Source organism: Arachis stenosperma, chromosome 9, assembly GCF_014773155.1.
Source record: "Arachis stenosperma cultivar V10309 chromosome 9, arast.V10309.gnm1.PFL2, whole genome shotgun sequence".
In the NCBI taxonomy this organism is placed as follows: Eukaryota; Viridiplantae; Streptophyta; class Magnoliopsida; order Fabales; family Fabaceae; genus Arachis; species Arachis stenosperma.
In genome coordinates, this window is record NC_080385.1 from 38,673,720 (window position 1) to 38,745,808 (window position 72,089).

Here is a 72,089-nt window from a genome sequence, read left to right on the forward strand (position 1 = left end):
TAGCTTTGCTGGAGGATCTCTTCATCTGAAGAAGACGCCTGCAGAAGCTCAAGAACTAATTGAAATGGTTGCAAGTAACCAATTCATGTACACTTCTGAAAGGAATCCTGTGAATAATGGGACAAATCAGAAGAAAGGAGTTCTTGAGATTGATACTCTGAATGCCATACTGGCTCAAAACAAAATATTGACTCAGCAAGTCAATTTGATTTCTCAAAGTCTGTCTGGAATGCAAAATGCTCCAGGCAGTACTAAGGATGCTTCATCTGAAGAAGAAGCTTATGATCCTGAGAACCCTTCAATGGAAGAGGTGAATTACATGGGAGAACCCTATGGAAACACCTATAATTCTTCATGGAGAAATCATCCAAATCTCTCATGGAAGGATCAACAGAGACCTCAACAAGGTTTCAACAACAATAATGGTGGAAGAAACAGGTTTAGCAATGGCAAGCCTTTTCCATCATCTTCTCAGCAACAGACAGAGAATTCTAAGCAGAGCCACTCTGACTTAGCAACCATGGTCTCTGATCTAATCAAGACCACTCAAAGTTTCATGACTGAAACAAGGTCCTCCATTAGGAATTTGGAGGCACAAGTGGGACAGCTGAGCAAGAAAATTACTGAACTCCCTCCTAGTACTCTTCCAAGCAATACAGAAGAAAATCCAAAAGGAGAGTGCAAGGCCATCAACATGGCCGAATTTGGAGAGGATGAAGAGGCAGTGAACGCCACTGAGGAAGACCTCAATAGACGTCCACTAGCCTCCAATGAGTTCCTTAATGAGGAACCATGGGAATCTGAGGCTCACACTGAGACCATAGAAATTCCATTGGATTTACTTCTGCCATTCATGAGCTCTGATGAGTATTCTTCCTCTGAAGAGGATGAATATGTCACTGAAGAGCAAGTTGCTAAATACCTTGGAGCAATCATGAAGCTAAATGACAAGTTATTTGGTAATGAGACTTGGGAGAACAAACCTCCTTTGCTCACCAAAGAACTGGATGACTTGTCTAGGCAGAAATTACCTCAAAAGAGACAAGATCCTGGGAAGTTTTCAATACCTTGCACCATAGGCACCATGACCTTCAAGAAGGCTCTGTGTGACCTAGGGTCAAGTGTAAACCTCTTGCCTCTCTCTGTAATGGAGAGGCTAGAGATCTATGAGGTACAAGCTGCAAGAATCTCACTAGAGATGGCAGACAACTCAAGAAAACAAGCTTATGGGCTAGTAGAGGATGTTCTGGTGAAGATTGAAGACCATTACATCCCTACTGATTTCATAGTCCTAGAGACTGGGAAGTGCATGGATGAATCCATCATCCTTGGCAGACCTTTCCTAGCCACAGCAAAGGCTGTGATTGATGTGGACAGAGGAGAATTGATCATTCAAGTGAATGAAGAATCCTTTGTGTTTAAGGCTCAAGGATATCCCTCTGTCACCATGGAGAGGAAGCATGAAGAGCTTCTCTCAAAACAGAGTCAAACAGAGCCCCCACAGTCAAACTCTAAGTTTGGTGTTGGGAGGCCACAACCAAACTCTAAGTTTGGTGTTGAACCCCCACATTCAAACTCTAAGTTTGGTGTTGGGAGGTTCCAACATTGCTCTGAGTATCTGTGAGGCTCCATGAGAGCCCCCTGTCAAGCTACTGACATTATAGAAGCGCTTGTTGGGAGGCAACCCAATGTTATATTTTATCTATTTTCCTTTGTTATTTTATGTTTTCTGTAGGTTGATGATCATGAGAAGTCACAAAATCAATTGAAAAAGCAAAAACAGAAAGAAAAACAGAAAGAAAAACAACACCTCCCTAGGAGAATTGAGTTTCGACATGGGACAACTAAGGGTGGAGCACCAAGAACATTCCATCTTCCTCCATGAAATTAGAGAAGATCAAAGAATCATGAGAGAGGAGCAACAAAGACAAGGAAGAGACATTGAGGAGCTCAAGCACTCCATAAGACCTTCAAGAGGAAGAACAAGCCGCCATCACTAAGGTGGACCCATTCTTTAATTTCCTTGTTCTTTATTTTTCTATTTTTCGAAAAATCATGCCTATGTTTATCTATGTTTGTGTCTTGTGATCATTAGTGTCTTAGTGTCTATGCCTTAAAGTTATGAATGTCCTATGAATCCATCACCTTTCTTAAATGAAAAATGTTCTTAATTGAAAAGGAGAAGAATTACATGATTTTTAAATTTTATAACATATTAATTATTTTGATGTGGTGGCAATACTTTTATTTTCTGAATGTATGCTTGAACAGTGCATATGTCTTTTGAATTTGTGGTTCATGAATGTTAAAGTTGTTGGCTCTTGAAAGAATGATGAAAAAGGAGACACGTTACTGAGGATTTGAAAAATCATATGATTCTTGAAGCAAGAAAAAGCAGTGAATACAAAAAAAAAAAGAAAAAAGAAAAAAATAAGCGAAAAAAAAAACGGAAAAAAAAGAGAAAAAGAAAGAAAAAGAAAGAAATAAAGTTGTGATCCAAGGCAAGAAGAGTGTGCTTAAGAACCCTGGACACCTCTAATTGGGGACTCTAGCAAAGCTGAGTCACAATCTGAAAAGGTTCACCCAATTATGTGTCTGTGGCATGTATGTATCCGGTGGTAATACTGGAAGACAGAGTGCTTTGGGCCACGGCCAAGACTCATAAAGTAGCTGTGTTCAAGAATCATCATACTTAACTAGGAGAATCAATAACACTATCTGGACTCTGAGTTCCTAAAGAAGCCAATCATTCTGAATTTCAAGGGATAGAGTGAGATGCCAAAACTGTTCAGAGGCAAAAAGCTAAAAGCCCCGCTCATCTAATTAATACTGATCTTCATAGATGTTTTTGGAATTCATTGCATATTCTCTTCTCTTTATCTTATTTAATTTTCAGTTGCTTGGGGACAAGCAACAATTTAAGTTTGGTGTTGTGATGAGCGGATAATTTATACGCTTTTTGGCATTGTTTTTAGTATGTTTTTAGTATGTTTTAGTTAGTTTTTAGTATATTTTTATTAGTTTTTAGTTAAAATTTACTTTTCTGGACTTTACTATGAGTTTGTGTGTTTTTCTGTGATTTCAGGTATTTTCTGGCTGAAATTGAGGGACTTGAGCAAAAATCTGATTCAGAGACTGAAAAGGACTGCAGATGCTGTTGGATTCCGACCTCCCTGCACTCGAAGTGGATTTTCTGGAGCTACAGAAGCCCAATTGGCGCGCTCTCAACGGCGTTGGAAATTAGACATTCTGGGCTTTCCCGGAATATATGATAGTTTATACTTTGCCCAAGATTTGATGGCCCAAACTGGCGTTCAAAGTCACCTTCAGAATTCCCAGCGTTAAACGCCGGAACTGGCACCAAAGTGGGAGTTAAACGCCCAAACTGGCACAAAAGCTGGCGTTTAACTCCAAGAAGAGTCTCTACACGAAAATGCTTCAATGCTCAGCCCAAGCACACACCAAGTGGGCCCGGAAGTGGATTTTTATGTCATTTACTCATCTTTGTAATTCTTAAGCTACTAGTTCCCTATAAATAGGACCTTTTACTATTGTATTTTACATCGGGGTAGCTATCCTTAGTCTTATGCTATCTTAGATCATTGGGAGGCTGGCCTCACGGCCACGCCTAGACCTTGTTCTTATGTATTTTCAACGGTGGAGTTTCTACACACCATAGATTAAGGTATGGAGCTCTGCTGTACCTCGAGTATTAATGCAATTACTATTGTTCTTCTATTCAATTCAGCTTGTTTTTATTCTAAGATATTCATTCGCACTCAAGAACTTGATGAATGTGATGATTATGTGACGCTCATCATCATTCTTACTTATGAACAAGTGACTGACAACCACTTTTGTTCTACAAGCAAACAAGGCTCTAATGTTTATCTCTTGGGTTCTTTAATCGGAATCTTCGTGGTATAAGCTAGAATTGATGGCGGCATTCAAGAGAATCCGGAAGGTCTAAACCTTGTCTATGGTATTCTGAGTAGGATTCAATGATTGAATGACTGTGACGAGCTTCAAACTCGCGATTGTGGGGCGTTAGTGACAGACGCAAAAGAATCACTGGATTCTATTCCGACATGATCGAGAACCGACAGCTGGATAGCCGTGCCGTGACAGGGTGCGTTGAACATTTCCACTGAGAGGATGGGAGGTAGCCACTGACAACGGTGAAACCCTTGCATACAGCTTGCCATGGAAAGGAGTAAGAAGGATTGGATGAAGACAGTAGGAAAGCAGAGAGACGGAAGGGACAAAGCATCTCCATTCGCTTATCTGAAGTTCTCATCAATGATTTGCATAAGTATCTCTATCCTTATCTTTATGTTTTATTCATATATCACCCATACCCATTTGAGTCTGCCTGACTAAGATTTACAAGGTGACCATAGCTTGCTTCATACCAACAATCTCCGTGGGATCGACCCTTACTCGCGTAAGGTTTATTACTTGGACGACCCAGTGCACTTGCTGGTTAGTTGTGCGAAGTTGTGTTTATGCCATGGTATTGAGCACCAAGTCTTTGGGGCCATTACTAGGGATTATTTGAGTTGTGAAAAGTAGTGATCACAATTTCGCATACCAAAAAGAAACTTATCACTTCAACCAAGTAGTGGTAGAATGTGCACAAAATCAAGCAAACATGCAATGAAACATGCAAATGCAATAATGAACTAACAAATAAAATAAAATATTGGTGTTGAGAAGAAAATAACTAACCCACGGAGATCGGTATCGACCTACCTACACTTAAAGATTGCACCATCCTCGGTGCATGCTAAGATGTGCAAGTGGACGGGTTTCTCCAACTGAACGCTTTTCTCCAAAGATTGTGCAGATGGACTTGTTTGTCTCCACATTAAGAAGTTTTTCCTCTTTTTCCTTCTTCGGTGGCCAGCCTGAAAGAAGAGAAAAAGAAGAACAGGAACCCAAAAACAATGATAAAAAACAAATAAAATATGGGTGGGTAATGCCAAATAATAAGGGTCTCAATTACATGGTAGCTACAACATGCAATGAGAAAACAGTAGAAGCATATGGCATATCAATAGTGCAAGAATTGCAACAATGGGGAAGAGAGTGTGGGTAATGCAATATAGTATAAGTTCATATCAATGCAAAAGGAATACCAGTGTTATAAAAATTAGCATTGACTTATGAATAATAATACCCAATTAGAATAGAACAAGTCATGGAGCACCAGAATAATTCAAGAAAAGATGCAACAGTTGAATAAGAAAAATTTAACACCAATGGAAAAATAATAAATTTAGAAAAGAAAGTAAAAATATGCACAAAATTAAAATGCAATGAATGAAAGTATGCCAATAAATTAAGTGAAATAGAATAAAAGTGAAAAATGATGAGAAGTTAAAGAGATAAAGAAGAAGAAAGTAAGAATGGAGGAAGAAAGAAGAAAGAAGGAAGAAGAAAGAAATAAGAAGGGAGAAGAAAAGATTAGGATTGGGGAAGAAAAGATAAGATTTCTGGCGCTGATCTGGAAAAGGTGTGCGGCACAGGTGACGCGGACGCGTGGAGCATGCGTTCACATGGTTGGCACTATTTTCAAGTGACGCAGACGCATCAGTCACGCGAACGCGTGACTTGATTTGTGCTAGTGGCACGAGAGCAACCTCGCGTTCGCGCAACTCTCTGTCACAAACGCATATTGCCAAAATTTAGGGTGACGCGCACGCGTGCATGGACTTTCTTTTAAAATGACGCGGACGCATTGGGCACGCGTTCGCGTGGTAGGGCTTATGCTTCTAGCATGGTTCCAGCTCCACTCCATCACAACTTGCTGCCATACACCCATTTACATCGATTTTGCGGGGTCATGCATACGCGTGGGTGACGCGCACGCGTGGAAGGCTGGATTCGCAAAGGACGCGGACGCGTTAGGAACGCGTTTGCGTGGGCGTGTTTGTGCCTGAGGCACGCCTCCAGCCATGCTCCCGCGTGATTTTCTGTTCAATTCCCTTTTATCGCTAATTCTCCTTTGACGCGGACGCGTTAGCGACGCTAACGCGTCACGTGCTTCCTCACTTTTTTTATGTAGAATGCAAATGCAAATGCAGGTGAATATGCAGAAATTATGAATGAACACTAAGAAAAAAATAGAATAAAATAAAGCTAAGAATAAAACAAAACAAAATAAATGTAAGACTGAAAAAGAACGAGTATACTATGGTGGGTTGTCTCCCACCTAGCACTTTTTGTTAAAGTCCTTAAGTTGGACATTTGGTGAGCTCCCTGTCATGGTGGCTTATGCTTGAACTCATCCAGGAATCTCCACCAATGTTTGTAATTTCAATGGCCTCTGGGATCCCAAACTAGGCGCAAAGAGCCTTCAAGCAGGTTAAAGCAAGTGACAAGGCCCCAAGAGTGTTGATTGCTAGACTGAATTTCGGGGTCCCAAACCTTGCTTTTGCACCCGTCTTCTTGTTGACCATCTTTGTTCCAACCGGGTGGTACGCAATTGAAATTCTCACTGAGACATCCAAAAAGCTTCCTAGACCCATTCAATTGAGATTTGTACCAACTTTTGTACTTCAATTTGGAGCATGTAACCATATTGGACCTTGCATGACAATTCCTACCACTAACCATCTCCCGCTTGCTCTTATAGCCACAAAGAGCTCTAAGCTGACCATCTGTCTCAAGTAAAGCATATTCAAGTGAGCTAATTAAGCTTAGAGATGAGAGATTTACCCATTTGAATGAAGGGATGGATGGTAATGGCTTTGGGGGGGAGAGGTCTCCAACAACTTTGGCAAGGTGATTTCCAGCTCCATTCCCTTGGGCTCTTCTTTGACAACTTCCACCTCTTTGCAAGCTTCTTCAATATCAACCTCTTCCTCTTGGTAGCTTTTTTCTAATTCGATCTCTTCTTCATTGTTCACCAAGGGCATAGGAGGTTGTGCTTCTTCTTCTTTAATCTCCATGTCAAGTTCAATGAGAGAGGATTTAAATGTAGATAAGAATTCATCAATGATTGAATCCATCTCTTGATCATCCCCTTCAAAGTCTTCAACCATGGTATGTCTTGGAGGTTGTACACCCTCCTCAACATCAAATTCAAACTCCTTAGAAGGGGGCTCTATGACTGGGCTTTCCCATGGACGTTCCGCATCTCCTAAGTCTTCGACCACTTCTTCCTCTTCAACGATTACGGCTTCTTCCAATTGTTCCAATACAAAGTCATGCTGCTCACTGTCCACTGGAGTTTCTAGCTTCTCCTTCATGCTGCGTTCTTCATTAGATTGTCCAAATGAAGCCATGGGGGTTCCTTGAGTATCCGAATGTCGGGAAAGTAATCGATTGATCGCTTGATCTAGTTGGCGAAGGGTTGCATGAAGTTTTTTCACTGTTTCCTTGAGACGCTCCCTTGATTCTTGGGTTGATGGATATGGACATGGTGCATAGAGAAGTGGTGGTTCTAGGTATGGCTCATAAGGTAGTTGGTATGGTGGATATGGGTTAGGGTCATATGGAGGTGAATGGTGGAAAGGAGATTGTGAGTATGGTGGTTCAGAGTTATGTTGGGGAGGTGGTTCATAAGCATATGACGGGGCTTGTTGGTAACTACAAGGGAGTCCACCATATCTATCATCTTGGTACGCACCTCGGAATGGCTCTTGACCATAGTAATTTGGTGGAGGTTGGTTGTCACGAGAAGGTCCACCATAACTATCGTCTTGGTATGCATCATAGAATGGTTGTTGGTTATAGCGCATTGGAGGGGGATGTTGCCAAGAGGGTTGATCAAATCCTTGTGGCTCCTCCCATCTGTGATTCTTCCAACCTTGATGCCTGTTTTCATTATAGTTTTCATTCTTTACAACAACATTGGAACTAAACTTAAAGCCAGAGGGGTGAGAATTCATAGTAGCTAAAGAAAATAAAAACAAAAACTAATAAAAAAAATTAATGAAAATAAACTCCTAAAACTAGAAACACTGACAACAATATAAGATAAAGATTTGAAAAAGGTTTAAATTTTGAAAAGATTTGATTTTTTAAAATTTTAAATTTAAATTTTTGAAATTTGAATTTTGAATTTTGGAATTTAAATATTGAAATTTGAAAGTTGATTTTAAAATAAGATAAGATAAGATTTTAAAAAAGATATGAGTTTTGAAAAAGATTTGAATTTTGAAATTTAAAACTAAGATAAGATAAGATAAAACTTTTAAAATAAAAATCTGAATTTTTTTTTGTAATTTTCGAAAAAATTAATTAAAATAAAGAGAAAATATGTTTTTGAATTTAATGAGGAAAGAATAAAATAATAAAATGACACCAAACTTAGAATTTTTAGATCAAAGCAAAGAAAACAAACAAGAAAAATATTTACAATAACCAATAATAAGGCACACGTTTGCAATTCTCCGACAACAGCGCCATTTTGACGAGCGAATTTCTATCGGTAAAGAAATTCACAAGAATATAATCGCGTTGTAAGTATAGTTTCTAAACTAACAGAGAATCCTTTTGTACAAAAGTTTGGTTGTCACTAGTAACAAAACCCAATAAAATTTATAACCGAAGTATTTAAACCTCGGGTCATCTCTCAAGGAATTGCAGGGAAGTATGATTTATTATTGGTTATGGAAAAGTATCGTTGGATTTTTGAAATAAGGAACAAGTAATTTAAATGGCAAAAAAAATAAATTAATTATTAGAAAAACTCTTGGCAAGGTATGAGAACTGGACGTCCTATCCTAGTTATCCTTATCAATTGTGATGAGAATTGACTTTTACTCCCACTTGGTCAACCTCTAACTATTAAGGTATGTTAAGTGGATAAATCAATTTGATTCCTCAGGTCCTAGTCAATTCCTAAGAAAAGGCTAGAGTTAGGGGAATTCAAATCAATCAGCAAAGAATTCCAATTTTCAATCAACAAGGAGTTTGATAACTCAAGTGTCTCCAATTACTCAACACAAGCTAAGAATGTAAAAAGCTAAATTAAAATCATAGATATGAAATACCTCAAATTTCATTAAATAAAGAAATCAAATCTAACATGGAGTTCATAAACAAATAAAAGAGAAACTAAATTAAAAGAACATTGAACCTGGAATTGAGAAGAAATAGCCTAAAACTAATAGAAATCCTAAATCCTAAAACCTAAGAGAGAGGAGAGAGCCTCTCTCTCTAGAAAAACTACATCTAAAACTAAAATTGTGAATAATGAATGTTGTATAATGTTGTCCTGAGTCTCTGCATGTTCCTTGGCTTTAATCTGTGTTTCTGGGCCGAAAACTGGGTCAAAACACGGCTCGAAATCGCCCCCAGCAATTTCTATTAATTCTACAGATCGCGCATGTCACGCATACGCGTCGGTCACGTGTACGCGTCTTTTGACGATTTCCCTTTCCATGCGTGCGCGCCAGGCACGCGCTCGCATTGTTTGCGCGAAATCCAATCCACGCGTACGTGTCAGACAGGCGTACGCGTCAGACAGGCGTACGCGTCGCTGTGAATTTCTCTATTTCGCGCGCACGCGTGAGCCATGCGTGCACGTTGAAGCTCACTGGTCATCTCCTTGGTTTCTTGTGTTCCTTCCATTTTTGCAAGCTTCCTCTCCATTCTCTAAGCCATTCCTACCCTATAAAGCCTGAAAACACTTAACACACATATCACGGCATTGAATGGTATAAGGGAGAATTTAAAATACGCAATTTAAAGGCTTAGGAAGCAGGTTTTCAATCATAGCATAAAACTAGGAAGGAATTATAAAATCATGCAAATCATATGAATAAGTGGGCAAGAATTTGATAAAAACCACTCAATTAAACACAATATAAACCATAAAATAGTGGTTTATCAAGTTTTTCAGTGTAACTTCGTTATGACCTATTTCAGAATTATATGTTACTTTTTTTGTAACCTCATTATTTACTTTAACCTAGTTAACAATTTATAATAAATAAAGTTTTTAACCTTGCTATTTAATTTTTTAATAAATAAACCTTTCGTTCCAAACAGAGTTATACGAGAACAACGCTAAATATGTCATAATAATAAAACTGAAAAGAATCATCTAAATATAAGGTATGACACTGAATACAAATCTGAATACAACACTGAATACAAGATCAACTGCAACAGACTACTTCCTCGGCGCCTTCTTCGAATACAAGGATGGGGCGTATTTGTCCGAAGGCGCAGTCTGTGTCCATAAGTTGTACGGATGACTCTAAGACACACCGGCATCCATCCCACTGCCAACGTCAAGACCACCGAAATCCGTCATGCTCGCACCACCAGTGTCATACAAACCGGAGCCACTCATCCCCGGAGCACTTGCTCCACCAAGATCATACTAGTGCTGCAAGTCGTATTCCAAATCTCTCTCTTCCTGCTGCGGATACTCATTCAAATCAAACAACTGGGAGCGTGGTGGTGCGGAAGGACTGGGCGGATCTACATGACTCGTCGACTAATCAAAGTCAAAGTCACTGGCATGACCTGAAGTGGCGCGACAACCACCAGAATGCTGAGATGTAGCAGACCCTTCCTGCGGTGGCGTCGGAAATAGATGATCTGTATCTCTCAGCATCTGAGAGAAGCTGATGGTGTCAGATCCACCCAACGGACTAAAGTGACCCTCGGCTAGAATTACCAGCTGTGGTATGTAGGGCTCAGGTGCTTGAGGCGGCTGTGGTTCCGGTATATATGGTGCTTGCTGCTTATATGCCGGCCATTGCTAGGCATATGCCGGATCCTGAAACTGCCCACTATAAGCCGGATCCTGAAACTGCTGGGCATATGCCGGCTCCTGAAACTGCTGGCCATATGCCGGATCCTGAAACTGTTGGGCATATGCCAACATCTGAACCTGCTGCTCATATGCCGGGACCTGATAGTGGTGCTCATATGCCGGCACCTAGATAACAATTAATTACAATTAATAATAATTACTGATAATAATTACTGATAATCATAATACTAGGAATTAATAACAATACCTAAAACTGCTGCTCATGAGGCGGGACTTGCTGCTGAGGGCCAACTGGTTCTTCCTGTTGCTGATGTGGTTCATCAGTGCCAACCTCTTCGCCTACAACTCTATCTGACAGTTGCAGGTGCATTCCATACTGCTGTGTGTACTAGTTGTAGTACACTGGGAGAGGATAAAAGTCAATAATCTCTTCGCCTAACTACAATATGTTATAGCGGTCAAATCTCTATCTGTTAATCTATTGACTGTAAATATGTCCCCATTCATGGTTCTGTGCTCCTATCAACCGCTTGCAGTGATCACGACCAAGGTCGAACGCCGGGCCTGGTGGAAGTTGTTGCATCCCGAACTGTCATCTAACTGGGTCTGTTGGGTGCCATTCTATGCACTCGAATGACATTAGAGGCGACTGGGTGGAGCACATAACCATCTGAGGAGCGAGGACATCCGGAATTCCCACTCCCATATATGGCCGCCATATAAACTGCACATTGGTTACCAAGAGGCTGATTAGAAAAACTATTCTTCTTAATAAAAACATTGGACATTAATGGTACAACTTACATCGTCAACTCCCATGTCGTCGAGTCCTCGCCTAAAATGCGCAGTAAGCCGCTGTATATATCTTGTATATCGGCGCCAATGACTCCATCTAACAAAAAATAGAATAACAATATTAATAAGAATAACAAATTAATAATAATAATAATACCGATAACAATAACGATAAAAGCCAATACCGTCGCGCTAGTGGAATACCAACATCGCCGAGTTGATCGCAGGGTATAGGTGCCAGGAGCGGCATACAATCCCACGCCCAAACAAAAAGCAGTGTCAGTAGGTCATCCATTTTCTTGCAATTGTATCGTGATGCCCGACACAACAATCTGTATAGGTGTGCCAGACTGGCTGCCCCCCAAATGTACCCTGAAATCTGGTGAAAATCCCGAAGTAGCGGTAGAAATTTCGAGTTCAGTGAAGTGATCGACTTATCCGAAAAAACAACTGTTCTGAGCATGCAGAAAATGTGTGCCCGGACGAACCGCTCAAGAGACTTTGAGTATCACACGGCTCGGTGTCTCTGCACCGCCGGACCCAAGCAATATTAACCTTCCCCAACACGTGATTTTGTGGACCGAGCTCCCGACCAAAACACGCAATGCAGTTCTCCACCAAAAACTGGTGACTGCTATCTGATCTACTCGTAACGGCCTCCCCATTAATCGGGAAACCAAGAGTATAGCTCACATCTTCCAGCGTCACCGTTACTTCACCGACCGGAAGATGAAATGCGTGAGTCTTTGGCCTCCAGCGTTCCACCAAAGCCTTCAGTAGTGTAGAATGACCTCTTATTTCGCCTACTCGCAAAACATGTTGAAACCCAATCAATACCAGTGCCGCTGCAGCTTCCTTGTTAAAGGTATCTGACAGATCTAATTTTCTGGATAATAAATTTCTGATAGCCTGCAAAAAAAAAATGATAATTATTAAATTCTACATAATATCAGTTAATAATTTGTTCAAACAAAATTAGCAACAATAATTAAACAGTATTATTATTATTATTATCTTAAAACATAGTAATAAATTATTAAAAAATCATAAATATTTATCTATTATTTATTAAACAGTATTATTAATTATTAAAAATGAATAATAACTTATTCTCACCATCATAACCAATATTATAGACAAATAATAATAATATACTAATTATAATAATAATTACTCAAATATAACAATAATAACAATAATAATAACCATTTATTATATTATCTATATTCTAAACGTATTTTATTAACAAACAGTATTACTTATGATTATAAAATATTAATAAAGTATTAAACATAATAATTTTTTTTAATTAAACATTGTTAAAAAAAACCATTTACTAAACAGTATTATTATTATTATTATCATAAAAAATAATAATAAATCACTAAAAATAATAATAAATTATTACACATTATTGTTATTAAAAATTATTAATAAATTATTCTCATTAACATACCCACTACTATTATTATTATTATTATTATTATTATTATTATTATTATTATTATAACAACAACGTCACTAACAATACAAGGATTAATTTGCCTAATAATAACAATAATAACATAATAACAATATTAAAAAAATTAAACTGTAATGAAAAATAAAGAACAACATAATATTATTAGTAATAATAATATTAATAACCACAATACTACTAATTACAATACAAATAAACAAAATTCGACTAAATATATATATATATATATATATATATATATATATATATATATCTCGTTAAATATTAAAAGAAAATTACTTACTAATTGAGAATGGTCCAAATACTCAATAATATGTTTTTCCGGTTTGGTAAAATTATGCACCATTTTTTTTTCTGTATCGTACACTTCTTCTTCAACAACACTTTGCTTCTTCACTGTTAACTCTTACTTTCTCATTCTCCTTCAACTCTTCCTCACCTTGATTCAGTAACTCGTTTCTTACTTTGCTCCCCTTTTTATCTGTGTTTTTGCTTTTAAGAACCAAGCTGAACACCCTTCGAGAACACGTGGCGCGCATGCAACTAGGTAGCCTGCAAAACGCAACTTCCGTTTGGCTCCGCTACGCTAACAAACACAGCCTGCGTTTTGCGCAGTCCCATGTTGGTCAACACCTGCTCCTGTCGGCATGCAGAGCATGCTTCGTAAGCTGGTTCCCTTCCCAGCCAAATCGCAGCCTGCGTTTTGCAGTAGCTGGAGATTTTTTATTTCAACGCCTATAAAATGTTACTTGCGTTTTGCAAGTCTCTGATAAACACAGGTCCACATTTGTGGACAACACTTTATACATCCATATACAAATTTATCACCATTTTTTTATTTATAACCAAATTAATTTCTGACATAGAAAATGTGTGTTGAATTCTACGTGTTGGACACGTGTTATCATTCTAATAATACACAAAATACACGTTGGACACGTGTTAATATTATGATAAATACACAAAATACTTGTTAAATACGTTTTTTAGATATCTACAATAATATAATATATCTCAAATACCAATATTCAACCAAAACATTATCTTTATCTTTATCTTCATATAAAAATTAATTTCTGGCACAAGGGCACAAATTGTTTTTTTTATATGGTAGTAGACGTAGTGTTTAATCAGAAGATGATATAGTGAGTGTAATGCAGTGTAAAAATTATTCAAACGATTTCACTTTTTTAATTTTTTTTCTTTTAAAAATTAGAAATTGTAGCCATCATTTTCACTTTTTTCTTTTCTTTTTAAAATCAGAAATTTTCTCGCTGTTTTTACTTTTTAATTTTCTATAAAAAATTACAAATTATTCCAATAATTTCAATCTTCTGAATTTTTCTCATTTTTTTAAACATATTTTTGCTCGATACTCAAATCTTTATTAATACATTTTCATTTATCGTAGAAATTAGTTGCAGAAAATTAAACGATTTTCCATTCCATTATTTAACCTTCTTTTTCTTCTCTGGTTCCTCCAACTTCTAATTTCTTATATCTTAAATTCCCTTCACTCACAACTCAATAACACTTTCGTGTCACTCAATTTTAACCCTTCGTAGTAGTCAAAATGTCAGATCCTTCACTTGTTCTCTCAATACAACCGGTTTAAATATGCCAAGAATAAAAATTAATTTAAAAAAATATTTTTTTGTTTGAATAACATAAAACGACATTACTCTTAGATATGTAATTATTAAAATAAATTAGATAGGTGCAAATAAGTTCATGTAAATACTCAAACATAGAATTTTAAACCATTTATTTAATTCATTTTGATTCACAACATTGAGTTCTAAATTCTCATTGTTCAAATTAAATTATCTAATTTTCTTATTTTTTAACATTATTTAAATTTCAAACTCTAATTACATACAATGGTCAATTACTTAGAAAAATTATACAAACTTCCTTAGCTTAACAATAAAGCTTTATATATTTTTACGTCAAATTTTATTAGTTTATGAAACAAATTTTTTGGAATTAATAATCTTCAGACATATAAAAGTAGTAATTATTGGAAACTATTGATCTTTAAGTCTTTTTCTTTTAATAATTATATTTAAGTAGTAATTTTTTCTTTAAGTATAATTGTTGGAATTGTTTTAACTTTTCAAAGATTATTAAGTAATTGAATAAAATGAGACTTAATTTCTTGAATAATTGAAGGTATAATTTTTTTAAAAAATTAATATTTAAAAAAAAATTAAAATGTGAATACAAATATAAAAAATTTTAAAACAATAAAAGATAGTCATACAAAAGGTTTTAAGATTTTGAAACAAAAGCCAATATAATTTTGTAAGAAAAAAAATTTTGTTGCAAAAAATTATGACTTTTTGTAACAAAATCATATGCTAGATAGGAAAGATACTAAAATTTTGCAACAATATATATTTTTGTTACAAAAAATTATAAATTTTTGTAATAAAATATATCTATTGTTACAAAATATGATTATTTTGTATCAATGTCTAATTTTTGTTACAAAAATATTATAATCTGTAATAAGATAAATTTTGATACAATATTTTTATTAAGAATGTTGTGTTTTCTTGAAGTGATTTAATCAAAATATCCTTCAATAATTATTATAATTATATATAAATTAGTGATAATTATTTTGATTGATTCAAATATATAACAATATATAAAGAGGATTGGATGAGTTTGATATCAAAATTTCTCTTTTCCATGTAAACCTTACAATATTTGACACAATTACCATTCTAAAACAAACAAATGAAAGCCCCAAGTTATAATTTAACTCAATAATCCATATTTTGAAGAAGGGAGCAGCTTTCGGTTTGTAATTTGACTCAATTCATATTTTAGTAGATCAATAAGCTAAGCACTACTGTATCTATTCAGTAATAAAAATATAACTTGAATCAAATTACAATTTTGTACTTTTATTTATTTATTTTAAAATGGTAATTATGTCAAATATTATAGGGTTAAATAAAAAATAAAATTTTAAATATCAATCTCATCTAATCCTCTTTATATATTGTTATAGATAAAAAATATTATTTAAACATATAAAAAATATGATTCTCTGATATAAAATATACTTATAATAAAATTTATCAAATTAGATTGTGATTAATTATCCGAGTTAATACTTAATTTGATCCTTAAAAGTTGAGGTTAGATTTAAATTGATTCCTAATTTCTGTAAACCGCGTGTTGATTTTTTGTACGATAATTTTTTAAGATTTAGATTTTTTGCCTAGATTTTATGTGACTGACTAGATCTTCTAAAAGTTTGATTGGGTGTCCAACATTTTCATGAAGACGATAATAACAAGTTCAATTTAAAAATTTTGTAGCTCTGAAAGCAAAAATCAAAATTTTAAAACTCTAATAAGTTTTGATCACATGAAACTTAGATAAAAAATTTAAATCGCAACAAGTTAACGTATCAAATCAATATATCATTAATAGAGATTAGCTCAAGAGTTAATATGAGTTATAATGTAAATTTTAAAATTTAATTTGAGTCCATTAAAATTTTAAAAGTCAAATTAAATCTAATTTCAAATATCAAAAATTAAATTAACTATTAACTCTTGATTATCCTATCTTGTCATCTTGACAAGAATAGATTTTAATATTGTACAAGAAATGGTGAAATGCATAGATGCTTGAGGAGTGTGTATTACTCATAAATGGGAGGAAACTGCATGTTGGTGGAAATTGCAAGGAGAGATTAGTTCCTCCTAAAAATCACACCATGTGTTTTCTTTATTTTTTAATTTTTTAAATTTTATAAAAAATTGTACCCTACAAATTTAATTTTTTTAATTGCTTTTTTTAATTTGCACCATATAATTCTTTGAGATAAATATCAATTTAGTATCCGAAAAATTAGACATTAACAAAATAATATCTAATAAATATTATTGACAAAATAATTTCTGAATGAATTTTAATTTAACAAAAATAATCATTTATCGTTTGATTCCGTTTTTATTTACAAAAAATATTAAGTTGGACAAAAAATTTAATAAAATTTTTAATTTATCCTTGATTCTACTGTCATTCTCTCTCTCTCTTTTAAAAATTTCTTTGTATTCATCCTCTTTCTCCTCCTCCTTCTCCACCTTCTTTTTCATAAAAGAAAAGAGAAGATCATCATTATCAGTTCTTAGTCATATATCCTATTCCCATCTTCTCCCAACCCCTCCCAACCTCTTCCTCCCCCCACTTTTTGCCGCCTCCAACCTTTCACCATATTCCAATTATACCATTACTGTAACACCCTACTATGCAGAGTCTTATGCTTAAGTCATAATTCAGAGATGGCAAGATATTACGACCTCTAAAATAAAAAATTAGTACGAATAGTATTGTGAAAAATGATTATAACTAGGAGCCTTTTTAAGAAAAAGGGGTAAATAAAAACCATAACTCAAAACGCGCAACACTCCGATCGATAACATAACGAACAAGGATAAACCAGTGCGAGATTATATGTATACAAAAGAGTGTCAAAAACGGAAATATCAAAACTCAAAAGCCGATTACGAAGATAACCAGTCCGAGCATAGCAACATATATATATACAAGTAAATAAAATAGGAAACCCCAAGGAAAACCCAAAGGGACACAAAACTGAGAACCTATTCTCCAAAATCTCCTATAAGAGGATTCATCACAGTTTGTATTATTCAATAGAGATAAAAGTATCTAAGAGACATCATAAAATAAAAACTGAGTCCCGAGAACAAAGGATCTTCGCTAATCCAGAAGTCTCCAACATGCCTCAGCGAGAAACCTCACGTCCTGCATCTGAAAACCACAAAATCCGCATGTGTGAGAACCAGAGGTTCCCAGCATGGTAACAGCTTCCACATATATAATACATAATAATAGAGAAAAGTCGAAGGCAATCCTAGAACTTCCTCCAGATAAACATCAAAGCTTATAAACAAGCTAAACCATAAGTGGCAACTGACTAAAGATCCTTCAGTCTAACTATATCTTCCCTTTCCAAACCCTTCAGACCTCCCAACCACCAGCAGAAGTATAATATAGCAAACACAGTTATATCAGACAAGAGATATACAAATAGGAGCAAATAAGGCATTTAGACAAGTAGCAAGTAATATGCAGTCAAATAGGCAATCTCAATCAATTCACATAGTACGCATATGATGAATGCCTGTCCTTAATGGCTGATGATATCATCTGTCGGTTATAGAGCCAACCCGACAAGTCCTGGTAGCTAACCATTGGACTGTCCCTATGTCGCGCATCCCCAACTCGAGTTATACTCATCATAAACTTGATCATAATCATGATCTATATCCATCACCTTCACTGGTGAATATTTATGGGGGCGAGCTCATCCGGGGCTTTCACAGTGCCCGGCCACCCTTACGACATAGGTCAAAAGAGCTTCGAGTCTCAACCTGGAGCACGTGGTGGCTAGCCACTGCTTCCTTCCAGGGAAACTCTCATCTCCAACAGTGGAAGTGCAACATTCATAATTCATTCAACAGCATATATGCATTTATACATAGCCATAATCATGGCTCCACCGTAACACGGCAATAATCTAGCCATCCGGCTCACGGTTAAATCCATAACCAGCCAATTCATCAACAATTACGGCCCTTCGGCCCATGGCTTAACAAGCACTTCCACCGCCATCCTCCGCATCTCGCATAATCATCTTTGATCCTTATTGATCATTCATTTTTCCCTTGCTTCACTCGCAAGTTACCACATTCTCTAGCTTCTTTTCTAATAGCTAGACATATCATAATGATTTAAGATATAAGTGGTAAGATCGGAGGCTTTGAAGTATGAAATTTGACTTTCAAAACTCAAAAATCAACTTTGGGATGAAAAATAGATCCACGCGCATGCGTACTCCACGCGCATGCGTGGATGGCCACAAAACTCATTGGCGCGTATGCGCCCTTCACGCGGACGCGCGGATTGGAAAATAGCCAACGACGCGCACGTGTCAGCCACGCGTACGCATGGGTGTTCTTGCGCACCAGGCACAAAACCAGCACAATCCTGGCACAACTTTCGGAAAAATAGCTGGACATTGGGTGCAGCACATCGGCGCGCCCGCGCACACCACGCGCACGCGTGGATGGCGCTTCCTAGAAGAACGGTGCGTACGCGCCAAGTGCGCCTACGCGCGGGGGGTTATTCTGCTAAAATTTTTCTAAGTTAAAAGCTGCAGAATTCACAGATTCAATCCCCAATCTTCCGACAGACATAACTTTCTCATTTTAAATCGTCTTTCGCCCGCTCTTCGAACGGCATGGACATCCCGGATCTAATTTCATTTCTAAACAGAATTGGCACAAAACGAAGATTCGTAGCCCAAGTTATGTCCCGTCAAGGTATGCCCAAAAACCATGTTTTCATACAAAATCATAAAGTGCCATTTTCAAAACAAGGCAATTTTAACTCTTTTCAAAATCAATCAAAACATGCCAATTTCATCCCTTTTCTTTGAAATCAATTAAAACATATCAAAGTCAACATCAAGCCTCCTCAACTCACACGTTGACACTTTACCACAATACACAAAATCACTACCCCATCATTTTAACCCACTTCACCCAAGCGGCTCAAACTCAAACACATTGACATATCATATACTCTTCCTCATGCCAATTTTTTAACAACACCATTTCCAGTCAACCATCATTATACGTAATCAATATCATAATCACCATCAACATGGTTTCACTCACAATTCAACTTTAATCAATCATCAAGCATATATCACAACATGCATATTTCTTATACATCATACCATCAAGGCATCAATAATCATCATTACATATATGACCACATCATATACATCAATCATTCAATAACACCAACAATTTAATGCCTATCTTAGGGCCTCTAGCCTAAGTATTTTCTATCACATTACATATTAGATACGAAAAACCGAGACCATACCTTAGCCGATTTTCCAAGCTCAACCGGAGCACTTCGAAACCACTTTTTCTCAAGCTCTCAAGGTCTAAACACTTTCAAGAACAGATTTTTCACCACCAAATCCCTTTTCAAGCTTTTCAAAGTCACCAATCAAGCTCCAATATTTACACACACAACCTAAGCCACAAACACCATACCCATACACAACATCTCAATACCCAAACATCATAGAACAATAATTTACACTAGGGTTGAGAATCTTACCACACCCAAGGTCCAAGGAGACAAGATTAACCTTCTCCTTCAAGAGAGTTGGGTCCTATAACATCAAAGAGCCCAAAATCTCAACATTTTTGCTCATGAAAGTCGAAATCAAAGATGGAAAGTCGAAGAGAAAAACGTGGCTTACTTCAAGATTGATTGTATGGGTTTTGTAGAGCTCTCCACAGTGAACGTGTGGCCACAAACGGTGCGGCAATCGGAGCTCTAGATCAAAAGTTATGGTGGTTTGAAGATCAACCAAGGGAGAGAACTTGAGAGTGTGTTCTTCCCTTTCCCTCCACCATTTCAGCGTGTGTGTGTGTCTAATAAGGAGAGAGAGTGCTGAAAACTAGGGTTTTGGTTTAGTTTAGTTGGGCCAAGGGCCCACTTTGGGCCCGGTTTGGCCCGTTCGGTCCAATCTTGGTCCGAATTCTATAAAATTGGTATCGAAATTCTCGTCTCAATCTCCTCTACCACATTTAGCCATAAAAATCACATTTTGGGCTTTCTAGAATAAATTCTCATTTATGGGTTAATTAGCCATTAATTAACCGGGTTTTACATTCTACTCACCTAATTGGGAATTTTGCCCACAAAATTCAAATGCAATTACCTGAGAATAAGTGCGGATAATCCGTTCGCATCTCCGACTCAAGTTCCCAAGTGTGTTCCTCAACACCGCCTCAACTCCATGCCACTTTGACCAATGAAACCTCTTTTCCACGCAACCGTTTGATACTAGTATCATCAATTCTAACTGGGGCCACTGGAAGCGTCAAATCTTCTCTTAACTGAACCGATTCAGGTTCCAACACATGGCTAGCATCAGGAGTGTACTTCCGAAGCTGTGACACATGAAACACGTCGTGCAGGTTCGAAAGATGCGGTGGTAGAGCCATCCGATACGCCACCGGTCCAATCCTCTCCAGGATCTGAAATGGACCAATGTATCTAGGATTCAACTTCTTTGCCTTAATCGCCCTACCTACTCCTGTAGTTGGAGTAACCTTAAGGAAAACATGATCTCCTTCCTCAAATTCCAAGGGTTTCCGCCTCTGATCGGCGTAACTCTTCTGACGACTCTGCGCCGTAAGTATCCTATCTCAGATTTTCTTGAATTGTTCAGTGGTCTCAGCTATCATCTCTGGCCCCAACAAGCCTTTCTCTCCAACTTCATACCAACATAGCGGAGATTGACATTTCCTCCCATACAAGGCCTCATACGGAGCCATTCCGATGCTCGCACGGTAACTATTATTGTATGCAAACTCCACTAACGGCATATACCGATCCCAGCTCGCCGGTCGGTCCAAAACACAAGCTCTCAACATATCCTCTAGTGTTTGGATTGTCCTCTCGGATTGACCATCTGTTTGAGGATGGTAAGCCGTACTCAAGCTTAATCGGGTTCCAAAAGCTTTCTGAAATACACCCCAGAACCTTGAAGTGAAACGAGGATCTCTATCAGAGATTATAGTAGCAGGTACACCATGAAGTCTCACAATCTCCTTTATGTATAACCGTACTAGCTCCTCAAGGGTGTAAGTCATACGAATGGGTAAAAAGTGAGCTGACTTCGTCAGTCGGTCCACAATCACCCAGATAGCATCAAAACCAGCCCTAGTCCTTGGCAATCCTGACACAAAGTTCATTGCAATACTTTCCCACTTCCATTGTGGAATATCTAGAGGTTGCAACATCCCGGCAGGTCTTTGATGTTCAATCTTTACCTTTTGACAAGTTAAGCACTTTGAAACATATTCCGCCACATCATTCTTCATACCCGGCCACCAAACATCACCTTTAAATCATGGTACATCTTAGTACTTCCCGGGTGAATGGAGAATCCGCTTTTGTGTGCCTCCTTTAAGATATCTTACCTCAAAGTGCCAACATCCGGCACAATGATCCTACCCTTGAACCTCCATAACCCATCTTTTTCTTCCGACACTCTTCACTGTTTCCTTTGCTCAATAGCCGGTAACACCTTCCATAACGCTTCATCATTTTCATGAGCCTTTAGGAGTTCGGACTTAAAATCACTTAAGATTTCTAATCGGCTCAAACACAAAGTTCCGGATACTTCTCGAGCACCAATTTTCAGACTCTCGAATCCCTTGAGTAACTTCTCCTCTTGAAGCATCATCCAAGCCACATATAACGATTTCCGACTTAAACGCATCCGCCACTACGTTCGCCTTTCTCGGATGGTAATTCAACTCAAAGTCGTAGTCTTCCAATAATTCCATCCACCTCCTCTGCTTCATATTAAGCTCTTTCTGATCAAAGAGATATTTCAAGCTCTTATGATCAGAGAAAACTTGGAACTTAACCCCATAGAGGTAATGCCTCTACACCTTCAAGGCAAACACAACCGCAGCAAGCTCCAAATCGTGCGTAGGGCAATTAACTTCGTGCGGTCTCAACTGCCGTGAGGCATACGCCACCACATTATGATGCTGCATCAGCACGCACCCTAGACCCTTTAATGAGGCATCACAATACACCTTAAACGGTTCGTTCGGCTCAGGTAACACTAACACAGGTGCAGTGGTCAACTTTTTCTTCAATGCCTGAAAGCACTCCTCGCACTCAGGAGTCCAAACAAACGGAGTGTCTTTGCAGGTTAACTTTGTCATTGGCAAAGCTATCTGTGAAAAGCCCTTGATAAACCTTCGGTAATAGCCAGCTAAGCCCAGAAAACTCCTTATCTCTGTTATGGTGGCTGGTTGCTTCCAATCCATCATAGCCTCCACCTTAGTTGGATCTACGGCTATTTCGTTTTTACTCACCACGTGGCCCAAAAACTTCACCTCACTCTTCCAAAACTCACACTTAGACAGTTTTACATAGAGTTTCTTCTCCTTTAGAATCTGCAACACGGTCCTCAAGTGTTCCGCATGCTCTTCTTCAGTTTTGGAATAAATTAGTATGTCGTCAATGAAGACAACAACAAATTTATCCAGAAACGGATGGAAAACTCTGTTCATGTAATCCATGAATACCGCATGAGCGTTCGTCAACCCAAAAGACATTACAGTGTACTCGTAATGACCATTGATGAGTTTGGAAAACTCCAAATTAATATTTGTGATGAACAAACATTATTAAAATATTTAATTACAAAATTATTAGTTCAATCTTCATTAATCATATGTTAATTGATAATTTTGTGATACAGGTTTTAATTGGGCCGAACAAAAATAAAAGAAATGTTGCAAAGCCCAAGTGAAAATTTTGTTCAGCCTTAATTTCAAAGATTATAATCAACAAAGTGAAGCTGAATTATTATTGGGCCAAGAATAAGTTTTAATGCTATAAGCCCATGTTTGGTTCTCATGCATGATCCAAAACAAGTGGAAGAAAGAAAGCAAAATTGCTTTCAACAGATCCAAAATTCAAACTTGTGTTGGATTTCAAATTACATTCAACTATCATTTATTACATGGGAACTATGAGAGAGAAATTGACAAATTAATTTGATTGCATGCACCAAGGCTACACGCTTGTCAGCAAAGAGAAAGGGAAATTAATTCACTTTTATTCTTTATCTTTTGGTTCATTAACCACTATTCATAATTTCTCTTTCCTCTCTCCCATCCATGTCTTTCTCTTCTTTGGTTATTACACAGGAAACCATGGAAGCTACATTAAGCTACCAAAAAGAAAAAGAAGAAGTTGCATGCATCAAGGCCATCAAGTTAATGATGGTAAGAAAAAGAAAATCAAAAGTATGTTGTGGCTGAGATAATCACCAAATATGGTTAGATTTGGTGAGGTAATCTCGGATCCTTTATACTCAAAAAGAAGGAAGAAGATTCGGCCAGCCAGGAAGATCTTTGGAGGCATGGCTTGTCTTTGATTCTGCTCAACCACCACAGGAAGTAGCTAGAGTGGCGAAGTGATGGTTGAGGCAGAGATTGAAGCAGATGAAGTCATCATCATCATGAAGCATCAAGGGCCAGAAATCCATCTTGGAGAGGAAGCCAAGGATGGAGCGCTCGGATTGATGAAGAGTGATGACCAAGGAAGGACTAGAGGTATTTGCATGTTGGTTTTTGCATGAGTTACCTCTTCTCTCTGTATGGCTGAACCGGTTTTGTTGTGAAGGAAAAGAAGCTGAGCTCGGGTTTATGTTTTAATTGTGAAGGCTTCACTTCTCTATAAAAGAGGTGAACAGTCATGGTTTGATTCAAGGAGTAAGATTTGAGAGTGCAAGGCACAGAGTTCTTAGAGCTATCTAAGCTAGCAGTTCTTCTTCTCCTTCAATGTTTTCTGTTTAGTATTTTTCTGTTTAATTTTGTCATGTCTTGAGTCTCATGGAAAAAGGCAAACAGTGAGGTTTTGTATGAAAATCCATAGAGCGAAAAAAGGCAGAGAGTGCAAAATTAAAAGAAAAAGCCATCGATGTCTTAGAGTTCCTTTGTACATCTGTGTTTGTGTTTCATGATTCTGTGGGAATCCCCTTGTAAGTTGGGTTAGCACTTTATAAGTTGTAATCTAGATGATTATAGTGAAATTCCATCACTGTTGTGATGGAGACTGGATGTAGGCTGCACTGCATTTAGCAGCTGAACCAGGATATATCTGGGTGTTATCTTCTCTCTCTTCCTACTTCAATTCTGTTTTTACTGTTCAGATGAAAAATAAAAAATGTCTCGTGTCAAGTGACGAGATAAAATGAAAATGTCTCGTGACTAAGGATGAGCTAGAAACACAAAAGCTTCCTCCAAGTCCAGCAAGTGTCAGCAAGCAAAAAGGGGGCTAAAATTCAACCCCCCCTTCTCTTAGCCACTGAAACCATCAATTGGTATCAGAGCTTGGTCTCAAAGAGATCAAGCTTTGCAGCTTGGAGAAAAGATCCTCATGGCAGAAAACAGTGGCGCAAATGTGGTGTCCTATAATCTGACCGAAGGACAATCAAGCAACAGACCTCCTCTTTTCAGTGGAAAAAATTATACCTATTGGAAGGAGAGGATGAAGATATTTGTACAAGCTGTAGATTACAGACTTTGGAAGATTATTCTAGAAGGACCTCAATTTCCAACTACCACAAATGCTGAAGGAGTGGTCACCCTCAAACCAGAAGCGAGATGGACCGAGGAAGATAGGAAGAAGGTAGAGTTAAATGCCAAGGCAGTAAATCTGCTCAACTGTGCTGTCAGCTTTGAGGAGTACCGACGGGTATCACGATGCACAACAGCAAAGAAAATCTGGGACAAGCTACAAATCACTCATAAAGGAACCACCATTGTAAAGAAGACTCGAACAGACATGTTGAACAGAGAATATGAAATGTTTACAATGAAGGAAGGAGAGTCCATTGATGAACTGTTCGAACGGTTCAACACTATCATTGTTGGCTTAGAAGTTCTGGGAATTTCACATTCTGAATCTGTGCTAGTGAGAAGAGTGTTGAGGTGTCTTACAAAAGAGTGGGAAACAAAAGCTTTAATTATTTCTGAGAGTAGTAGCTTAGATTCCATGACACTTGATGATTTGAGAGGAAATCTACTTGCTTTTGAAAACTCCTATTTGAAAAAAGATTCAAAAAAGAAAGGAATTGCCTTTTCTTCTGTGACTAACCCTCTGGATGATGAATCCAGTGATAACTCTTCTGAAAATGAGTTTGTGTTATTTGCAAAAAAATTCAGGAAAATGATGAAACTCAAGGGCAAAGGCAGCAGCTCAAGAAGGATGAAGAAAGATCTTAGCAAGGTAATCTGTTACAATTGCAAAGAAATGGGGCATTTTAAATCTGATTGTCCCAAGTTAAAGAAGGAAGAAAAGCCAAAAAGGGGAAAGAAGAAGGGACTGATGGCTTCATGGGAAGATTTAGAAAATGACTCAGATGATGATGAAGAATCTGAGACTAAGTCACAGCCTTGTCTCATGGCAAATGAGGAAGATCAGGTATTCTTTCAAAACCCTAACACTGAAGACCTTCATCTTATGATAGATCACCTCTCTGAAAAAATAACATGTTTTCTAACTGAGAATCAAGATCTTGAACAACAAAATATCATTCTTAAAGCTGAAAATAATTTTCTCAAAGAAAAACTAAGAGAGGTCGAAACTGCTTGTGATCTTGTGGAAGAGAATAAGCAGTTAAAAGCCCAAGTTAGAAGCTGTGAAAGTGACCATTCTGTCCTTGCATATGTGAATTGTTTTAAGCAAAATGAAGAGTTGCTTAAAGAGGTTAAAAGACTTAAGGAAGACTTAGGCAAGTTCACCCAAAGTTCTGAAAATTTGAATCAAATCTTGGCTAGTCAAAAACCTCTTTATGATAAAGCTGGGTTGGGTTATTATAAATCTGAAAAATCACATTTTGAAAACATTGCTTCATCTTCAAATGATACAAAGTATCAAGACCCAACTTACTTTAACAAAACAGCAACTCCAAGATTTTGTAGGCTATGCAATCGAAGTGGACACTTTCCTATTCAATGTTTCTTTGGTGAAAGAATGATTGGTGATAAAGTTTGTAAAGTTGTTTTTGATTACAATGATTTGGGACATAAGAGATGGTTTAATGTGAAAGGATCTAAGAAAATTTGGATACCTAAGGTCACTTGAGCTTATTGTGTAGGTATGCCTAGCATCCAAGAAGAAAGAAAATATGTGGTATATGGATAGCGGATGCTCTAGGCATATGACCGGGAAGACAACCTTTTTCATAAAGCTTGATGAATATGATGGAGGATTTGTCACTTTCGGTGATGATGCAAAAGGAAAAATAGTGGCTGTTGGGAAAGTGGGTAAGAATCTCTCATCTTGTATAAATGATGTCCTTCTTGTACATGGCTTGAAACATAACTTACTTAGTGTTAGTCAATTGTGTGATTTGGGTTTTGAAGTTATTTTTAAGAAGCTTGTTTGCCTAGTTGTTTGTGAGAAAACTGGGGATGTTCTTTTTGAAGCTAAAAGATGCAATAATGTGTATGGATTAACTCTTGAAGATTTAAAGGAACAAAATGTAACATGCTTTACCTCTCTTGAATCTGAAAAATGGCTTTGGTATAGAAAGTTGGGTCATGCTAGCATGTACCAAATTTCTAAGCTAGTCAAAAAGAATTTGGTTAGAGGAATTCCAAACATCAAGTTTGATAAGGATCTTACTTGTGATGCTTGCCAATTGGGCAAACAAGTAAAATCCTCTTTTAAATCAAAAGATGGAATCTCAACCAAAAGGCCATTGAAAATGTTACATATTGATCTTTTTGGTCCTACTAGAACTCAAAGTTTAGGAGGTAAACACTATGGTCTTGTGGTGGTAGATGATTACTCTAGATTTGGTTGGGTACTTTTCCTTGCTCATAAGAATGATGCATTTTATGCCTTCTCCACCCTTTGTAAGAAAATTCAAAATGAAAAGGATTTGAAAATTGCCCATTTGAGAAGTGATCACGGAAGAGAATTTGAAAATCAAGACTTTGAAAAATTCTGTGATGACTTAGGGATTTCTCATAATTTTTCATGCCCTAGAACCCCCCAACAAAATGGGGTGGTTAAAAGAAGGAATCGAAGCCTTCAAGAAATGACTAGGGCCATGCTTTGTGAGAATGAAATTCCCAAATTTTTATGGGCTGAAGCTGTGAACATAGCATGTTATATTTTGAATAGAACAATCATTAGAAAAGGGTTAAAGAAAACTCCTTATGAGCTATGGAAAGGAACCCCTCCAAATCTTAAGTACTTTCATGTTTTTAGATGTAAATACTTTGTACTTAACAATAAGGAAAACCTTGGAAAATTTGATCCAAAATCCTATGAAGGAATGTTTGTTGGATATTCCACCACAAGCAAGGCCTATAGAGTTTATCTCAAAGAGCATAGAACCATAGAGGAATCCATACATGTTACCTTTTGTGATTCTAACTTAATTCCCAGTATTGTAAAGGATAATGATTCAGATTGTGAAGAGGATGAAATAAGTAAAGAAAATTCCAAAACTGTGGAAAATGAAGAATCTGTCAGCCCTGTTTTATCTCGTCAGATTGAAGGAGAAACTTCCATTTTGTCTCCTGAGCAGACACGAGAAACTGAAACAGTGAGACCACCAGAAGTTCATCAAAGCTCAACACCTGTCCGAAAGCCTAGAGAATGGAAGTCCATGAGGGGTTATCCTCATGATTTCATCATTGGTGATCCCTCTCAAGGTGTAACCACAAGATCCTCCACCAAAAGGCAAACCGAACCTAGCAACTTTGCTCTCTTGTCACAAATAGAGCCCAACAATGTCAAACAAGCTCTTGAAGACCCATCATGGGTCAAGGACATGCAAGAGGAGCTTGCTCAATTTGACAAGAATAAGGTTTGGACTTTAGTACCTCATCCGGATGGTAAGAAGGTAACGAGTACTAAGTGGGTATTCAAAAATAAACTTGGTGAGGAAGGACAAGTTGTTCGTAACAAGGCTAGATTAGTGGCCCAAGGTTACGATCAAGAAGAGGGAATAGATTTTGATGAGTCTTTTGCTCCGGTAGCTAGAATGGAAGCAATTAGGTTGCTTCTTGCCTATGCTGCCCATAAAGGTTTCAAAATGTTTCAAATGGATGTTAAATGTACTTTCCTTAATGGCTTTATTGATAGAGAAGTGTATGTGGCTCAACCCCCCGGTTTTGAACATAAAGATTTTCCTAATCATGTGTTTAAACTTTCAAAGGCTCTTTATGACCTTAGACAAGCTCCAAGAGCTTGGTATGAAAGGTTTAGTGCCTTCTTGTTAGAAAATCATTTTCAAAGGAGAACCACCGACACTACTTTGTTCATTAAAGTTTCTAATGATGACATCCTTCTTGTTCAAGTTTATGTGGATGATATTGTGTTTGGATCAGCCAATGAGACCTTGTGTGAAGAGTTTGGAAAACTCATGACTAGTGAGTTTGAAATGAGTTTAATGGGAGAGCTAACTTTCTTTCTCGGCCTCCAAATTAAACAAACTCCTAGTGGTACCTTCATTCACCAAGGCAAGTATGCAAAAGAATTGATAAAGAAATTTGGCTTAGAGAATTCCAAACCAATGGGAACACCAATGCATCCTAATACTAAACTTGAAAAGGATGATGATGGCCTAGATGTGGATGAGACACGGTATAGAGGAATGATTAGTTCACTAATGTATCTTACATCCTCTAGACCAGATATTGTTTAAAGTGTGGGTATATGTTCAAGATTTCAATCTCACCCAAAAGAATCCCATTTAACGGCTGTTAAACGCATCATTAGGTACATTAAGGGAACATGTGATTATGGCTTGTGGTATCCAAAATCTGATGATTTTTGTGCAGTAGGGTTTTGTGATGCAGATTATGCGGGAGATCGAGTGGATAGAAGGAGCACCTCGGGAATGTGTTGCTTCCTTGGAAGCTCACTCAACATGTGGTCAAGCAAGAAACAAGCCACAGTGGCTCTATCCACAGCTGAAGCTGAATATATATCCGCATCTGCTTGTTGTTCACAATTAATTTGGTTAAAAACTCAATTGGAAGATTACAAATTAAAAATCAATAGCATACCCTTATTTTGTGACAACATGACTGCAATAAATATTTCCAAAAATCCTGTTCTGCACTCAAGAACAAAGCACATTGAAATCAAATATCATTTTATTAGAGAACATGTGCAAAAGGGTACTATTGATATTCAATTTGTAAAATCTGAAGAACAACTTGCTGATATTTTTACAAAACCCCTCTGTGAAGATAGATTCTGTTTGTTAAGGAAAAGTTTGGGAATGATTGATTTAAATCATGTTGAAAATTTGTGAATTTCTGATTCTGTCCAGTTTTATCTCGTAGGAATGTACGAGATAAAAACAAGGCATGCTGGAGGAGCTATGATTAAGGGGGAGGCTGCGCAGACTTTGCTTCTAATGGGCCCCACATAATCAAGTTTGACCCCTCACTGAATTTTTACTCGTTCCTCATTTTATGATGATCAAATCTTTTGATTGTCATTTCAAATCTCATTGGAAGTGGTTATTGTCAAATCAAATCCCTCTCTCCATCTAATCCCTTGAAACTAGGAAACCACTTTTTCAAAACCCCTTAGTTAATAACCGCACCATTATGGTTATTAACTTCCCCATCATCTCTCTCCAATCCTCATTAATTGCACCACTAACCTCCTCTCTCCTCACTCTCATTCGGCACCCCCACCCTTTCATATTCAACTTCTCCATTCCTCATAACATGAAAAAGAAAACGGCACAAAAGAGAAGTGGCCGAACCACCATTCCAAAAAGTCCACCGTTCTCATCACCTCAAACTCACACACATATCCATCTTCATTCTACCTCCTCTTCTACTCCATCACCTCCTTCCAAAAGGACCGAAACTATGCGTCGCAAAGTCATCGCTCACAAATCTTCAGGGAGAGGAAAGAACAAGGAGCCTAGCGTTCAAGAAGAAGAAGAGGAATCACGAAAATGGATCCTCTCCAGTTTTTTCAACACTTGACAAAATACAGTGCAATCTCTCACCTTTGATTTTAATAGTGGGACCAGAAATAAATAAGAAAGAGAGTGTGGTGAATGGTTAGATTAAACACTGCACACCATCCAATTTTTTATTCACTGGAGAGGATCCACTCCCAGGAATCACATACATCTCCACCACCATCACCGCCGAAAAGACCTACTCCAACCACAAAAAGCTCTCAGAAAAGGCCGAAAAGCTTTGTTCTGCATGATACAAGAGAACCTGCAAATTTGGAGTCTCTCGACTTCAAGAACAAATTTCACAAAACTCACTCCCATTTTGATCCCTCTCGGTTCTACTCATGTGCTTTCTATGAATTTCATAAAGAGATTTTGCTGAAATGCCCTCTCTGTCTTTCATATCTGGTAAATCTTGACAAACTGGCAACCAAAGGAATCAACTTTTCTTCTATGTTTGATGCTCTGAAGTGGACTCCACTGCTTCACATTCAGAAACTTGTGTACCCGGGGCTGGTCCGGGAATTTTATGCAAACATGCGTTTGATTGATGGCTCAATTCACTCTTACGTCAAACGTGTTTACATGACCCTCAATCCTCAAACCATAGGCGCTGCTCTTGGATATGAAGAAGAAGGACCAAAAGTTTACATGGTTGATAAGTGGGATGATCAAGTTGGCATTGCACAACAAACGGTCTTGCAACACATCTGTGCAAATCTCTCTGGTTTGGATGGACTAATTCCAACTCATCGAGCACTCGGTCCTGAGAACTCTCTGTTGCACCGTATCATCACTCACATTCTCACTCCACAAGGCGGTTCTCACCACAGAGTAACAGTTTCTGATTCTATCATTTTATTTGCTCTTCTTACTTCTTCCCAAATTTCATTTGCTTATGTTATAATACGCCATATGTGGGAAGCAGTGAAAAGTACAAAACAGGCTAACCTTCCATATGGCATGTTTCTCACATGTATATTTGAGTATTTTAAGGTTGATTTGACTAATGAAACTGTTGAGAACAAGCTTTCAATGATTAAAGGAGGAGGAATTTCGGGCAAGAAAGGCAAGAAATTTGTTCCCTCTGAACCATCTCTCAGTGATCTGGAGAGCCATCCTGAGCCCTCAAATGTTACTGCATCAATCCGGGAGGTTCTCAATGAGATGCGCAACATGTCCAAGTTAATGTTCAAATCCCACAAGACTGCCAGAAAATTGGAATATGAACAGGAAAGGGCCTGGAAGAAATGCCATGATAGAGTTGGCTTCATGATAAAGAGCTTTGATGATGAAATGGGAACAGGGGATTTTGAAGCTGATTCCGGTTCAGAATTCAATCTTTCTGATGATTGATGGCTGCTGTTTACTTTTATTTGATATTGGCTTCATTAGGCTCAATCCATTTTTTGTATAAGCATGACTTGATACTCACTGCTCTGTGATACTTTGATACACTCTTGTTACTTTGTTATGAATATTTTGCACTGTTAATCATGTTTTGTGCAGGTGCCCCTTGGATGACAAAAGGGGGAGGAAATTTATGTTCCAAAATTGAAATTGGAACAAATAAAAACAGGGGATGAGAACATGGTTGAAATTTTCAAATTGAAAATTCATGATCACCCTTGTTCAAAAAATGCATGTTGTTATTGCATTTGTTTTACCATGATCATCGCTGATTGAACTGCATTTGGCTTCTGATTCATTCATCATGATCAGTTTATTTGGCATTTGGTTTATAATGATGTTTAATTTATTTTTATGTCTGGCTGTTGATTCATCATTGATAAACTTGTTGGATTAAAAATTTATTTTTGGCAGTTCCTTTAAATTATATAAAGTATCAAAAACTGTCTTTTTTTTTGTTCTACAAATATTTTCCATCATGTTGTTTTGCTCTGATATATTAAATAGAAAAATGTTTGGATATTTTGATGTATGTAACTATTGAGCAGAAAATCAGTTTATGATATCAAATGAGTTTTGATTATCAATTTAAAACTGCTCATAAATCAAGCATTCAACATTTCAAAATTAATATGTTGAATAACATTGTTACTTGCAGCTTGATTTAAATATCACAGGTTTAGTGCATCCCTTGCTAAAATAGCATACATCAAGGGGGAGCCATGTGATAATTTGAAAGGGGGAGAAATTCAATCCTCAAAGGGAGTACTCGTACTCAATCTTTAAATTTCTTTCCATTTCAATTTTAATAATGTTTGTCATCAAGGGGGAGATTGATGAGTTTGAAAAACTCCAAATTAATATTTGTGATGAACAAACATTATTAAAATATTTAATTACAAAATTATTAGTTCAATCTTCATTAATCATATGTTAATTGATAATTTTGTGATACAGGTTTTAATTGGGCCAAACAAAAATAAAAGAAATGTTGCAAAGCCCAAGTGAAAATTTTGTTCAGCCTTAATTTCAAAGATTATAATCAACAAAGTGAAGCTGAATTATTATTGGGCCAAGAATAAGTTTTAATGCTATAAGCCCATGTTTGGTTCTCATGCATGATCCAAAACAAGTGGAAGAAAGAAAGCAAAATTGCTTTCAACGGATCCAAAATTCAAACTTGTGTTGGATTTCAAATTACATTCAACTATCATTTATTACATGGGAACTATGAGAGAGAAATTGACAAATTGATTTGATTGCATGCACCAAGGCTACACGCTTGTCAGCAAAGAGAAAGGGAAATTAATTCACTTTTATTCTTTATCTTTTGGTTCATTAACCACTATTCATAATTTCTCTTTCCTCTCTCCCATCCATCTCTTTCTCTTCTTCGGTTATTACACAGGAAACCATGGAAGCTACATTAAGCTACCAAAAAGAAAAAGAAGAAGTTGCATGCATCAAGGTCATCAAGTTAATGATGGCAAGAAAAAGAAAATCAAAAGTATGTTGTGGCTGAGATAATCACCAAATATGGTTAGATTTGGTGAGGTAATCTCGGATCCTTCATACTCAAAAAGAAGGAAGAAGATTCGGCCAGCCAGGAAGATCTTTGGAGGCATGGCTTGTCTTTGATTCTGCTCAACCACCACAGGAAGTAGCTAGAGTGGCGAAGTGATGGTTGAGGCAGAGATTGAAGCAGATGAAGTCATCATCATCATGAAGCATCAAGGGCCAGAAATCCATCTTGGAGAGGAAGCCAAGGATGGAGCGCTCGGATTGATGAAGAGTGATGACCAAGGAAGGACTAGAGGTATTTGCATGTTGGTTTTTGCATGAGTTACCTCTTCTCTCTTTATGGCCGAACCGGTTTTGTTGTGAAGGAAAAGAAGCTGAGCTCGGGTTTATGTTTCAACTGTGAAGGCTTCACTTCTCTATAAAAGAGGTGAACAGTCATGGTTTGATTCAAGGAGTAAGATTTGAGAGTGCAAGGCACAGAGTTCTCAGAGCTACCTAAGCTAGCAGTTCTTCTTCTCCTTCAATGTTTTCTGTTTAGTATTTTTCTGTTTAATTTTGTCATGTCTTGAGTCTCATGGAAAAAGGCAAACAGTGAGGTTTTGTATGAAAAAGCCGTAGAGCGGAAAAAGGTAGAGAGTGCAAAATTAAAAGAAAAAGCCATAGATGTCTTAGAGTTCCTTTGTACATCTGTGTTTGTGTTTCATGATTCTGTGGAAATCCCCTTGTAAGTTGGGTTAGCACTTTACAAGTTGTAATCTGGATGATTATAGTGAAATTCCATCACTGTTGTGATGGAGACTAGATGTAGGCTGCACTGCATTTAGCAGCTGAACCAGGATATATCTGGATGTTATCTTCTCTCTCTTCCTACTTCAATTCTGTTTTTACTGTTCAGATGAAAAATCAAAAATGTCTCGTGTCAAGTGACGAGATAAAATGAAAATGTCTCGTGACTAAGGATGAGCTAGAAACAGAAAAGCTTCCTCCAAGTCCAGCAAGTGTCAGCAAGCAAAAAGGGGGCTAAGATTCAACCCCCCCTTCTCTTAGCCACTGAAACCATCAACCATAACGAGTCTTGAAAGCGGTCTTAGGGATATCCTCACCCCTCACCCTTATCTGGTGATAACCGGATCGCAAATCGATCTTGGAGAAAACCCCCGCTCCTTGTAACTGATCCATGAGATCATCAATTCTCGGCAATGGGTACTTATTCTTTATTGTGACCTTGTTCAGCTGCCTGTAATCCACACAGAGTTGCATACTCTCATCTTTCTTCTTTACCAGTAGCACTGGCGCACCCTACGGAGAGACACTTGGTCGTATAAAATTCTTTCCCAATAAATCCTCTAATTGAGACTTTAGCTCGTCCATCTCTAAAGGTGACATCCTATAAGGAGCACTTGAGATTGGTCCTACCCCAGGCACCAATTCAATAGCAAACTCAACCTCTCGGTTAGGTGGAAACTCATCAATATCATCAGGAAACACTTCCGGAAACTCACACACAACCGGAATCTGCTCCAACCTTTGATCCTCACTCGAAACACCCGCGGTTAACAACAGGATACCCTGACATTCGATTCCAGAACAGTTCACTATCATCGAATTCAAGTAATAATTATTCACCACGACCGGCCCTTCTGTATCTTCCGGCATAAAGTACACCGACTTTGTAGAACAATCAAGCAGGACATGGTTCTCAGATAACCAGTCCAATCCCAAGATAAGATCAAGACCGATCATCGGTAAGCAGATTAAATTATGGACAAAATCACGTTGCTTGAACCTAAACGAAACTTTTGGGCATCCTAGCCTAGTTACCATGGCTTCATGGGTAGCATTATACACTTTTAGGTCATAACCTAAGGTTACAATCTTCAATCCTAATTCATGGGCTTTCTCAAATGCAATGAATGAATGTGATGCTCCCGAATCAAATAAAACATTTAAAGTTTGACCAGCCATTTCACAGTTACCTCGAATGAGTGTCTCGGATCCCTCGGCACCTATAGCTGAGGTGGTGAACACCCGACTAGTCTGTTGTGCTTTCCCAGCACCTTGTTTCTGCTTCTCCAGACAGTTAGCGCCTTTATGACCCGCTTTTCCATAATTGTAGCATAAGCCTCATCTGGCCTTGCACGGGCTCCCGGATGGTGACTCCTACACCTAGTACAAGCTTGCTCATTCTGAGGCTGCTTTCCATACCTTTTCCCTTGGGAGTTGTTGTTGTTGGGCCTTCTGAAAGAGCTTCCCCTCTTGAAAGGTGGACCTCTAAGTGCAAAGCTCTTCCCTCGGTTCTGTAGGAATGAACTTTTGTGACTCTCTCTCTCAGCAGCTGCCTTCTTCACACACTCTTCAGCAACTCTACACTTGTTCACCAATTCGGAGAAAGTTCTGATCTCCATTGGTTCTACTGAACTGAAGATATCGCTCCGGAGTCCTCCTTCATACTTAACACACTTCCATTCCTCATATTCCACCGGAGTCCCTTGACACATATGAAAGAACCTGAACAGCTATTCAAACTTGTCAGTATACTCAGATATGGACATGGTACCCTACTTCAGCTGCAGTAACTCAAGTTCCTTAGCTGTCCTGGCAGAAGTCGGAAAGTACTTATAGAACTCCTCTTGGAAGACATTCCAGGTGATATAGTCATCACCCTGCTGCAGAAGACGTCGGATACCTTGCCACCAATACGACGCTTCACCAGTGAGCAAATAGGTAGCAAACTCAACACGCTGTCCTTCAGGTACCACCTGTGCTTGTAGTGCTCGCTCCATAGCCTGAAACCATGTATCGGCCTTAGTCGGGCTAGTAGATCCCTTAAACTTAGGTGGATTAACCTTCAAAAAGTTTGCCAGTGTCATCGGGCCCTGAACTCCACCTCCATCATTACCATGGTTGTTCATCTGTTGACCAAGAGCCTCAGCAGTGGCTTGCATAGCAACAGCCATCTTCTCCAACGCCGTCATAAAGTTCACCGGATCATTAGGGTTAATCTCTAGCACACGAGCATTCATACGACCTCTTCCACGGCCTCCACCGCGTCCACGAGGCGCCATCTGGTCCCTATACACACCCAACAATCGATATTAAGTTGATCAGTCTCAATATCGGAAGTCTAGTGCTTCAAAGTCCCAAATGCATGCTCATGAACGTTTATGCCAATTATATCAAGCAGATATACTAATAGCACATAACACACATCCAGAGAATGCACAGAAGCATAGTCAGTCCATCCCTCAGGCTTTACAAGAACGAACTGCTCTGATACCATAATGTAACACCCTACCATACAGAGTCTTAAGCTTAAGTCATAATTCAGAGATGGCAAGGTATTACGACCTCTAAAATAAAAAATTAGTACGAATAGTATTGTGAAAAATGATTATAACTAGGAGCCTTTTTAAGAAAAAGGGGTAAATAAAAACCGTAACTCAAAACGCGCAACACTCTGATTGATAACGTAATGAACAAGAATAAACCAACGCGAGATTATATGTATACAAAAGAGTGTCAAAAACGAAAATATCAAAACTCAAAAGCCGGTTGCGAAGATAACCGGTCCGAGCATAGCAACATATATATATGCAAGTAAATAAAATAGGAAACCCCAAGGAAAACCCAAAGGGACACAAAACTGAGAACCTATTCTCCAAAATCTTCTATAAGAGGAGTCATCACAGTTTGTATTATTCAATGGAGATAAAAGTATCTAAGAGACATCATAAAATAAAAACCGAGTCCCGAGAACAAAGGATCTTCGCTAATCCAGAAGTCTCCAACATGCCTCAGCGAGAAACCTCACGTCCTGCATCTGAAAATCACAAAATCCGCATGGGTGAGAACCAGAGGTTCCTAGCATGGTAACAGCTTCCACATATATAATACATAATAATAGAGGAAAGTCGAAGGCAATCCTAGAACTTCCACCAGATAAACATCAAAGCTTATAAACAAGCTAAACCATAAGTGGCAACTGACTAAAGATCCTTCAGTCTAACTATATCTTCCCTTTCCAAACCCTTCAGACCTTCCAACCACCAGCAGAAGTATAATATAGCAAACACAGTTATATTAGACAAGAGATATACAAATAGGAGCAAATAAGGCATTTAGACAAGTAGCAAGTAATATGTAGTCAAATAGGCAATCTCAATCAATTCACATAGTATGCATATGATGAATGCCTGTCCCTAATGGCTGATGATATCATCTGTCGGTTATAGAGCCAACCCGAAAAGTCCTGGTAGCTAACCATTGGACTGTCCCTCTGTCGCACATCCCCAACTCGAGTTATACTCATCATAAACTTGATCATAATCATGATCTATATCCATCACATTCACTGGTGAATATTTACGGGGGCGAGCTCATCCGGGACTTTCAGTGCCCGGCCACCCTTACGACATAGGTCAAAAGAGCTTCGAGTCTCAACCTGGAGCACGTGGTGGCTAGCCACTGCTTCCTTCCAGGGAAACTCTCATCTCCAACAGTGGAAGTGCAACATTCACAATTCATTCAACATCATATATGCATTTATACATAGCCATAATCATGGCTCCGCTGTAACACGGCAATAATCTAGCCATCCGGCTCACGGTTAAATCCATAACCAGCCAATTCATCAACAATTACGGCCCTTCGGCCTATGGCTTAACAAGCACTTCCACCGCCATCCTCCGCATCTCGCATAATCATCTTTGATCCTTATTGATCATTCATTTTTCCCTTGCTTCACTCGCAAGTTACCACATTCTCTAGCCCCTTTTCTCATAGCTAGACATATCATAATGATTTAAGACATAAGTGGTAAGATCAGAGGCTTTGAAGTATGAAATTTGACTTTTAAAACTCAAAAATCAACTTTGGGATGAAAAAGAGATCCACGCACACGCGTACTCCACGCGCACGCGTGGATGGCTACAAAACTCATCGGCGCATATGCGCCCTTCACGCGGACGCGCGGATTGGAAAATAGCCAACGACGCGCACGCGTCAGCCACGCGTACGCGTGGGTGTTCTTGCGCCCCAGGCACAAAACCGGCACAATCCTGGCACAACTTTCGGGAAAATAGCTGGACATTGGGTGCAGCACATCGGCGCGCCCGCGCACACCACGCGCACGCGTGGATGGCGCTTCCTAGAAGAACGGCGTGTACGCGGCAAGTGCGCCTACGCGCGGGGGGGTTATTCTGCTAAAATTTTTCTAAGTTAAAAGCTGCAGAATTCACAGATTCAACCCCCAATCTTCCGACAGACATAACTTTCTCATTTTAAATCGTCTTTCGCTCGTTCTTCGAACGGCATGGACATCCCGGATCCAATTTTATTTCTAAACAGAATTGGCACAAAACGAAAATCCGTAGCCCAAGTTATGTCCCGTCAAGGTAGGCCCAAAAACCATATTTTCATACAAAACCATAAAGTGCCATTTTCAAAACAAGTCAATTTTAACTCTTTTCAAAATCAATCAAAACATGCCAATTTCATCCCTTTTCTTTGAAATCAATTAAAACATATCAAATTCAACATCAAGCCTCCTCAACTCACACGTTGATACTTTACCACAATACACAAAATCACTATCCCATCATTTTAACCCACTTCACCCAAGCGGCTCAAACTCAAACACATTGACATATCATATACTCTTCCTCATGCCAATTTTTCAACAACACCATTTCCAGTTAACCATCATTATACGTAATCAATATCGTAATCACCATCAACATGGTTTCACTCACAATTCAACTTTAATCAATCATCAAGCATATATCACAACATGCATATTTCTTATACATCATACCATCAAGGCATCAATAATCATCATCACATATATGACCACATCATATACATCAACCATTCAACAACACCAACAATTCAATGCCTATCTTAGGGCCTCTAGCCTAAGTATTTCCTACCGCATTACATATTAGATACGAGAAACCGAGACCATACCTTAGCCGATTTCCCAAGCTCAACCGGAGCACTTCCAAACCATTTTTTCTCAAGCTCTCAAGGCCTCAACACTTTCAAGAACAGATTTTTCACCACCAAATCCCTTTTCAAGCTTTTCAAAGTCACCAATCAAACTCCAATATTTACACATACACAACCTAAGCCACAAACACCATACCCATACACAACATCTCAATACCCAAACATCATAGAATAATAATTTATACTAGGGTTGAGAATCTTACCACACCCAAGGTCCAAAGAGACAAGATTAACCTTCTCCTTCAAGAGAGTTGGGTCCTATAACATCAAAGAGCCCAAAATCTCAATATTTTTGCTCATGAAACTCAAAATCAAAGCTAGAAATTCGAAGAGTAAAACATGGCTTACCTCAAGATTGATTGTATGGGTTTTGTAGAGCTCTCTGCGGTAAATGCGTGGCTGCAAACGGTGCGGCAATCGGAGCTCTAGATCAAAAGTTATGGTGGTTTGAAGATCAACCAAGGGAGAGAACTTGAGAGTGTGTTCTTCCCTTCCCCTCCACCATTTCAGCGTGTGTGTGTGTCTAATGAGGAGAGAGAGTGCTGAAAACTAGGGTTTTGGTTTAGTTTAGTTGGGCCAAGGGCCCACTTTGGGTCCGGTTGGTCCCGTTTGGCCCGTTCGGTCCAATCTTGGTCCAAATTCTATAAAACTGGTATCGAAATTCTCGTCTCAATCTCCTCTACCACATTTAGCCATAAAAATCACATTTTGACCTTTCTAGAATAAATTCTCATTTATGGGTTAATTAGCCGTTAATTAACCGGGTTTTACAATTACTCTAACTTCTCATTACACGAACTCATCATTATCAATAATAACAAGAAAATATTTTTTTACAGATAAAAAATACAAATCTAAAAAAAAGAAAGATTGAGATCTAAAGAAAAGGAAGAAGAGGATAGAGAATTGAGAGGGAGATGGAGAGGAAGAGGGAGAGAGATATGAATCAAACAATCAAAAACCCTAATTTCTTAGTGAAATTATTGTTTTTCTATCTCTTACTGCTATTCAATGAAAAATCACATATTCCATGAGATCATGAGAATCATATTGCTGAAAAAGAATATCGCAGTGTCCTAAATTTCTTCCATAGTGACTGCTGTTGCTAATTTTTTATGAGACCGTAAGAACCATATATATCTGGTATTTGTGTTCTTCTTTTCGTCTCCTTGTGGTAGTGGTGATAGTGTTCTTGGAGGTGAAGGTCTTTTTCGTTGACGGAGGAGATGTTTTAGTGTGGTTCGGGTGAATTTTGTTAGGCTCTTATGCAGTGTTGTTTTCATTTTTTTTCTTTTTGATTGTTACTTCAATGTGTGTTGTTTTGATTATATTTGATTGTCGTTGTTCTATGTTTCTTTTTTATTACACTTTTATTTTTCTTCTTCCTCACCTATCTATTCTTGGAATTTTTTGAGTAATTATGGATAAAGAAATTGGTTCATTCATAAATTTTGATTATCGTTTAGTTGTTAAAGTTTTCATCTTTCCCTCAAAAAAGGATGAATTTAGTCTATTAATAGCGATATTGTAAGTTTGATGATGATCATCATCCATTTTCATTTGAAAAGAAGAAGGAATATAGAAGAGTTTTTGAAAGAGAGGGAGAGAGAGAGTGACAGTGGAACCACACTAAAGGTAAATTAGAAATTTTATCAAAATTTTTGGCCAACTTAGTATTTTCTGTTATTGAAAATGGAGTTAAATGACGGATGATCACTTCTGTCAAATTTAAAATTTGTTCAGAAATTATTTTATCGATAACATTGTTAGGTATTATTTTGTCGACGCCAAAATTTTTTAGATACCAATTGATATATACTTCTTCCTATTAAAAAATTAGAAATCGCATTTTATAATTTTTTAATATCTTTTGAAAAAAAATTAAAAATTGCACCCTGTGATTTTTTTTTAATTTAAATTCGTCTTAATCTGATAAATTTTTTTTAATTTTACAAAGTTAGAAGAATCAGAAGAAAGGAATAAATTTTTTTCCCTCTGAAGCAGAACATGACGTGCAATTCAGGTGCTCATTTTGACAGGATAATAATTTAGTTTAGGGTGGCAAGTTGGTTATCAAGAAGGTTACAAGGAGAGTGAAAGAAAAGACAAATGGCAGAGATGTCATCCATGGCAATTCCACCCCTCTTGCGTTTCCATGAACGCTTCGCACACTCCACCAAACGTTTTGCTGACTTTCCTCTCTCTGCTGTTGAAGATACAATCTCCACCGCTTCTTCGTTCGATATTACATCCCACACCTACAAAAAACATTAATTAAGTTAATCGTGAAGACTTAGAAATAAATTACTTTATATAAAGTTGATAATTAAAAATCGTTAAATAATTTAAAATATGTAACTAATTATTATTTAATAATTTTTAATTATTAACTCTACATCAAAACAACTTAGTTAATTCAAGTAATTTTCAAAGGAAGAGTACTACTGGTGTTAGTGTACTACATACCCCATCAGTAGCTAGCACAACAAACTGGTCTCTGGTGGTTACGTTCCATTGGGTTACCTCAGGCACCGAGATTAGGCCATACTCTTTGACGCTGTAGTCACCAAGTGCCCTAGACATGGCCAGCCCCGGCGACTCTTCGTCGGGAAGCCATACCCTGTGCACCCCCGGCTCGTCTTCTAAGCAAAAAACTCGCCCTTGGCGCTCCAGTATTCGAGCTGCTTCCTCTGTATCATGCAACATTCATCACAAGCTTGAGTGGTTCTAGTGTAGCCTAATCAGTCTAGTACAAGGCATGTTATGTATGCTCATTACATTAGATGTAATCTTTGAGAAATGATAATTTTTTACACACTTCTCTTATAGTGTAAAAGAAATCTTTTTTGTATTCTTTCATTTCTTGTTAATAACTCTTAAACACAAAATAGCAGTACAATATCTAGTACAGAGTCAATACAACAAATAACACACTATATCATGAGAAATGAAAATTGGTATTTTTTTTTATAAACATGTTAATTGTTTATCAAAATCAGTTATTAGTATAAAATATATGTTAGATTTTAAATACATATTAAAATAAACTAAACAATATATATCTTTATACACAAATACATTGATAACTAATTTTAGTATATAAATAATATTTTTATTTTTTTTATCATCTCTTTTGTGTACTTATGGAAATAAAAATATTTTTTTTCTTATCAATGACTTTCAATATAAAAAAAAAGATAAAAAAACGAATATAAAAATAAAGTATATAACATTTCTGTTATTAATTTAGAGTTTATCTATCTTGTAAATTTATTTATCTTGTGTTTTATGGATATATATTAATTTTACAAATTAATTTTTTTATTGAAAATATAAAAAATTTAAGCTTATAAATATATTTGTTTTATTTTTATTAAATAAAAATATTTCCACTAATGATTGGTTGATTAGGAATAGACTTACGAGGTAGATTGGGCTTGAAATCTACTGTGAGCTGAATTGGTACCAAACTCCCATGATCCGATGTTGTAGCTAATACAGCACGCGAGTCACCAACGTTTGCAATCACAATTAGTTCTCCCTGTTTATCAGATTAAACAAGAAAAAAAAAAGTGATTTTTATTTTTTAGTTAGGCATGGGATGTTCATATGGAGAGTCTATCATTAAAAATACTTTAGTCTATGACCCTCCGTCTAATTAAGAATCTGTCCTCAAAATTTGGATGAGTTTTCATTTTTCAAGAACAACTCCTCACCACTGATTTGGAATGATATATTATAAAGCATTATGTTATATATACATCAAAATTAGTCACTAAAATTAACTACTACTAATATAAATATACGTTCAAAATAAATTAAATCACACATGTATTTATACACAAATACATCGGTGATTGATTTCAGTAAATAATTCTGATGTATGAATAGCATTTTTGTAGGTGAATGCTATGATGCCTATAATGTGGTGCCTATTTACTAAAAAGGGTTAAAAATTATTATTTTATTTAAAAATATAAAAATAAATAATTTTTAAAAAATCAAAACTTACTATAAAAAATAAGTTAAGTAACATTTAGGCAAAAATTCATAGACACCATAGAATTGGCCATTTTTATATTATAAAACTCACAAGTTAAGCTACTAAAGTTGCAAATTTGCAATCATGTGATGAATGAGTGGACTAATGCGAAATCAAACCATGCAAGTGTAATCAAGAATGCTTCCTAATGACCCCATAAAGATCAAGATTACCTGTCTAACAATGGAGAGGGCAGTGGTTCCACTGAAAAACGAATCGATCTTGCGATTCTGCTGGAGTTCTCGATCAATGGCAGCACAAGTCTTCAAGTAGGAATGCTTCCATATGTTAAAACAGTTTTGCATCTTCTCTGCCTCAACATCGGCATCTCCAGAATTTGGGTCAAGATCAAGTGAAGTTTGGGAAAGAGTCTCTTGCCAATTGCATAGCAAACATGGCGGCATTGATTCTCTCACTCTTTTCGCCACAAAGTGACCCCATGGCCCATGCCCATCAAAGATCCCACAGAAGATCGTGTCCTCTTGGCACCCAAATTCCTGTAATAATCATAACATCCATGAACAAATAATGCATATCAACAACTATGTCCAAAGTATACGTTTATTGCAATATAATGCATATAATGCTTATGCATAACAAACACACTAATAAAGATGAAGTTGAATAAAGAAGTTAATTTTGGTGCACGTCAATGTAAAGTAGTATTACACGTGCATTCAATTATATAATATCACTAGCAAATGACCAATTAAAAGAACGAATGTGATTACAAGACTGTGTAAAGTTAGTGCATCAAAATTAAACTAGTTGAATAAATTATGCGTACATTATTATGACAATGATTGCAAGTACCTCTCACTCTTTACAGCAATCTTAGCTAGTTAAGTTAAATGGTGAAAACTAATATATTTTGAATTATCAACTTTATAGGGAATGAATTCTTTTAATTTTTTTAATAATTAAGGGAGTAAAATGTGATCTTTCACTATTAATTTTATGAGTGAAACTAACAAAAAACATGAAAGAGAGAGCAATAAAAAATTAGAGATCACACCTTACTGTTTTAATTTTTTTAACAATTGAGAAGATTCATTCCCAACTTTATATAAATATAGATGTACATTTCCATCAACTAAAAATAAAAACCCGTGCAAATAGAAGCTAATAATTAAAAATTATTAAATAATAATTTAGTAAAATAAATCAAATCACTTAACTATTATCAATTATTAATTTACTTTTATTGAGTGAACCTTTGTATAAAACTTTTATCTGCCTAAAGAAAATAATGTTTGTGGCAATGTTTGTACATACTTCCCAGACTATGCAGCAATCTTGATTGACTCCTTTCTTGCCTCTTTTGGAGAAAACTGAGGCAAAGTTGTTTGAGCCATCAACACTAACAGTGCCTGAGCTACATAACAAGAACTCATTCTTTTTTGCTTCCTTTGCCATCGCTTCCGCCGCTTCTCTTCCGCTGCATCTTTCTGAATTCCTCCATTTCTTAATTGCCAGTGATTTTGCCAAACCATTGAACATTGAAGAAAGATGACCCATCAAAACTTTGAAGAAATTAGTAATGCTACTGTTGAGCCACCACTTTTCAGCTGTTAAGAGGTTCTTCCCGTTGTAACAGTTTTTGAGGCTCTGAACAACGAAAATTTAAGTCACGGATTAGAAATTCAACACTTCAAGGGAGAGAAAATTTAAATGCATATATATATATATATATTTGCTAATGATGTAAAAAAAGGGGAAAAAATAAAAAAAGACATCTGCGTTTAAATCTCAGGACCTAATATAAAATATAAAAATAATAATAAAAGAAACTATACGGTCATTCTTATGCTGATTCCAGGTTCCCTTCTAGCAATGCATCTAGAATTTCAATGCAAAGGAATGGAAATTAACAAAAGAGAAACTCGTAATATTTAATAACATAGCATCTGGTTTTGTTTGGTTTGAAGCTAAAAGTGAATAGCAATTCAGATAAAGTTTCTGTTATTCTGAATATATATGGCATTGCTTTCAGCCATTGTCTCAAAAACCCAATTGTAGTGTGGACCATGATTTCCTCTTTGAGAAAGCATAACGAAATATGAATAGCCAGGGACCCAAAAAAAGAAAGGGGAAAAATAATAAATAAGAAAGGTTTCTTTCTGCTTTGCTTTTCATGGATTCTGTTTTGACTGCTGAATAAAATAAGAGATGGTGCTTAATTGAATTTTGTATAAAATAAATACCATTTTTTACTACCTTTTTTTTCTAAAGGTGTTGAACAACTGAATGAAACTCAGTTGAAGAAGAAAGAGAAGTGTTGGTTAAGTATTCTGATCCAATTTTGAAGCTCTTCCATTAGAGAACATACAAACCCTTTGGAATGGTAAAAGGACAGAAACTGAGGTTTGTACTTTTGATAGTTGGAACTTGGAAGAGGAGGAGGAAGAGGAGACAATAAGCTGATACTTCGAGAAAAAGCAGAAGAAAAGTATGAGAATTCTTAAATATTGGAGTGACGTGTTGTTTTGTTTCTGGTCACTTCTTTCATCAGTTTATTTCACTTTTTTCTAGGGAGTAAAAAACAAAGTGTTCTTTTTTCTTGTTTTAACTCTTAATTATGCATGTGAATTTTGGGATTGTAACTTTGCCGAAGGAAAGACTTTGAGCTTTTGTCTATTTTGGTTCTTAACAAATTTTAAATTAGATATTTTAGTCTTTAAATAAAATTAATTATTTAATTAATTTTTAATAATTAATTATTAATTATTTAAATTTTTTTATCAACTTTAACGAAAAATAAAATAAATCAAAAATCATTTTATCTTTTATTAAAATTAATGAAACAAAAAATTTAAATAAACACTCAAAAGATTTTTAATTAACATAATTTGAATAATTTAATTAAAAATTAAAATATTTGATCTAAAATTTGTTAAAGACCAAAATAAATAAACACTCAAAAGATTTTTATGGATCGATGATAAATATTCATAAATATCTTAGCGCTTTATGATGATCTCTCTTCACTGCTCACCCTCACCCATGGGGCCATAATGGGTAATAGCCACGAGCTAGGAGAACTAGACCTAAATAAATGACAATAAAAGATCAATCGCTAAAATAGACCAGGTTGATTTAAGATAACAATTAATTGTCAATGAATTAACTAAAAATAAAAAAAATTTAAAATAATAAAATATAAAAATGATTTTTTTAAAAAAATACATATATTGTTTAGATAAATATATTATTTTATTAATTTAATTCAATTCTGATTAAACATCAATTGAATTTTTAAATTATTAAATATTTAGTTCCACTAATTTAAGTTTTAGAACCTGAATAATTGATTGGTTATTGATCTTTTTCATTAAATGAATATTTAATTATCCAATTGTTTGGAATTGAATTTACATACATACATGATACATCCTTTAAAAATTCTAAGGGACAAATTATATAAATAAATTAATTAGACTTTAAATTTAAATAATGGTAACTTTTGAAATAGACTATATCTTTGATCTATTTTAATTTTATGTAAATTGCTACAGGATAACAGTTTTAATTTGACATAATTCGTTATAGAATAGTGCGAAATTATGTTAAAAATGTGTCATAAAAAAATTACTAGAGAGTATCGCGATTTCTAAAGAACATAGACCATATATAAATTACTGTAGGGTCTAGCAATTTTTAGCGTAATCTCCTAAAAACTATAACAAATTATATATTGTAGAGACATTTCATTGCAATGTATCGATATAGCAGACAAAATATATGTACACACCAACAAATTATTTCCATAACAAATTATTTTTTTATTTTGTTAAAGAAAAAACGGTCATGATATTTGAAAAATAATGTGATTTTAAGATAAAAATATTTAATATTGATACTTTTAAATACAAAAATAAATTTTATTAATATTAAAAGAAAAATATGATCAATATGAGGTATAAATATAAAATAATAAAATATACAAAATAAAAACACGATTGAATCTAACTTTAAAAATAGGAGTACGATTAAAAATGGTTTTGAAAATGAAAGTACAATTGAAAATACTGTGTTTTAAATTGAAAATATTTTCATCGTTTCTAACTAAAAAAAAGTTGAAAACGTAAAAATATCATTTTCAATTTCGTACTTTTTTTTGAAAATATTTCTGTTAAAAATAATGTTCAAATGCTCAACTAAACATATTTTTATATTTTATTTTTATTTTACTTCAGGGCAAGAATGGTTTGAAAGATGAAGCAAAAGTATGTAAAAGTGAAGAAATTATAAAAAAAATTAAAGAATTGAAGATTTTGTAGTCATGCGTATGCATGATTCTTTCTCTTCATAACCATGTGACTTATCAAGGCTGCAAATAAGGTGAGATAGTTGTTCTTCCTCCCTTTATTTTTGGTGTCAAGAAAACATGCATAAACATGTGTTTACTTAATAAGTCACATTGCTATTGCTATGAAGAGAAAGAAGAGATAATCACTTTGATCAGATTAGAATTTTAATTTGAGTTTTAGTTCAGAAGAAATCAAACTTTGAAGATCAAGAACCAAGATTTTTTTTTTCTTTTGTCTCCTTGGTGTTTTGGCCACAAAGAGAAAATGAAGCAGCCTTGGAGGTCTTGGGGGTAAAGGGATAGCCGTGATTGGCTGGTGTGGATGGTGGTTTAAAATAATATTAAAATATCTCAAGTGTATAATTACTAAAACTAGATGTTTTAGAACACCAGTGACAACACATTTAGAGAGTAGTATCTGAGCTACTAGTATAAATGACATTAGTAACATGATTAACATGAGAATAAAAGGTATATGATGAGGCATTAGCATTGCTAAAGTCATCAGAGAGTGCTAGTGTTAACCTGCACCAGAAGATTGTGAACCCAGTTAAACCGATCTCCTATTTTTTACTAAAACATATCAAATAATATTATAATATTATTCAAGCATCTCTAATATTAATATAATAATAATAATATTATATTACTATTTCTCTTCTTATATGAATCGAGTTCGGCTCATCAAACAGAGACTAGTTACGAAAATCAGAGTCTACAACTCTTAATCAAAACGGCTAAAAAACTAGGTTTTTCGCAACTGTGTCGTCGAGCTTATATTAAAAGAGGTCATTGCTTAGTGATGACGGATGACGATGAATATTGAGGTGCTTGTTAATATATCAGAAGTGCTTCCTTTACTAATCTTCTGGATTACTTCATATCTTCAGAAAAGTTTTCGTGCACCCAAAAACTATGTTATTAAATTCTACTCTCCTAAAAAAAATTTTGCTCTCAAAATTTCAGTTACCCAAGAACATACATCACCCTAAGCATATAACAGATGATGATCAGATCTAATCCAATAAACGCCAAAAAAAGAGAGTAGTGTGAGACGTCATAAAGTCAAATATCTACAACTGCAAGCTACAGAGAAACTAAGATAGAGCGATGAAGAATCTAAAAAAACGAAAATAAAAATGACTAAACCAATCAACTCCTTAGTGGTTAATCTATTGACTTAGCATGATGGGTTCTTAAAAAATTTTTGAATCCCAACTTATCTATTCTAATGTTATTATATGTTTACTCTATCAATATGTTAGCAGGATTAAAGGTGAAGAGAAGTATTGTGCAATTTCAATTCATTAGAATATATGGTGAGTTTCAGCACTTTGAAACTTGGAAAAAAATATTGATGTAGTGTCTACCATAACAGGCAACGAAACAAAACTGCAGAGTTATCAACATTGCCTTTGGTGTGAAGAAGATAAACCATGAGATCACTGTTGTGTACTATAAACGGAATTATCCTTATGCCGCATTTTATTGCCATAAGACAAAAACTACCATAGTTTTATGGTGCCTCTGGAGGATGCTAATGGAAGCAGAGTTAAAGTTGATGTCTACCACATGGATACATCGCAATGGAATGCCTCTGTAACATGTAATCCGCTATAGCTTTCTAGCGGATTATATTGCCTATTGTTTCTTCATAAACTGTTAGATCTTTTTGTAATTTATGCATGGTCGGTTCTTCAGAAACTGCGACACCCTCTAACATTTTCTGCATAACACATTTTTAACGTAATCCGCGCTACCTATAGTAGATTACGTGTAAACTACAAACCACTTCATCCTGTACAAAGATGTAACCTATTTCATAAAGTTGCAATTGCGTAAATTTAAAGCCCAATTAATTTATTTATGAAACTTACTCAAAAATTCAATTGTCAATAATAGTTTAAGAAAAAATTTGTGAACTAATTTTTTTAATAAGAATTCTGTTAACTTCTTTTTTTTTAAGTTGTTGCTTACTTTCATTCTCTTTTTATTTTTTCTCACGGTATCTCTAGTTCGACAAATCAAAAACTAATTTGCGTAAATCTAAATTCTATTTAAAAATTTGTCGTTAGTCAATAAATTATTATATACATAAAGTGAAATTGGATTCATTGATATTTGTTTAAGCGAAAGAACAAACTAACCGTTCTATTAACTAAAGTTGGTTTGTTTTCTCTCATTCTCTACTTGTTTTTATTATTGGTTTAAAAAAATATGTTTAAATTTTTTGAGACTAAATATTAATTTTTTTATAGACATCGGGCATAAAATCCAAAAGAAAAAGGAAAGCTTTTGAGACTAAATATTAGTTAAAACAAAATTAATTTTTTCGTTTGACAGATAATTTTATCATGTGAATTTAAATTTATTAGTTGTAAAATATCCTGCTGTATATCTATATGTATTTATATCTGTATACTTTACGCGATTTTTAATTTCTTTTTATAATTTATTTAAGAATTTGTTGAGTTGCCAACTGGTATTGTATTTTTTTCGCCTCAGGCAAAGGAAGATGGGATTTTTATATCTACGTATCACATTACACATTATAAACAAGGTCCATTATTTATTTTCAAATCATAAAGACTTGGCTTTCCATGAAGTCACGAAGATATATACACATAAAAATTATACGAACGAAACTCACAATAGAGTCAAGAGGGAAATATTGTCTCTATTAATTTATGTTATTCAATACAGTATGTTATCTTACTATCTTAGGGATAAGAGAAAGTAATGGGAAATAATATTTTTTTTTGAATAACAAAAATGATGAATTAAAAAAAAAGTTTATTTTAATTTCAAAAATTAAATTTTTGATTAATTAGATTTAATTATAATTTTGAATTTTTTTTTCTATTTTTGTCACAACTGTTTTTTCGCAATCTTGTGCTACTCTCGCCACTGTTGTATTCCGATGTCGGTGCCATTCGTAGTTGTTGTCTCGTTACTTGTTGCTTATCAACTGAGTCGGATGTTCATCTTATTATGTACGTAGATAGTTCTTTTCATTCTAAAGTGGATGTTTATTTGGGTATACTATTGGTATTTTACTTGATTTGTTTGATTCTACATGCACGTACTCCGTAGGATGTTCATTTTACTATGTATGTTGATAGTTCTTTTCACTAAGATATGAATGTTTATTTGGATCATATCATTTCAGCGAACTAAGACGAAGATAAAATAGAGACGCGTCACACTGACGTGATACGGCTGTACGATGGGCGGCCTTCTTCCTTAGCAGGAATGCGCATCGCAGGAGAGCAGTACGATGGTGCAGTTGTGCGTAGCACAGTGGGGCAATTAGCGACCTTCTCATTCGTCGAGAATGTGCGGCTGTTGGAAATAGAGGCACGGTGCCACTGTGGGGAGCAGGGGCGGGGGGTAGCGATGGCACTTCACAGGCTTCATGGGAGATGGAAAGGCGATGATGCAGCATGGAGGAGAGGCAGCAGTGCGGCATAGAGCAGCGACGGAACAACATCTCCATTCTGGGTGAGGTGGCGACGGTGGCACAACGCAACTTCTTGATCGGTGATGGTGGACGGTGTTTCAAAGGAGGGGACGGTGGGAGGCTGCGGTAAAAATAGGGTTTAGGATTTGATGTGGGTGAAAATAGATAATGAAAAAGGTGAAAGGTAAAAGTGAAATTTTGTTGGAATATTTTTTCATAGTTATTGGGTTTAGGAGTACGGCCCATTTGTTCATATTGTTTACATCCCCCCTTGCCTATCTAGAGAAATTATAGAGATAATACTCTATTTTATCCTCAAATTTTGTAAATGTGACTCACGGTAGTCATCAAAACAATTTTTGGTAAACAGACATTAATAAATGTTGTCGTTAACAGACAGATGCCATATTAAACTCTTGAAAATTATGCCATTTTAGTTTTAACGCTCAAATAATTTTAAAAAATAATGCCGTCTTTTGGCATCAACGTTGACTGTCCTTCTTTTTTCTCAAACAAGTGATACAATGTTATTTCTGATATTTGAATGCCAAAAATAAAATAATGTTATTTTCAAGAATCTTATGTAATATTTGATTGTTCAGATAAGCAATTTGTTAATATTTGTTTGGTAAATAAAAATAATTAAAATTTTAAAAATTAAATTAAAATTTGCATGCAAATTTAAAGATTAAATTGAATATTATTAAATGCTTTCTATTCGTAGAATTTAGAAAAAAAAAAAAAACTATTAGATTATAAAAGCTTATGCATGGTAGATCATTTATAAAAAAACACACTATTTCAATTCAAAATCGATTTTTATCTTTTTATATATTTAAAAATCAACACGTAATATATCTATTTAAAATATATGCAAATAAAATTCTTTAATTACATATTTATTGGTATCATAAAATTTAGTATAAATGATTTTCATTATATGTTATTATGATTCAACAGTCAAATCTAAATAGACATGTCAATATTTCTTCACAATAAACGAAAAATAGCTCCGAATGAGGCTATTTAAAGGTGGAAAATGATACATGAATATCTGAATTATTATAATTCCTAATATATATATATATATATATATATATATATATATATATATATATATATACTTAACCCTAAATGGCTAACCTTAACTTGAATCTTAATTTTAAACCAAACTTGTGGTAATAGTTAAATTATCAAGAAATATAATGCTGTGTTATTTTGTTTTTCAATTTTTTTTAAAAGTTTTGTAATTAAAATTTTTTATAAATAGTAGAGAATTGGAGATTGGGCACAATAATTTTTCATGATAGAAATCAAGACAAGTACGAAGAGGAATTTAGGATTTAAAGATGGAGGGTAGGAAGACAACCCCATGTCACCCTGTTCACATTCCTAATTAAATTAATAAAATATGTGATAAATTACTATTTTATGGTTTATTTTAGATTGAATTGAGTAAATTTTATTAATTATTTTTACACTTATTCATATAAATTACATGGTTTTGTGAATCCTTCCTAATTTATACTTAAGAATGAAAACGTGCTTCCTAAGCCCTAAAATTGTTAAATTTTAATCCTCTCTTATTACCATTCAATGTCGTGAGGTGTTTGTTAAGTGATTTCAGAGTTTATAAGGCAGGAATGACTTAGAGGATGGAAAGGGAGCATGCAAAAGTGGAAATAGTACAAAGAATTAAAGATTTGAGAAGCTGGCTCCGATGTGTATACATGGCTGACGCGTGCATGTGACCAGAAGCATCGTCCACCGACGCGTGCGCGTGATTGATGCGTACGCGTGACCTTGTGCAGAGTTCGACGATGCGTACGCATACGCGTGACAAGCGTCACGTGCCTCACTAAAGGAAAAACACTAGGAGTGATTTCAGAGCTCAATTCTGGCCCAGTTTCGAGTTCAGTATGCAGATTAGAGGCTGGGAGTGAAGGAGGATGGAAAACACATAACACACATTCTATTAGTTTTAGTTTGAGAGATAGATGTAGAATTCTATAGAGAGAGACTCTCTCCTCTCTCTAGGTTTTAGGGTTCTTATTTCAATTTCTTCTTAGATTTAGATTTTATCCTTGCTTCAATTTAGTTTTCCTTTACTTTTATTTGTTCTAACACTTTAGTTTATCTACTTCTCTTGTTAATTTTTTTATTTTGCCAATTCAGTTTATGAACTCTATCTCTCGTCAATTTCAATTCTCTTTTAATGCAGTTTTATATTTTCATGTCTTTTTATGTTTACCTTAGTTGCTATTGTTAATCTCTTGCTTATGTTAGTTATAACTTTCATGAATTCTTGCATTTTATGATGTTTGCTTTTACTGCATTCTATGTGTTTAATGAAATATTTCTTTTATCCATAGAGTAGATTTTTTTATTCTTGGCTTGGGTTGGTTACTTGGGTGACCTTGAGTTGCTAATGTCTAAATGATTGATAATTAGTATCCATTGACACTAGTCTTCATTAATTAGTGAGTGGCTAGGACTCATGGATTAGGATTGACGAAGTTCATTTGACTTTCCTTCAATTATTAGAGGATGACTAAATGGGATTGATCCTTGCAATTATCATATTATGGTTAGTAACAAAGATAGTGATCCTTAACCATCAACCCTTGCTAAGATCTTTTTACCATTTGATTTCCTTTCCTTTGTTAGTTAATTGTCATTTATTTTCTTATTATTTACATTTCTTGTCTCTTATTACAAAAATCCTAAAAGAATCCTCATAGCCAATAATTGAGGATTTCATTGCAATTTCTAGGGAGAATGACTCAGGATTAATACTCCTGGTTATTTTTTATTTATATTGTGATAACCTTTTTAAACTTTGATTGACAATTGTTTAATTTGTTGGTTTGGAACTATACTTGCAACGTGATTATTTTTGTGAAATTTTCTAACCGACATTTATCCTCTGTCAATATGTATCTTATAAAAACATTATATGTAAACAGTATAATTTTTCTTAAATTGATTCACACATAATTGATTCTAACTCTAATTCATATGTGTGGGTTAAATAATTATTTTGTTTGGTCAAAAATTAAAATCATCCCTAATGTTTTTTTATTAATTATTCCTAATATTACAATAAATTTTTAAAATGATCTTTTTATTAAAAAATACTAACTTTGGACAAATTTATCCTTAATGACTAGGGATAACAAACGGGCCGAAATACACTGGATTAGTCCGCGGAACATGCCAAAAAAGACGGATTGGAATAAAAATTTGAAACTGCCAAACTTAAAAAATCCTCCTAATCCCCGGGCTTTGGCGGTTGGGGCAAGCGTTTTTTTTTTGTCAGGGTCATTTTTTTTATAACTTCTATTATGGCTATTGATTTACAAGAGGATGAAGATGATAATTGAAGACGTTCTAAGTTGTATTTTAGATTATATTATATGTTTGTTTGATAATAAATTTAAAGATGTTTAATTATATATTTTGGACAATATTTATTTTGCTTTGGACAATGTTGATTTTATTATTTTGTTTCAAAAAATTTAGTTTATGATTATATTTATTATATATTTATAATTATAATGATTTTAATGTTTGTGAATTTAGAAATTATAATTTTATTTAAATAGTTGTGAAGTTATATATATTCTTTAATATTTAATAATTTATAAAAAAAGAGATTTGGCAGGGTTGGTCCGCCAGCCCACCGTTAGCGCGGGGTGAGGGAGGAATTCAAGACCGCCTCACTAGGTAGGGCAGGCCAGACTAAGCCACTAGATGATGGACTTTTGGCGGGGGAGGGGGGTGAAACGGGACGGACTTTTCCATTTGATGATGCTCTCCAATATAACCCTGATCCTAAACTTAGATTTCTAACCTCCAACCCTACTAACCTTAACACCACCATACACGCTACTAGATTCAGTCGCCACCAGCATGCCTACCCACTACACCTCACCACTATTATCCTCACCCCATTATCATCAATATCTTTATCATCATCAACAACATCTCCCATCATCAGTACTATCCATAATTTGTAATTTATTTTTAAAAAAATTAGAAAGGATAGAAATGTAAATCTATCATGGAGTTTAATGTATAGAAGAATAACATTGGGAGACAATAGCAAAACAGACATCTAAGACAAAAAAGGAGGAAACAAAGATGAGGAAGAAGAGGACACATTAAAGAAGCATAATAGTAAAAAATTTGATTATTAATGAAGAAGAGGATGCTACGCATAGAAACAGAAAAAGAAATGATCGTAGAAAAGACAGAAGTGATGAGGATAACAATGAAAGAAAAGGTGACAGTGAAAAAAGAGAAGATGCATAACTTAGGAGAAAGAGGTGGCAATGAGTAGAAGCCAAAGAAAGAGGAAGAAGTAAGAACAAGTAGAGGTGGGAGTACAGTTAGGGAGAATGAGGGAGTTGGAGGTAAGATTCCTTTTAATTTTGTAATTATTATTTTTATTAATGATAAATTTGTTCAAAATTTAACATTTTATTTTTAAATTATATATATTTGTTTAATTATTTTTACTCGATTATTTTCTACTCTTTAATCATTCACTTCTATATGTTTATTTTATTGTATTTTTTATGGATTTTACTATTATATATTAAGAATAAACTATGCTACATGTAACCCAATTTTAGCCACTGTATACAAATACATACACAAATATAAAAATTTAAAAATTTAAAAACAAACTCCACTCTCACTCATAATCTATTTTCACCGATCTCTTTTCCCTTCTCCATCTTAGGTGTAATTTTTGTCAAAATCACATTTGTTTGACTGATTTTTGCTATTTTTTTCTTTTTCCTTATTTGATTCTGCATTTTCGTTTTTACATCAAGTTGAATTTCTACTCCTTATGTTTTTATTTCTATATTTTTTATTTTTGCATTTTAGGTTACATGCTTAATCTTAGGTCTACATTTTTTATTTTTGCTTATACTCAGTCACATGCTTTATTTTTGCCATTTCTTGTATTTGATTTGCTACCTTTTGTGTTGATTTTATGTCTGATTTTGCTACATTTGTCATTTCTATTTTTTGCATTCCTTTTTGACATTTTTATTTGATTTAGATATTTTTCTTTTCTGAAATGGGTCCATAGATTTCATAAGTCAATACTTTAAAATTTTTTAATTGATTTGATAAAGCAAATAGTATCATTAGGGTTTGGTTATAACATCAGATTTAGCTTTAATTTATGTCTTGTGTTTGATTATAGTTGTTTCATTTTTATTTTTGCTCTTAATTTTTACTCACTTTTTTTTCTAAAAAATGTGCATTGTTTGGTGTGAATTTGATTGAATTTTGGTTGCTGAAGTTATTTGTAGCTTGAGTATTTGATTGAATCTTAGTTGCTGAAATTGGTTTGATTATAGCATAGTTGAGGTTTGATTATAGCATAAGTTTTAGCTTTGTTTTAGGTCTTGTGTTTGATCATAGTTGTTAACTCTATTTTGTTTTCTGTTTCTTTTATTTTTATATTTTCACTCTTTAGGAAAATAATCATTGTGTTCATTTGTTTGATGCTACAGAGACTAATTTACGAAAAAATCACATGTAATTAAAATTCAATTCCTTGACAAACCAATTTCTTTTTAATTAACTAATCGCCAATTCCTTGGTCAATCAATTAAGAAAAGAGGTTAAGCTCAAATTTGATTTAATTTCAAATGAGATTCAAAAGTTATTCTTATATTGAATTATATGCCACTTATTCAAGCTAATCACGAATAATTGAAACTTATAAAAAAGCACAATTTTCAAAAGTTTTCTAATCCGAATTATATGTCACTTATTTAAACTAGAGCAATTGAAAATTATGAAGTATCGCATACTCTTTGAAACACGATTCCTAATTAAATAAAAATATCATGAGAAAGAGTTTTCAAGCTAATTCCAATATTAATTTTTCCAAAGCAATATTAGAATCCAAAACGGAGTTAGAATATTTTCCAACAAATCTAATTTTTAGTGATGAAGAACAAAAACTCAATCATAAAATATATCAAAGCATAAACCTCAAATAGAATAAAATACTTAGATTAATAATTCATAAAAGAGATAAACAGAACTCCTAATCTTAACAGAGGAGATTAATTAGTTGCTCATGGTGAAGCAAAAATAAAAAACTTGGATTGTGAAGTGTCGTGTAAAAACGGTGATGTCCTCCGAGAAAACTCTTCAGATTTATTTCAAAAACTAAACAAAAACCTAAAATTCAAATTCAAACTAAATTAAAATAGAATCAAATCTAATAAAACAAAATATTTTCCTAATTAATCTTAAACTAAAAGTGATCTTCTTCTCGTGATTAAGATTCAAAGCTTGGTATGTTACTTCATTAAAATTATGAGCTTGCAACTTAATCTTGCGCTTGAGTGAAGTGATGTGGCATTTGGATGATTTGCATGGCTTGCTAAGGAGTTTTGGAGGTCATTGAAAGTTGGCCCAATGTTAGAAGCATGGGCGTGTAGCTTGGCGTGAGGCAAGTGCCACGCCCACTTGGTGGCTTGTCGCAGGCATGTGGCAAGTGAGGCAAGTGCCATGCCCTTGATGCACCCACTTTGGGTATCCCCTGAAGTAAAGCCCAGCATGTGAGTAGGCGTGAGGGAAGTGACACGCTCCTTGGTGGAAGGGAGTGAAAGCATGAGGGACGTGACACATCTTCGAAGGTGGATCTTGGAGGAAGAAGAGGTGGCGTGTGGCAAGTGAGGCAAGTGCCACTTCTTCGTGCTGTTTTTACGAGCTCAAAGGTAAGGGTCGTTTATGGGCCAAATTAAACGTCCATTATAGACATATGAATATTGTTTTAAAGCTATGGATGTTAGCTTTCTAATGTTACTGGAACTACTTCATTTTGACCTCTATAACTTAATTTATGATCGCTGGAGTATGAAGAGGTCACAAGTTACACCATTTGCTGATTCTCTTTTGAAGGGGTTGCATTTTCCTAGGAGGTTGCTTCCTTTCTTGGTTTCCTGGGAGGTTTCTTTCTTTTGTATGCCACCTTCCTTAGTTCTCCCAGGGGCTTCTTTAGTTATCCTTCTCCTCCTTTGTTTTTACCTAAGATCTTTCAACAACTTCTTAAACATATCAATCCTCAAAGCAACTCCAAAAATATTGATTAAAGTACAAAAATCTCAATTAAAATAAGGAAATCACTAACTTTATTCAAATAAGTAATAAAAAAATAACTAAAGATACTCATGCATCATGGCTCTAGTGCGTCGAGCAGAGTAAACGGCGATGAAGAGATGAAGAGACTCAATAATGATGAGGAGAATGAAAAGAATTAATGATGATAGGGAGAATGAATAAGCTCAATAACTCCGAGAAGAGGAAGGTGAAGCACCGCGCAGAGAAGAAAAAAATTGAGGAGTGAAGAGTAGTGGCTCCAGCGTGTAAAACAAAGTAAATGGCGATGAGGAGAATGAAGAGACTCAACGGCTCTAAAAGGAGGGTGAAGCATTACGCGAATAAGAGAAGAAATTGAGGAGCGAGGAGAAGTGGTGTGATGGAAGAACTGGGTTGGGTGAGTTGTGGTTCTGTTTTGGCGCATCATGTATTCTTAGGCAATTTCTGCATCAACATATCCGTGCACTTGTATTTTACCGTATTTGTATACAGGGACTGAAATTGATTTATAAATAGTATTTTTTTATTAAAAATTATGATTGCCAAATTATAAATATTTTTATATTTTTTTATATTTAAGGTTAAATTACTATGTTAATCCCTATATTTCACTAAATTTGTAATTAAGACCCTACACTTTATTTTTTACTTTTAATTAGATCTTTATACCACTTTTAATTTTGTAATAACGTCCTTACCATTCCAAAAATGTTTAATAAACAGAATATATTGAAGTATATTTTAGTTAAAATTAATTTAAAAAATACTTAGTTAATTAATTATATTATCTTTATGCTTTTACAATTTCACCCTTTACTCATTTTCATTTTGCAATTTCATGCTCTATAACCCCTCTTTTTCTCAACCCAACCTCCTCTTTTTTTTTTTTTTTTTTTTTTTTTTTTTTTTTAGATTCTGTCATTTTCCTTCTCCACCTTATCCCCTCCACATCCAGATTCATCCACCACCCGACAGGAAACAAACCACAACCACCCAAGACCTTGACTTAGAATATTACAAGAAATATGTTGAGTACCGTCAGAAAAATAAAAAAATCCGATGGTATAAATGTTGCGGGTAACGAGTTACTGTCGAATTTTTTCGTCCAAAGGTAATTATCGTTGGATTCTGCGACAAATTACCTGCCCGAAAAATCGTTACCGGTGATTTTTTCCGACGGTAGCGTTGGAGCCACAATATCTTGTTTTCTGCACTATTACCGTCGGATTATGCCCTCAGTAAATCTGACGGTAATGTCAATTTTTTTAAAAAAAAATTGTGACGTAATTTTTTTTAAATTTTTCTGTTTTAGTTTTAATTTTTTATTTAAATTTATTTTTCACGCAATTAGTGGTCAAATTATAAATAATAGAAACTAGTTATATAACATTAAATATCAAATGCTCAAATAAATTAAAATTCAAATAAATCAAATGCAATGAAACAGTAAAAAACAAAGCCATAATCACTAAAGATCCTGGTAGTCACCATCATCATCATTTTTGTGGTACTACTGAGGCGGCAGGGAAGCAATGATGTATGTATCCCACTAGCAGCACTGCTGCCACCAGCAGCGCCGCTATCACTGGCGCGCATCTGAACCTGGTACACCGCCATTTGCTACTCCATCCGCTGAAACCGCTCCAGATGCTCTCTCCACTCCAGCCTAAGCTCATTCGTGACTGTCACGCCTGTGAATATCTCTTGATACCTCTCCTGAATCTCGTTCAACTCCTGAGACTATTTGTGAAGGCTCCGGGTGAGCTCTTGCACCTGCAGCCTTGAATCAATGTCTTCTTTGGGATCGGCAGCTTGACTAGTGGCAGAGGCGGATGATGGCCTCAACATGAAAGTGCAGAGGTTGTTGGCAAAGAACGACCCTAACCCTTATACGTAGTTCTTGTATGACACAGATACGAGGGCTCGTGCTAAACCGCATTGGGATCGAAAACTAAAGCAGCAGAGCCACTGCTGTCCTCCCAACTTTTCTGAGATTACTGAGTTGCGGTCTCCAGTCTTTGTGGATAGGACTCCCGTGTAACATATGTTATTATGATTAGGATGACAATTGTACAGTTAATTGAAAATTTTATATCACAAGATGTTTACTCACATAAAGATTCATAGACCGCTGATCAAGAAATCTTGCTTTGTTTTCCTTCAAAGTGTGGGTGTACTTAAAGGTCTCCGCCAAGGTCGCATCGTGATCCAACGACTTCGACTATACATATTGCATTGAAACAATATGTTAGGATGCCTACCAATGATATGTGAAAGTATATAATTAAGTTAATAACAAAATTAGAGAAGTTACATACCAGCAACACCTTAGTCTTCATGAAGGTCACTGAGTCGCTAGTATACTTGGACAACCTAGCCGATGCCTTGTTAACTCTGTTTGTGAGACACCGATGCCTGAACCCCTCATCGATCTCCCAATGAACGTATAGAGCCTTCTTAATTTCCGGGTGGAGCTAGGAAGTGAGGTGGTCGCACCTCTCACGTACATCCTCCAGCACCTGTTGCAGCCACTTACCTATTCGATGGTCGCATATCTTCCCGATGAGGGCATCGTGCTCCTTGTCCCATATAAAGTTTACATGCACAAAGAAACTTTAAATTTAGTTAATAATCAAAATATATTGTATTAAAAAAAATAAAAGATATAAAATAGCTAATGAGGTTTGACTATATTAAGTTTTTACCACCCACAACCATCGCTTTCTGGTCTCAACAGGGATATTCTTGTAGCTCGGCCATGGATGGTCTATATCAGCTTGATGATGTTGGTCATCTCCAAAGTACAGGCATTATTGTTTGGCACAAGCCTATCAACAATTCACAAACAAACCAATATGGCAATATAAATGAAAACTTCAAAAGCATATAACCATAATATATAGAGATTTTTTTTAGAAATTTTGACAGAGTTTCATCTATAACTAGAATGCGCCACAAACTCTATCCATCAACAATTTACTTAAACAACACTAATTATCAATAATCAATGAACAACAATCAATAATCAAGTAGCAACATCCATAAATCCACTAAATCTACTAAACTAGAATCAATAATCAAGAATAAAAAAATTATGATTTATCAAACACTTTCAGCAGTTCAAACCTACAACCTTAAATCCACTAAAACTAGCATCAATAATCAAGAATCACTAATCATGAATTATCAAACACTTTTAGCAAATAAAAGACTTAAAGTAGTACATACGTCATTCCGCCATCAGGCCAAATGGTCATCTATATGATGGGAGGTGGTGGAGGGGCATCAGCTGGCTGGCTTCCGTGAGATGATTTCGACATCATGGTGTCCGTTGCTACTGAGCAGATGGAGGCAGCCGCATCGTTGTACGGTGTTGTTGTCAATTTGTCTATTTTTCTCATATTTATGTATGGGTTAACCACTAAAATCACCTCCAAATTATTCAAATGCGGACAATAATGACAGCACTGTTATTATCGACAAAAATAATCTTTAATAATTTAAAAACGTGCATGAAATATCCATCCGTCAAGAAAGACGTATTCCATTATAGGAAATGTTTAATGTGGAAAATAGAAGGTCTCTCTCTTTTTCTCTCCCCTCCATTTCTTCCTCTTCATCAAAGGGTATTCCCATCCCTAAAATTGTTAATCCTAAACTCCTAAATTTCTATGCTATTCTTCTCTTCCTAATGGCATAGCCACTGTTGTAGCTTCGTCTTCTTTTCTTTCCAACACCAGAAGCTACAGTACAATAAACAGAAACTACATCTAGAACTACAACACAAGTACGATCAGAATCGGAAGATAAATGCGATGGTCAAAATTGGAAGGTGAGCACCACAACCGAAACTGGAGGGCAATCACGGCCAGATCTGTAAGGCAAACGTGAATAATGAGAGTTGGCTCCACTCTAATTCTCCTTCCTCCATCATTCGTTGCGACAACAATCTCTGCATCTTCCATTATTTCTCTCACTGTCATTAACTTCTTCACCATCCACCTTTCACTTTGTTCTTACCGTTAAATCTGTTGTTGATATCAGAGTGAGTTGTTATTGGTATTGTTAGTGGTGATGGACTGTGAGAGTTGTAACACCCTACCATACAGAGTCTTATGCTTAAGTCATAATTCAGAGATGGCAAGGTATTACGACCTCTAAAATAAAAATTTAGTACGTATAGTAGTATGAATGATTGATTATAACTAGGAGCCTTTGTAGAAAAAGGGGTAGACAAAAACCGCAACTCAAAAGCGCAACACTTCGATCGATAACGTAACGAACAAGGGTAAACCAACGCGAGATTATATATATACAAAGGAGTGTCAAAAATAGGAATATCAAGACTCAAGATCCGGCTGCGAAGATAACCGGTCCGAGCATAGCAATATATACATATGATAAAATGATGAAAACCCCAAAGGGACACAATTACATAAAACCTATTCTCCAAAATCTCCCATAAGAGGAGTCATCACAGTTTGTATTATTTAATGGAGATAAAAGTATCTAAGAAAAACATATAAACCAAAACATAGTCCCGAGAACAAAGGATCTTCGCAAATCTAGAAGTTTCCAGCATGCCTCAGCGGAAAACCTCACGTCCTGCATCTGAAAACCACAAAATCCGCATGGGTGAGAACCAGAGGTCCCCAGCATGGTAACAGCTTCCACATATATAATACATAATAATAGAGGAAAGCCGAAGGCAATCCTAGAACTTCCTCCAGATAATTCAAAGCTTATAGACAAGCTAAACCAAAAAAAAGGCATCTGACTAAAGATACTTCAGTCTAACTAGTGCTTTCCTTCCCAATTCCTTCAAACCTCCCAACCACCAGCAGGAGTATAATGTAGCAAACACAGTTATATCAGACAAGAAATATATAATTAGGAACAAGTAGGACATTTAGACAATTAGCAAGTAATATGCAGTCAAATAGGCAATCTCAAACAATTCATATAGTATGCATATGATGAATGCCTGTTCCTAGTGGCTGATGATATCATCTGTCGGTTATAGAGCCAACCCGACAAGTCCTGGTAGCTAACCATTGGACTATCCCTCTGTCACGCACCCCCAACTCGAGTTATACTCGTTATAAACTTGATCATAATCATGATCTATATCCATCACCCTCACTGGTGAATATTTACGGGGGCGAGCTCATCCGGGTCTTTCACAGTGCCCGGCCACACTTATGACATAGGGTCAAAAGAGCTTCGAGTCTCAACCTGGAGCATGTGGTGGCTAGCCACTGCTTCCTCCCAGGGAAACTCTCATCTCCAACAGTGGAAGTGCAACATTCACAATTCATTCAACAGTATATATGCATTTGTACATGGCCATAATCATGGCTCCGCCGTAACACGACAATAATCTAGCCTTCCGGCTCACGGTTAAATTCATAACCAGCCCATTGGCATCACGGTTAAATCCATAACCAGCCCATTGGCATCACGGTTAAATCCATAACCAGCCATCTCATTAACAAATACAGCCTTTCGGCCCATGGCATAACAAGCACTTCCACCACCATCCTCCGCATCTCACATAATCATGCTTGATCCTCAATGATCATTCATTTTTCCCTTGCTTCGCTCGCAAGTTACCACATTCACTAGCCTTTCTTCTCATAGCTAGACATATCATAATGATTTAAGATATAAATGGTGAGATCGGAGGCTTAGAAGTATGAGATTTGGCTTTTAAAACTCAAAAATCAACTTTGGGATGAAAACAGGGCCACGCGTACGCGCACTCCATGCGCACGCGTGGATGGCTTCAAAACTCATCGACGCGCAAGCGTCATGCACGCTAACGCGTGGATTAAAAATTTGCCAATCGGCGCGCACGCGTCAACCACGCGTACGCGTGGTGTTCTCGTGCCCCAGGCACAACACTGGCACAGTTCTGACACAACTCTCTGGAAAATGGCTGGGCATTGGGTGCAGCACCATCGGCGCGCCCGCGCACACCACGCGCACGCGTGGATGGCGCTTTCTGGAAGATCGGTGCGTACGCGCCAAGTGCGCCCACGCGCAAGGGGTCATTCTGCTAAAAATTTTCTAAGTTAAAAGCTGCAGAATTCACAGATTTAAACCCCAATCTTCCAACGGACATAACTTCCTCATTTTAAATCGTTTTTCACCCGTTCTTCGAACGGGATGGACATCCCGGATCCAATTTCATTTCTAAACAGATTTGGTACAAAACGGAGATCCGTAGTCCAAGTTATGTCCCGCCAAAGTGTGCCCAAAAACCATATTTTCATACAAAACCACAAAGTGCCATTTTCAAAACAAGCCATTTCCAACTCTTTTCAAAACCAATCAAAACATGCCAATTTCATCCCTTTTCTTTGAAATCAATCAAATATATCAAATTCAACATCAAGTCTCCTCAGCTCACACATTGACACATTACCACAATTTACCAAACTCACTATTTCATCATTTTACCCCACTTCACCCAAGTGGCTCAAACTCAAACACATTGACATATCATATACTATTCCTCATGCCAATTCTCAACAACACCAATTCCAATAAATCATTATTGTACACAATCAATATCATACTCACCATCAACATGGTTCAACCCACAATTCAACCATAACCAATCATCAAGCATATATCACAACATGCATATTTCTCATACATCATACCACCAAGGCATCAATAATCATCATCACATATATGACCACATCATATATCTCAATCATTCAACAACATCAACAATTCAATGCCTATCTTAGGGCCTCTAGCCTAAGTATTTCCTACCACATTACATATTAGATACGGGAAACCGAAACCATACCTTAGCCGATTTCCCAAGCTCAATCGGAGCACTTCCAAATCACTTATCCACAAGCTCTCAAGGCCTCAAAACCTCCAAGGACAGATTTTTCACCACCAAATCCTTTCTTAAGCTTTCAAAATCACCAATCAAGCTCCAATATTCACATATACACAACCTAAGCCACAATCATCATACCCATACACAACATCTCAAAACCCAAACATCATAAAATCACAAATTATACTAGGGTTGAGAATCTTACCACACCCAAGGTCCAAGGAGACAAGATTAACCTTCTCCTTCAAGAGAGTTGGGTCCTATAACATCAAAGAGCCTAAAATCTCAACATTTTTGCTCATAAAACTCGAAAACAAGGCTGGAATTTCGAAGAGCAAAACGTGGCTTACCTCAAGATTAATTGTATGGGTTTTGTAGAGCTCTTCGCGGTAAACACATGGCCGCAAACGGAGCGGCAATCGGAGCTCTAGATCAAAAGTTATGGTGGTTTGAAGATCAAGTGAGAGATAGAAGTTTGAGAGAGTGTTCTTCCCCCATTTCCTCTCTTTTTCAGCGTGTTTGGTGTTGTGTGAGAAGAGAGAGTGCTGAAAACTAGGGTTTTGGTTTAGTTATGTTGGGCCAAGGGCCCACTTTGGGTTCGGTTGGCCCGTTTTGGCCCGTTCGGTCCAATCTTGGTCCGAATTCCATAAAATTGGTACCGAAATTCTCGTCTTGATCTCCTCTATCACATTTAGCCATAAAAATCACATTTTAGGCTTTCTAGAATAAATTCTCATTTATGGGTTAATTAGCCGTTAATTAACCGGGTTTTACATTCTACCCACCTAATTGGGAATTTTGTCCACAAAATTCAAATGTAATTACCTGAGAATAAATGCGGATAGTCCGTTCGCATCTCCGACTCAAGTTCCCAAGTGTGTTCCTCAACACCGCCTCGACTCCATGCCACTTTGACTAATGAAACATCTTTTCCATGCAACTGTTTAATACTAGTATCATCAATTCTAATTGGAGCCACTGGAAGCGTCAAATCTTCCCTTAACTGAACTGACTCAGGTTCTAACACATGGCTAGCATCAGGAGTGTACTTCCGAAGCTGCGACACGTGAAACACGTCGTGCAGGTTCGAAAGATGAGGTGGTAGAGCCATCCGATACGCCACCGGTCCAATCCTCTCTAGGATCTGAAATGGACCAATGTATCGAGGATTCAACTTCTTTGCCTTAATCGCCCTACCTACTCCCGTAGTCGAAGTAACCTTAAGGAAAACATGGTCTCCTTCCTCAAATTCTAAGGGCTTCTGCCTCTGATCGGCGTAACTCTTTTGACGACTCTGCGCCGTAAGCATCCTATCTCGGATTTTCTTGACCTGTTCAGTAGTCTCAGCTATCATTTCCGGTCCCAACAAGCTTTTCTCTCCAGCTTCATACCAACATAGCGGAGATTGACATTTCCTCCCATACAAGGCCTCATACGGAGCCATTCCAATGCTCGCATGATAACTATTATTGTATGCAAACTCCACTAAAGGCGTATACCGATCCCAACTCGCCGGTTGGTCCAAAACACAAGCTCTCAACATATCCTCTAGTGTTTGGATCGTCCTCTCAGATTGACCATCTGTTTGAGGATGGTAAGCCGTGCTCAAGCTTAATCGGGTCCCAAAAGCCTTCTGAAATGCACCCCAAAACCTTGAAGTGAAACGAGGATCTCTATCAGAGATTATAGTAGCAGGTACACCATGAAGTCTCACAATCTCCTTTATGTATAACCGTGCTAGCTCCTCAAGGGTGTAAGTCATGCGAATGGGCAAAAAGTGAGCTGACTTTGTCAGTCGGTCCACAATCACCCAAATAGCATCAAAACCAGCCCTAGTCCTTGGCAATCCTGACACAAAGTCCATTGCAATACTTTCCCACTTCCATTGTGGAATCTCTAAGGGCTGTAACATCCCGGAAGGTCTTTGATGTTCAATCTTTACCTTTTGACAAGTTAAGCACTTTGAAACGTATTCCGCCACATCATTCTTCATACCCGGCCACCAAAACATCGCCTTCAAATCATGGTACATCTTAGTACTTCCCGGGTGAATGGAGAATCCGCTTTTGTGTGCCTCCTTTAAGATATCTTGCCTCAAAGTGCCAACATCCGGCACAATGATCCTACCCTTGAATCTCCATAACCCATCTTTTTCTTCCGACACTCTCCACTGTTTTCCTTGCTCAATGGCCGGTAACACTTTCCATAACGCTTCATCATTTTGATGAGCCTTTAGGAGTTCGGACTTAAAGTCACTTGAGATTTCTAATTGGCTCAAACACAAGGTTCCGGATACCTCTCGAGCACCAATTTTCAGACTCTCGAATCCCTTGAGCAACTTCTCCTCTTGAAGCATCATCCAAGCCGCATGTAATGACTTTCGACTTAACGCATCCGCCACTACGTTTGCCTTTCCCGGATGGTAATGCAACTCAAAGTCGTAGTCCTTCAATAATTCCATCCACCTTCTCTGCCTCATATTAAGCTCTTTCTGATCAAAGAAATACTTCAAACTCTTATGATCAGAGAAAACTTGGAACTTAACCCCATAGAGATAATGCCTCCATACCTTCAAGGCAAACACAACCGCAGCGAGTTCCAAATCGTGCGTAGGGTAACCAACTTCATGAGGTCTCAACTGTCGTGAGGCATACGACACCACATTACGATGCTACATCAGCACACACCCTAAACCCTTTAATGAGGCATCACAATACACCTCAAATGGCTCATTCGACTCAGGTAACACTAACACAGGTGCAGTAGTCAAGTTTTTCTTCAATGTCTGAAAGCTCTCCTCGCACTCAGGAGTCCAAACAAACGGAGTGTCTTTGCAGGTTAACTTTGTCATTGGCAAAGCTATCTGTGAAAAGCCCTTGATAAACCTTCGGTAATAGCCAGCTAAGCCCAGAAAACTCCTTATCTCCGTTACGGTGGTTGGTTGCTTCCAATCCATCACAGCCTCCACCTTAGTTGGATCTACGGCTATTCCCTTCTTACTCACCACGTGACCCAGAAACTTCACCTCACTCTTCCAAAACTCACACTTAGACAGTTTTGCATAGAGTTTCTTCTCCTTTAGAATCTGCAACACGGTCCTCAAGTGTTCCGCATGCTCTTCTTCAGTCTTGGAATAAATTAGTATGTCATCAATGAAGACAACAACAAATTTATCCAGAAACGGACGGAAAACTCTATTCATGTAATCCATGAATACCGCAGGAGCGTTCGTCAACCCAAAGGACATCACAGTGTACTCGTAATGACCATAACGAGTTCTGAAAGCGGTCTTAGGGATATCCTCACCCCTCACCCTTATCTGGTGATAACCGGATCGCAAATCGATCTTGGAGAAAACTCCAGCTCCTTGTAACTGATCCATGAGATCATCAATTCTCGGCAATGGGTACTTATTCTTTATTGTAACCTTGTTCAGCTGCCTGTAATCCACACAGAGCCGCATACTCCCATCCTTCTTCTTTACCAGTAACACTGAAGCACCCCACGGAGAGACACTTGGTCGTATAAAATTCTTTCCCAACAAATCCTCTAACTGAGACTTTAGCTCGTTCATCTCTAACGGTGACATCCTATAAGGAGCACTTGAGATTGGCCCCGCCCCGGGCACCAATTCAATAGCAAACTCAACCTCTCGGTTAGGTGGAAACTCATCAATATCATCGGAAAACACTTCCGGAAACTCACACACAACCGGAATCTGTTCCAACCTTTGATCATCACCCGAAACGCCCGCAGTTAACAACAGGATACCCTGACATTCGATTCCAGAACAGTTCACCATCATCGAATTCAAGTAATAATTATTCACCACGACCGTCCCTTCTGTATCTTCTGGCATAAAGTACACCGACTTTGTAGAACAATCAAGCAGGACATGGTTCTTAGATAACCAATCCAATCCCAAGATAAGATCAAGACCAATCATCGGCAAGCAGACTAAATTATGAACAAAATCACGCTGCTTGAACCTAAAGGAAACTTCCGGGCATCCTAGCCTAGTTACCGTGGCTTCATGGGTAGCATTGTACACTCTTAGATCATAACCTAAGGTTACAATCTTCAATCCTAACTCATGGGCTTTCTCAAATGCAATGAATGAATGCGATGCTCCCGAATCAAATAAAGCATTTAAAGTTTGACCAGCCATTTCACAGTTACCTCTAATAAGTGTCTCGGATCCCTCGGCACCTATAGCTGAAGTGGTGAACACCCGACCAGTCTGTTGTGCCTTCCCAGTACCTTGTTTCTGCTTCTCCGGGCAATTTGCGGCTTTATGCCCCGCCTTTCCACAACTGTAGCATAAACCCCATCCGGCCTTGCATGGTGCTCCCGGATGGTGACTTCCACACCTAGTACAAGCTTGATCATTCTGAGGCTGCTTCCCAAACTTCTTTCCTTGGAAATTGTTGTTGTTATTGGGCCTCCTAAAAGAGCTTCCCCTCTTGAAAGACGGACCTCTAGGTGCAAAGCTCTTCCCTCGGTTCTGTGAGAATGATCCTTTGTGACTCCCCTTCTCAGCGGTTGCCCTTTTCACACACTCTTCAGCAACCCTACACTTGTTCACCAATTCAGAGAAAGTCCTAATCTCCATTGGTCCCACTGAACTGAAGATATCACTCCGGAGTCCTCCTTCATACTTAACACACTTTCATTCTTCATATTCCACCGGAGTCCCTTGGCACATACGAGAGAACCTGAATAGCTCCTCAAACTTGTCAGTATACTCTGATATGGACATAGTACCTTGCTTCAGCTGTAACAATTCAAGTTCCTTAGCCGTCCTAGCAGAAGTCGGAAAGTATTTCTTATAGAACTCTTCTTGAAAGACATCCCAAGTGATATAGTCATCACCCTGCTGCAGAAGACGTCGGATACCTTGCCACCAATGCGACACTTCACCTGTGAGCATATAGGTAGCAAACTCGACACGCTGTCCTTCAGGTACCCCTTGTGCTTGCAGTGCTCGCTCTATAGCCTGAAACCATGTATCAGCCTCAGTCGGGCTAGTAGTTTCCTTGAATTTAGGCGGATTAACCTTCAAAAAGTTTGCCAGTGTCATCGGGCCCTGAACTCCACCTCCATCATTACCATGATTGTTCATCTGTTGACCAAAAGCCTCAGCAGTGGCTTGCATAGCAGCAGCCATATTCTCCAACGCAGTCATTGGTGCACGAAATTGCAATCACACTTTTGCAATCCCGCACAACTAACCAGCAAGTGCACTGGGTCGTCCAAGTAATACCTTACGTGAGTAAGGGTCGATCCCACGAAGATTGTCGGCTTGAAGCAAGCTATGGTTATCTTGTAACTCTTAGTCAGGATATCAAAAATTATCAGGATTGATTGTGAAAAGCAAAAGAACATGAAATAAGTACTTGTTTTGCAATAATGGAGAATAGGTTGAGGTTTTGGAGATGCTCTGTCTTCTGAACCTCTGCTTTCCTACTGTCTTCTTCTTCAAACACGCAAGGCTCCTTCCATGGCAAGCTGTATGTAGGGTTTCACCGTTGTCAATGGCTACCTCCCATCCTCTCAGTGGAAATGTTCAACGCACCCTGTCACGGCACAACTATCCAGCTGTCGGTTCTCGATCATGTCGGAATAGAATCCAGTGATTCTTTTGCGTCTGTCACTAACGCCCCACAATCGCGAGTTTGAAGCTCGTCACAGTCATTAAATCATTGAATCCTACTCAGAATACCACAGACAAGGTTTAGACCTTCCGGATTCTCTTGAATGCCGCCATCAATTCTAGCTTATACCACGAAGATTCTGATTAAGGAATCCAAGAGATATCTACTCAATCTAAGGTAGAACGGAGGTGGTTGTCAGGCGCGCATTCATAGTTGAGAATATGATGAGTGTCACGGATCATCACATTCATCCGGGTTAAGAACGAGTGATATCTTAGAACGGAAGCAAGCATGATTGAATAAGAAACAGTAGTAATTGCATTAATCCATCAAGACACAGCAGAGCTCCTCACCCCCAACCATGGGGTTTAGAGACTCATGCCGTAGAAGATACAATGAGAAACGTGTAAAGTGTCATGAGGTACAGATACAATGTCAAAAGATCCTATTAATAGTGAACTAGTAACCTAGGGTTTACAAAATTGAGTAAATGACAGAAAAATCCACTTCCGGGCCCACTTGGTGTGTGCTTGGGCTGAGCATTGAAGCATTTTCGTGTAGAGACTCTTTCTGGAGTTAAACGCCAGCTTTTATGCCAGTTTGGGCGTTTAACTCCAATTTGCATGCCAGTTCCAGCGTTAAACGCTGGGAATTCTGAAGCTGATTTGCAACGCCGGTTTGGGCCATCAAATCTCGGACAAAGTATAGACTATTATACATTGCTGGAAAGCCCAGGATGTCTACTTTCCAACGCCGTTAAGAGCGCGCCAATTGGGCTTCTGTAACTCAAGAAAATCCACTTCGAGTGCAGGGAGGTCAGAATCTAACAGCATCTGCAGTCCTTTTCAGCCTCTAAATCAGATTTTTGCTCAGGACCCTCAATTTCAGCCAGAAAATACCTGAAATCACAGAAAAACACACAAACTCATAGTAAAGTCCAGAAAAGTGAATTTTAATTAAAAAATACTAAAAATATACTAAAAACTAACTAAATCATACTAAAAACATACTAAAAACAATGCCAAAAGCGTATAAATTATCCGCTCATCAGTCATAAA

At 36.7% G+C, this 72,089-nt stretch overlaps 2 protein-coding genes across 2 annotated transcripts; one reads left to right on the top strand and one right to left on the bottom strand.

Annotated features, from left to right (window-relative positions):
• Window positions 1–25,172: 25,172 nt before the first annotated feature.
• Window positions 25,173–25,909, top strand: LOC130949424 (uncharacterized). Its single transcript, XM_057878148.1, has 2 exons — window positions 25,173–25,598; window positions 25,850–25,909. The coding sequence occupies exons 1-2, from the start codon at window positions 25,173–25,175 to the stop codon at window positions 25,907–25,909; spliced, it is 486 nt and encodes a 161-aa protein (XP_057734131.1).
• A 15,628-nt stretch (window positions 25,910–41,537) lies between these two features.
• LOC130948276 (probable protein phosphatase 2C 34) lies at window positions 41,538–46,080 on the bottom strand. Its single transcript, XM_057876989.1, has 6 exons — window positions 45,830–46,080; window positions 44,888–45,220; window positions 43,786–44,109; window positions 42,994–43,111; window positions 42,037–42,260; window positions 41,538–41,828 (listed from the first exon to the last, which is right to left on the bottom strand). The coding sequence occupies exons 2-6, from the start codon at window positions 45,128–45,130 to the stop codon at window positions 41,619–41,621; spliced, it is 1,119 nt and encodes a 372-aa protein (XP_057732972.1). The 5' UTR covers window positions 45,131–45,220; window positions 45,830–46,080; the 3' UTR covers window positions 41,538–41,618.
• Window positions 46,081–72,089: the final 26,009 nt, after the last annotated feature.

What these genes read in the sequence shown, in the direction of transcription:
- LOC130948276 (XM_057876989.1), bottom strand. Translation starts at nt 45,130, where the DNA reads ATGGGTCATCTTTCTTCAATGTTCAATGGTTTGGCAAAATCACTGGCA. An exon ending in CCCTCTCCATTGTTAGACAG is followed by an intron (nt 43,112 to 43,785) that starts GTAATCTTGATC and finishes TCTGATAAACAG; the next exon opens with GGAGAACTAATTGTGATTGC. An exon ending in TTTCAAGCCCAATCTACCTC is followed by an intron (nt 42,261 to 42,993) that starts GTAAGTCTATTC and finishes TGCATGATACAG; the next exon opens with AGGAAGCAGCTCGAATACTG.
- LOC130949424 (XM_057878148.1), top strand. Translation starts at nt 25,173, where the DNA reads ATGAAGATATTTGTACAAGCTGTAGATTACAGACTTTGGAAGATTATT. An exon ending in CACATTCTGAATCTGTGCTA is followed by an intron (nt 25,599 to 25,849) that starts GTGAGAAGAGTG and finishes AAAAAAATTCAG; the next exon opens with GAAAATGATGAAACTCAAGG.